This window comes from Vicia villosa, linkage group LG3, assembly GCF_029867415.1.
Source record: "Vicia villosa cultivar HV-30 ecotype Madison, WI linkage group LG3, Vvil1.0, whole genome shotgun sequence".
In the NCBI taxonomy this organism is placed as follows: Eukaryota; Viridiplantae; Streptophyta; class Magnoliopsida; order Fabales; family Fabaceae; genus Vicia; species Vicia villosa.
This window is the reverse complement of record NC_081182.1, coordinates 184549488-184621576: the sequence shown is the minus strand read 5'-3', so window position 1 is coordinate 184621576 and position 72089 is coordinate 184549488. Positions and strand designations below refer to the sequence as shown.

The following is a 72089-nucleotide window of genomic DNA, read 5'->3' as shown; positions in this document are numbered from 1 at the left end:
AATAGAGTGGAGATAATGGTGCCCTTAAGAAAGGAGAGAAGAGAGAGAGTTTGAGCGTTTCGAGGAAATCCCTTAAGCAAGGGAAACTCGAGTTACTCTTTGGTTGGTGTTTTTTAGAAGTTGAGAACTTACGCCTGAATGGGACCCTTAAGCAAGGGAGATCCAAGCACTCGAACATTCCCTTAAGCAAGGGACGTTCAAGCTTCCATTCCCTTTTTAAGAATTTTCACTTTGATTATTAGTGTTTTAAGTGTTTTCTTTGTATTTTTTATGGGGATTTTTATTCAAGTATTTATTAAGTGTTTTAATGTTGTAAAAGAAAAAGAAACTAGCCTAAGTAAACTAGCCTAATATGAATGGGAATTTCTACCTAATATTATCATGGTTTCTACCTAAGGTTAGGATTAAAAGTGACATGAAAAATAAAGCGCTAAGTAGAATATTGAAAATAGCATGAAAAAGAACAAGTCAAAATATAGCACAAAAGTGAATTAAAAGTACTATTATTTTTATGGTTTTTATGAGAGAAATTCTATTCTAATTCAAGCAAAAAGACTAAAACAATTAGCCTAAGAAACTAATATTTCTATATGGTTTTTATGAGAAAATTCTAAGACTAAAGTTAATCCAAAAAGTGGCCAAAAAGTCTAACAAGTTTATTGATTTTATGTGTCATTTTTTTATGAGGTTTTCTAAAAGAATCTAGCAATTATATTCTAAACAAATTATCTAAGCTCTACTTAACAAAAAGACGATGATTATTATTATGTTTTTATTATCTACAAATAATAGGGAAAAAACTATGTAAAAAAATCTAGAACCTATCAATTAAGTGTGAAATATGGGGGTGTTAATCAGAAACGGTGGCGTCATGGTAATAGGGCGCAGGGCCCAAAGGAATTGGCCCAGGGGCGTTTTTGTTGGCAGAAAAAAAGAAATGTGCTGGGCCGTAGTGGGGGGTGCATGCTAGAATCGTGTAAGGCCCAAGTGAAGTTTTGTTTTTGTTTTCAGCATTTTTCTATGTCCAAAAAATAGTGGTGATGCATTGGGCTTGTCCAGGGGGTGTGAATGCAAGATTCCGTGTGAGGCCCAAAGAATTGTTTTCAGACTTTGTTGTATTTTTATTCAATTCAGATTTTCTTCAATTAAAACAAAATGAATTAAATTAAAATTAAATTAAAATTAAATTAAAATGAAAGGGGATTAGGGTTACGAAATTGTGACCTTTGAGCTTTTGAGAACTATCATTCCTCTCTTCTCAGAACGAACGGCGGCGAAGATTAACCTGCTCCGACGAAATCCTTCAGTCCGCCGTCGTGATCGGAAGTAAACACCTCAAACTCTCGCTCTCACCTCTCTGATCTTGCAACTCGAACACTCGTCTCGATCTCATCTCTCCCTCGCCGTGACTCAGAAGGCGCAATCTCCCTCTCTTCAATTCGGTCTCTTAGCTTTTGTCTCTCTCTCTTCGCTCACGTTTCCGATTCAGACAATTCTCCTCCGACTCAATCCTTCACAGCGCCGTCGTGATAAACAAAACGCGTCCTCCTTCTTCGGAGAAAAGTGAAGGAGACTGAGAGAATGGTGATGATGGTGAAGCAGAGAGAGTTCAAAGGGATGGGATGGAGATGGGAGGTGAAGCTTGAAGAATGATTATGGAGGAGATGAATGAAGGAATGGTGGAGGAGAGTGGAGCTTGAATTATGGAGGGAGTAGAAATTATATAGAGATTGAGAGTGATTGAGGGCCCTAGGATCTGAAATTCCGTTAGTGATTGGATGGTGCGGATTGAGTCAGTTAGGAGTTAGTTTTGATTCTGTTTTGGTTGTTAGGATTAGAAGAAGTTGGTTAGAGAGCTGTTATGATAGTTATTCTGGATGCTGAGTTGGAGTTTGGACAGTTAGGAGATAGGTTAGTTAGGTGGTTAGAAACTCTATTTTTCTGTTAGGTTAGTTATGCTGCAACAGTTTTGTTTTCAATGTGTATGTGCTGCTGTGTATGTGACTGTTATGATGCAATTCATTAGCTTTCCATCAATGCAGGGCTGAATTTTGATTATGTATGATGCTGCAAGTTTCTGTTTTTTACTGCAGAATCTGATGAAGAAAGTTGTTGAGTTCACACGCACATGAATAGTCGATGTTAACCGGTAATATGCTGAATGAAGGACATGGATCCTGTTGCAAGTTGAAGCTTGGTTATGTGAGCTGACACTTGAAACGGAAGTCCTGTTAGATTCTATTGTGAAGTTGATTTCGGTTATTTCTTTTTTCTAATTGTCTATTGATAAGTCTGAGCTGCAAGTAGGGACCCCGAGTTGTACTTGAATGTAATTGTCAAGCCATGAAAGTGTCTTTTTCATTATTGCCGCAGGGACTATTTTATGGCTGCAAGGACTGTTAGCAGGGACTGTATGAATTTGTGGATAATGGTTAGAAGGAGTATGAATGATGAGTGTATATGTTCTGAATTGGCTGCTAGTTTTTTATTCATTCATGCAGGGAGATTTTTTGTATTGGTATATGCTATTAGATGTTAGCATGCTGATAGTTTCTTGTATGTGCAAGGCTGTTTTTTGTTGGAATTGTGGAGCGGTTGCAGGACTGGCTGAGTGTTTGATGAAGCTTGGAGGCTTGAAGGAACACAGTGCCATTTAAATGGCTGAAGAATGTATATGGCAGGGCAACTGATTTTTATTTTACTATGCAGGGTGATGGATTTTTTGTGTATAATGCTGGTTTGTATGATATTTGGGATCTTGATTTATGTGGATGTATATGGGTAACTTATTGTAGCACTGTGTTGATGCAGGGTCATTACTACTTGCTGTGAATGAAGTTTTGAAGAAACAATGGTGCATTGAAGAAGACTTGAATTATTTTCTTTTATGTAGTTCTCTTTGTAACAATGAACAGAATGATCTTTTCATTTGTAAATGGTGTAGACTTTTTGTAATGACTTTCTCTTTTCCATGAGCTTGTAATGGTTGAACCTGAATTTGACTTTTGTATTACAAATGATTGGACATGAATGATTTTACTCCTTTGCTTAATTTGAATCCTCTTTTCCTGAATGATAGAACCAAAATAACCCTTGCATCCAAAATGCTTTCAAAATGTAGTCATGGTCAAATACTAGGGAAGAAGTCAACGTGACTTAGTCAACCAAGAGTCAATTCAAGTGAATATCTTCTAAAGCTTCTCTTCTTGAGAAACCCAAACAAATATCAGTAGGGCCAGAATAGCTTGCTACATAAGTGATGTGGAAGGGCAACATTCGATCAGATGAAACTATAAGAACCCAACGTGTGTCACCCAACCCTTGTCCTGATAAAGTCACGTATGATGCAGATGAATGAATGATTTTACCTAAAATGAGTAGGTGGTGAGAATGTATGCACATGATTTAAAAGCCATAAGCCTGATAAATTAAAAGGGGTGGGACAAATTTGGGGTATGAAACCCTTCACTTCTACAAGTCCATGAACTAAGGAGTGAAACAAAGTCAATGGATCTAGAAAGGATATTGTCCCTGGGATCAGTAGGTGTTTATTCATGTCAGAATTTCAATCCCTATGATCGCTAAGTGTTACTCAGGATAGAAGTTGTACCTCCGGATTAGCACTTCTAATGGGATGACCATGCAGGTTTCAGAGTCAACTCATTCGCTCACCACTATGACTTTCCACTCGCACACTTCTATTCTATTCTATTTAAATTTAGGGTTATTAGCAAACTTAAGGGAGAATGACGAATACAAATAACTAAATCCCGCTAAACGTATGCTTTCAAGGTAAGACCGAGCCGAGGATGTACAAACATTGTTGCAATTCCCAAATAGTGGAGATATAAGGATGTTAATCCCTCGTCACCCCATCGAGCCAGGAGTTGGAATTTGTTTCTACTCTTCAAATCAACCTTGATTTCAACCAGGGGCAGGGTAGATTTCGGTTAATTCAATGGTGTATTTTGGTTGTCAAGAGAATCAGTCAATCCACCCAAGGATTCAAGCAAAGGTGCAAGCAAAGGATTAAGAAAAATAGAGGTTCAAACATGTCTTCTTCCTCGAATTCATCCAAGATTGAGGAAGCAATGGAGATAACATCCACAACATCTTCTTCCTCAATACATCATTCAAGATTGAGGACGTATCAAAGTTGGAGCTTGCAAATCAAAGTCAACATAGCAGTCACAATATTCAATATCCAAGGATCAATATTTCAAAAGGAGAAAAACGCCCGCTAAGTCAAGATGGAAAATTTCATAAAAGAAAACAAAAATGACTTAGGCAAAACATTAGGGCATCCCCATGGATCAAATTCAAGGGAATTGGTTCATGCAAAAATAAGGGATAAAGACAAAGGGGAAATACAAAGGATAGTCTTGTGACTGTTAAATCATCGAAGCTTCCCATCAATGCTTGAATCTCTACATTTTTATCAATGCTTGGATCTCTACTGAGGCTTTTACTCAACATCGAAACTGAAACGATTCTCTTGCAAACAAAGCACATTATTGGATTAGGCGAATTTTTAGGATTTGGAGAACATCAAGGAGAAAGGGGTGGGCTAAATAAATTTTGAGCCTTATATATGTTGTTTCTTAAACCATGAACCAGGCCAAATTACAACATTCAAAAGTCCTAATTGAGGCAAGGTTAACCACGAAAGCATACTAAGCAGGATTTTGTTATACTGACTCCTATGTTTGTTAAAACTATTTCTAACCACCACGCTTCTTCAAGCATTCATTTCTGATCATCCAGTCCTAATTCATAACGGACCTCGATTTCAAAACTTGCATACGCATCGCATTGGAAATTACTTCTCAAAGGGTACAACGTCATCTACGAATATACACTTAGCATCGAGGAGATCTCGAAATGGGTTAATCAAAGGCGATCATTTTTGACAAAGACTCTGGAATGGGGGAACCACATCTAGGGGGTTCTCCTAAACAGAGGAAAAATTTCAAGGATCACAGGGGCATGTAATCAAACATCCTGTTCACTAGGGGCATTCTTCTAAGGTTCAATCAACTTGGGCCACACCTCGAAGCATTAAAAAACAGGGGCATGTCAAGCATGGGACGAATTCAAAAGGATAGAACACTATGGATAGCCCTCCATATCCTGGAAATCAAGGGCATACCCTCCAATCTAAATGGCGAAGCATATAACAAAGATATTTCTCGGGGTACTTCCTTCATGGCTCAGAGATCATAGGCATCCTTTTCCACTAAACAGTGGGGCGTTGGATAGCAAATCCATAAGGTAAACAATTCAAAGGTTAAAGGCGTGGAGTAATTCAAAGGTCAAACTGGGGCCAGGCGCACATCAAAAGGAAAGGGCGTTCTCGCACTTTACAACACCCGATAAATCTTTCTTCTAACTACGATCTTCAAAGTTCAAAAGCAGGTATTGGGAAATCGCGCTAGCATCCAACAACCTTATAACTTTAACAAGCTATATACGCTTTCGGAGCATCATGCAAATATACCTAAGTCATGCATTACATACATTGGTTGATACATTACACCATACCTTTTCAGGTAGTCTTCTTTAAGACAAATCCTACGATCCTTTCTAGGAACCTCTTCAGATAGTCTTTTTCAAGACATTCTTTTCTACGAACTTTTTAGGTAGTCTTCTCTAAGACAATTATCGCCATTTCCAAGAACCTTTTCAGGTAGTCTTCTTTAAGACATTCTAAGAACCTTTTCAGGTAGTCTTCTTTAAGACATTCTAAGAACCTTTTAGGTAGTCTGTTTAAGACATTTTTTAGCCTTTCCAGGTAGTCTTATTTAAGACATTCCTCATTCGTTGCTAAAAATCTTTTCAGATAGCCTTCTTTAAGGCAAACATTCATATCCATTCCGGAAACCTTTTCAGGTGGTCTCATAGAAGACATTATTTCATTTCACTCGTTACATCAATCAATATATGCATGAGCATAAGCATTATCCTATACATCAAAACATCTGATTCAAAACTCTGGTGCTAAGCTACATTGTCCACCTGCTTCCCGGTAACCTTACCGATGACAGTAACCTTACTGTTGGTTTATTTCCAATCACCTGATTGACGTTTCCCGGTAACCTTACCGATGATAGCAACCTTGCTGTTCATTTCACTCATAAACATACATACGCATTAGCATATACATATCATCTAGTGCATTCACATACTACAAAAGTCCAGTTTCCAACCCTCGTGTTGTGACAGGTGTATTTCCCGACCCACGTGTCGTGAATTTCCAACCCTCGTGTTGTGATAGGTGTGTTTTCCGACCCTCGAATCGTGAATACTTGACATGCTATTTTCTCCGACCCTCAAGTCGCGAGTCTCCAAACAAACGATCCTTTTGGGATTATTCAAACTACGATAGTGAGTAGGTATGGCTAACTGCGACGACTTACTAGAATGATAGTAAGTGGGTCATACCATCTACGATAAACTCACTCCAGCTACGATAGTTAGTAGGTGTGACTAACTGCGACGACTTACCAAAGCTATGGTAAGTGGGCCCCACCATCTACGATAAAATTACTGAAACTACGATAGTAAGTAGGTACGACTAACTGCGACGACTTACTAGAACTATAGTAAGTGGGTCATACCATCTTCGATAAGCTTACTCAAACTACGATAGTGAATGGGTATGCCAACCGCGACGACTTACTAGAACTATAGTGAGTGGGTTACCTACAAACTTCGAGAGCTTGCTAGCGCTATAGCAAGTGAATCTTTTTCATGCAGGTAAGTTTGCTAAAACTATAGCAAATGATTCCTCTTATGCAGGTACGTTTTAAAGGATAGAAAAACACTTAGAAAGGGGGGGTTTTAATAAGTGTAGCTTTAAAACTTGTAAGATAAAAAATATCTGCACAATGATTTTTATCTTGGTCCGTTGTTAAATAAACTACTCCAGTCCACCCCCTTGGAGTGATTTACCTCACCTGAGGATTTAATCCATTAATCGCACTTGATTACAATGGTTTTCCACTTAGAAACACTCTAAGTCTTCTAGAGTATCCTGATCACAACCTGATCACTCTAGGAACAAACTGCTTAGACAAATTCTAAGACTTGCTAGAGTATACTGATCAATAACCTGATCACTCTAGTCCTTTACAAATTAATGTAAACAAATTCTAAGAGTATTACAATGCTTCTTAAAAGCTATAATCACAACTGTGATATTTCTCTTAAAGTTTAAGCTTAATCTCACTAATATATTACAACAACAATGTAGTGAGCTTGATGATGAAGTTTGAGAGCTTTTGAATTTGACAGCGTTTTTGTTTAATGCGCAAGAGTTGTATCAAGATTCGTAACTTCGTTAGAATTCGTAACCTTGCTTCTCATCAGAACTTCATATATATAGGCACTTGAGAAGATGACCGTTGGGAGCATTTAATGCTTTGCGTAATCCGTACAGCATTGCATTTAATGTTTCACTCTTTTGTCAACTACCTCGAGCCTTGTTTCCGCTGTGTCTACTGACGTTGCCTTTAATAGCTTCTAACGTTCCTTTTGTCAGTCAGCGTAGCCTGCCAGTCTAGTACTTGCTTATGATCTGATGTTTGTGTAAACAACGTTTGAATATCATCAGATTCAAAAAGCTTGGTGCAGAGCATCTTGTTGTCTTCTGACCTTGAAGTGCTTCTGAGCGTGATACCATGAGAACTTCAGTGCTTCTGCTTCTGATCTCAAGTTCTTCTGATGCTTCCATAGACCCATGTTCTGATTCTGCTTGACCATCTTCTGATGTCTTGCCAGACCACGTTCTGGTGTTGCATGCTGAACCTTCTGAGTCAGTGCTTCTTGCGCTGATTTTGTGCATACTCTTTGTATAATTTCTGAAACGGAAATTGTATAGTATTAGAGTACCACATTATCTCATACAAAATTCATATCCTTGTTATCATCAAAACTAAGAATATTGATCAGAACAAATCTTGTTCTAACACGCTTGTCAGAACCATGGCAGGTAATTCCTTTGGTGCAGATAAGTTTGCGAGAACTATACCAAATGATTCCTCTTATGCAGGTACGCTTGTCAGAACCATGGCAGGTAATTCCTTTGGCGCAGGTAAGTTTGCTAGAACTATAGCAAATAATTCCTATTGGTGCAGGTAAACTTGTCCGAACCAGGGCAAGTGACTCCAAGCGGTGCAGGTGAGCTTGTCAGCACTATGACAGGTGATCCAAATGGTGCAGGTGAACTCGTCCGAACTAGGGCAAGTGATCCAAATGGTGTAGGTGAAATTTGTCCGAGCCAGGGCAAATGATCCAAATGGTGCAGGTGAACTCGTCCGAACCAGGGCAAGTGATCTAGATGGTGTAGGTGAAATTTGTCCGAGCCAGGGCAAATGATCCAAATGGTGTAGGTGAAATTTGTCCGGACAAGGGCAGATGATCCAAATGGTGGAGGTGAGCTTGTCAGAGCTATGACAAGTAATCCTATTGGTGCAAGTGAGCTTGCTAGAGCTATAGCAAGTGATCCTTTTGGAGTTCACAAACTACGGAAACTTACTAGAACTATAGTAAGTGGGGTTCACAAACTACGGAAACTTTGAGAAGATGCACAAGGGTTGTATTGAGCAATTTTGAACCTTTTGACTTATGGGCCTAAATTTTGATTTCTAAACATGATCTTAATCTCACCAAAGGCCCATAAGTTCATTCACCTATATTTTGTGGTTTTATTTCATTTTTATTTTGAGATTTATTCATTTAAATTTCAAATTAAAATAAATAAATCATGACTTAAAGTTAAGAATCACATGATTGATACCTTTTATATTCAAGCAATCCAAATTGGTTTTTTTAAGAAAGAAACATATGAAAAAGGTTGGAAAAGATATGGAACCAAAAAAAGAAATTCTTGGTTCACGAAAACCAAATAAGATTTTCTCATTGAAAGGTTGATTCTAACGTTGAGATTTTAACCTAAAACTGTTCATATATATAGATAAGACAGGGGCAGCCGAATGGGGGGAGGACTGGCCGCAGGGAGAGAGGCTCATGTTGTAAAAATATCAAGAAAAATTAGGGCACAAGGAATCTCTCACTACAGCGAGTCTCAAGCAGTTCCAGTGATCGAATCATCTTCCTGAAGGTGCAAGGAGCGTTCCCCAACGGTTACTGAAGCATCTCGCGAACCAAAACTCACGCAGCTATCCTTCCTCGGATGTTTTAGCACCGTCGTTTGCAAGTTTTGATGCAAGAATAGCAATTCGCCATTGTTAGGGCTCAAGGAAGGTACGACTTTGAACCCCAGGTTCCAGGGACTTTCAGGGCGCAAAACCACCACCATTGTGATCGCAAGGTTTTATTTAGTCAGTCTGGGTCGCTTGCTTTGTCGTTTGACGTTTTTATCGCAGGTTGAAGATTGATGTCCATCGGAAGGGAAGACCGAAGATACTCTTCCGGTGAGGGTTCTTTTGTATGGTTTACAGGGACGCTCACGTGGCTCATCTGGTTGTTTTCATTGGCTAGTCAATTTTCCTTCTCTCTCTCTCCTCCCACGCGCAAGAAACGTGATTGGTGGGTCAACACAGAAGCTCTCTCTCTCTCTCTCCATATCATTGGCGGATGCAAGAACCAGTGGGGCCAGGTTTGACATTTCTTTTGAATTTCTAACATTCATTTATGTTCAGTATATAATATTTTAGGATTATATTATTAGCAAACAAAGAGTCCAGCACAGGCGGAGGAGGAGAGAGATTTGTCACTAACGAGACCTAGGTTCGATACCCAGCGTCTCTCTATTTTTATGCGTTTTCTTCATAAACAAACCCCCAAAATCATGTACATATAGCCAATGCATACCTATGATGAACCTCCGGGAAGACACCGTTGGATCTCATACAGTGTGAATCTAACACCCAGGAACAGCAGATTCACCATACACTCCCAAGAGCAGCCACACAGGATTGCATCCAAGGTTTCTTTTATTTATTTTTATATTATTTATATAATTATTTAATTATAACTATATTAATGTATATATATAATTTATTCTTGTTCTTTCTTTAATTAGGGTTAGAATATATAATTAGGATTAAGAGTATAACATTTTCCCCGATTATTCGATTATGTCGATTATTCGACTTAATTGATTTAAATAGTTTTAATTATTATAAAAATCAATTAAACCTATAAAGGTTTATACTATTAGGTTTTGTCCAATCCCACTGTCATTTGGCAATACATTTACTCTTAATTAATTCTCTTCTCGACCCGACTAAACCTATTAGTCGCATTAGACAAGAGATAAAAAATATCAAATCTAAAATACATTCAATTTGCTACCCGCGATGATCGAATCTATCGATCAGAGTAACCAACAATTCGTTAACTATAATGATCAAACCTATTGATCATCGCAACTAACGGTGACGTATTAAATCAGGGTTGTACGCCCAAAACCTTCAAAATACACTAAACCACGACACTACAGATTTTCATCTCTTCAATACTGCGATGTTCAAACTACGATAAGGTAATTCAAAATACCTTGCGAACATTTGCATTTCAAAGCTACGATAGGCCATTCAAAAAGCCTTCAAACACCTCCATAATCAATTCTAAGGCGTACAACCCTGTGCCCGAACTACGTTGACTCTGATTCTCCATAAGGAGATACGTAGGCAATCGGATAACCAAGACGAGTCCCCCTTCCCTAAAACCTCCATTCAGTTCAAATCTCAATTTTCACCTTATTCACTTCTTTAGCTATCAAATCTTAATATTTAGCCATAAACCTTATCTTCGATAAAACCTTAGGAAAGGGTTGAGGGTGCCTAACACCTTCCCTCGACCTGATTATAATAATCTTACCCCGATCTCTTAACTGCGTAGGGTTTTCTATTCGCCATTCAGAATAGGTGGCGACTCTAAAAGTTTAATTTTTAGGGCAGGTTGCTACACCAGGGGATATGTCTTACTTTGGACGACCTAAAACGGACTATCCTTTTTCGGACCAGGGCCAGATATTCTGCGAGGTTATCGTTTTTAACCTGGTACTCCCCTGACACTTGTGATGCGGCCAGATGAGAGTTTATGAATGTTTCGATTTCCTCGTCACCGATATCCTCGGCTAGTCGTACCCTGGCAAGGAGAGCCTCGTATTCTGATTGGTTGTTTGAAGTGAGGAAGGATATGGAAAGAGATACCTCTATTAATGTCCCTTCTCCACTTTCTAGGATTATGCCCGCGCCACTGCCGGTTGAACTAGATGCTTTGTCCCTGTAGATGACCCATTTCTGGGCATTGCATGTTGATGATTCGGTGAAGGTCATTTCGGCCACAAAGTCTCCTAGGGCTTGTGCCTCTAGTGCTTTTCTTCCTTCATACCTTATGTCGAATTCAAATAGTTCTAGTGACCAGCGGAGCATTCGCACAGCCATATCTTGACGCCCGGGCAACAGTTTTATGGGTTGTTCAGTAAGTACTATGATGGTATTTGCCAGGAAATAATGCCTTAGCCTTCTTGCTGTGTTGATCAGGGGAAGCAGAACCTTCTCTGTCTGTTAGTATCTGAGCTCGGGGCCCTGAAGTGCCTTGCTAGTGATGTATATAGGCTTCTGACCCCTTGGGTTTCTTGGATGAGGGCCACGCTCACGGCCTCCGCGGCCACAGCTAGGTATAATTACAAAACTTCACCGATGTCTGGTCGGGACAGGACAGGTGGTCATGATAGGGCTTGTTTGAGGTAGATGAGGGCTTGTTCGCACTCATTCGTCTACTCAAATCTGGCCTCCTTTCCGTAAAAGTTTGAATAGAGGGGGAGCGTGCTAGGTGATAAATGCATTTTGATGCAAATTCCTCTATATTTATACTTATGCATTTCCATACTTTACCTTGGTTATTTTTCTATTTTAATGTGTTTTTATAAATCATCTTATTTTTGCACTTATTTGATTTTCTCACTTTATTTTCAGCATTAGCCTTCTGCACTAAAATGATCATAACTTGAGTAACGGGAATCGGATTGACGCGTTCTAATAATCGCCAGAAAGCTAAGAGAAAGAGCTACAACTTTCATGTTTGAATCAAAGGCAGATTTGGAATGCATAATTTCCAAATTTTCGTTTGAAGTTTCAGCATTAGATATATCTTTGTTTTGGGTCATTTATCATGGCTCTGGGTTATGTTTTCGACCCGGTTTGGATTTTTAGTGAAAACCTTATTTTGTTTTATAAGGGTTGGCAACCGCTACAATACTTCTAGACCTTTTTTTCCACAAATTTTACTTTTGCTTTCATGATTAGAATGAAGAACTTATTCCCGAAGGCAAATCCTGCTGCTTATGGGTTCCATTACTTTGAGGTTATTCTAATACTAATTTAAATTCGATTTCTGTTCAATTATTTTTTATGAAATCATTTGCTTAATTTAATTACAATTGTTTGCTTAATTTGATTGTTTCTCATATGATAGAATTGATTAAATTCGATTGTATGCATGTTCCTAAATTTAATTATGTGTTATCGTTTGCTTATTTTGTTAACTCGTCATATTCTTAACATTTTGCTTAATTCAGTAAACAAGAACATAACTCATATGATTTTGATAAGCGCTTGTCTGATTAATCTCATAATCGAATAGGATCGAAGCCGTTTAGGGATTGATGTTATTACCGATGATAAGTCAGAACCCAAATCAGTAGGATTATCCGTTTAGCTTATTTTGATAATCACTTAATTTACTCTGTTTTATAAATTGATTCTAAAACCCCAAACCCCCAAAAAATCGACTTACCTTTGGTTAATTAAACAAGAATCCTTGTGAGAATGATATTCGAGTTGTCGTTACCGCTAAACTACTGTTTTACAAAATACTCGTTTTTGATCCGTGCGCGACAGCGAATCACTAGGCCGATTTGGCTACAAACCGGGATAATGACGTTAGCATTCCATTCAACAATTGGATGGATATCTTTGAGTTTGGTGTAGGGAATTCGGAAAAATCCCTGAATTTGTCTAGATTGGCCTCGATTCCCCGTTCAGTCAAATAGAAACCAAGGAGTTTGCCCTCTCGAACACCGAACGTGCATTTTTCAGGGTTAAACCTTATTTTGCATTTTCTGGCCTGCTCGAAGACCTTTATAAGGTGTAGCACGTGATCTGTTTCCTCTTGAGATTTAACGATCATGTCGTCCATATACACTTCGAGCATGTCTCCAATTTCTCCTCAGAATACTTTATTCATCATTCATTGGTAGGTTGCTCCAGCGTTTTTCAGACCGAAGGGCATTACATTGTAGTACTAGTAGCCTGAGTCTGTCATGAAAGCTTTGTATTTTTTGTCGGCTTTAGCCATAGGAATTCGATTGTATCCCGAGTACGCGTCCATAAACAATACTAATTTAAAACCGACGGAGTTATCTACTAGTTTATCTATGCTCGGGAGGGGGTATGCATCTTTAGGGCAAGTCCTATTAAGATCGGTGTAGTCAATGCATATGCGCCGTTTTCTATTATTCTTTTTGACAAGTACAACATTGGAAAGCCAAGTAGTATACTTGGCTTCCGAAATAAAATATGCCTCTAATAGGCCTTTAACAACTAATTCGGCTGCGACCGTTTTCTTAGGGGATTGCTTCCTCCTTCTCTTGGCAACGACCTTGCATGCTGGATCAATTGTCAAGTGATGGCAAGCGACCTTGGGGTCGAGGCCAGGCATCTCTGCGGCACTCTAGGCGAATAGGTCGACATTCTCTCGTAGGCATCCCTTTAGCTGCGTTATGGCCAAGTCGGGCAGGTCGGTTCCGATCATGACCCCTTTAGCCGGGTCCTCTCCGAGTGGTAAGAGCTCAATGTCACTATCTGGGATAGGACACAATGGATCCTCAGTCGTGTTTGTTGATGATTTGTATCTTGCTGAGGAACGACTTTGATGGAGTTTAGGCCACGCTTTAAAACACCTTCGAGCTGCCTCGATGTCTCCGTGCAAAGTGGCGACTTGTCCTTTGGCCGTGTAGCATTTCATCTTGAGGTGGATAGTTGAAGGCACCTCTATTAGTTCGGCGAAGGTTGGTCGTCTGAAGATGCACTGGTATATGGACGGACAGTCGATGACCAGAAACTGGACCTTTATGACCCTGGCCATTTCAGCAGCTTCGAACGACACAATCAGCTCTACGAAACCCCATGGTTTAGTGACCAGGGCGTTGAACCCTTACAGATCTGATCCTACATACGAGGTGAGATGGATCTCATCCAATTGTAGAGTGGTGAATAGTTGGGAATACACGATGTCGACGAAACTTCCCTGATCGACCAGGATGCGTCGCACATCGAAGTTGGCCATCCTGACATGGATGAGCAGTGGAATAGTAGAATTGGGGGCGCCACCAGGGAGCTCTTCTTCGTAAAATGCAATGGGTGCGGAACTTCCTTTGGTGAGTTCGAGCGTAGTTGTCTTGCTCGAGCTGGCCAATATGAGCTCTTCGAATTTGCGTTTTACCGAGCCCACCGTGAGCTTGCTAAAACCCCCTCCAGATATAACCATTATGGACAGGAATGACTCCCAAGAGCTATGGGAGGAAAAGAACGTAGGGGTGCTGGCCCAATCGAGAATGTAGAAATCTTCTGGTCGGGTGATGCTCATGGCAACTTGTAGGGCAGTTGTGTCCTCCACAGGGAGCCTTTCCTCAAACACCGTCTTTGTTTCCTATGACGTCTCTTGCTTTTTAGACTATTGTTTGAGGTGCCCCTCCTTGATAAGTATTTCGATTGCGTCTTTCAAATGGATTCCATCCTCAGTATTGTGCCCATGGCCTTTGTGGAATCTACAATATTTTGATTTATCCACGTTGGGCCGGGAAGGCAGTTGCTTCGGGAAACGGACCTTGGCTGTCTGGAACTCGAAATTTGCACATTCGGTTAGGATGCGTTCTCGAGATGCATTCAGAGGGGTATAATCTCGGAATTTTCTGGCGGGCCATTTGTAGTCCCTAGTGTCTCGGGTCTTATCCTCTTTCTTTTTATTTGTTCCCCTGCGAGAACCTTCTCCATATCGGGCGCTCTTAGTATTCTCCTCATGTTGGGAATCTCGGGCCACGTGGGCGGCCTCTTTCTCTTTGTACTAGATATATGCTTGTGCCTTGAGGAAGAAAGCATCTAGCGTGGAGGGCGTCTCTTTGCCCACGGCTTTGCAAAATCGAAACGAGGTCGGAGGCCCCATTCCAGGAGATATTTCTTCATGTCAGCCGTGGTTTATACTTGAATAGCCTCCTTGTTGAATCTTTTAATATATGCTCTGAATGGCTCGTCTTTCCCTTGGATGATGAACTCTAAAGAGGCTTCGCACTTGGGATGTCTGCGTGAAGCCTTGAAATGCCTAGAAAATAGTCTTCCAAGGCCCTTCCAAGATATGATGGATTTGTCTGGGAGGCTTTTGTATCATGTCATCGCGCCTTTGCGTAGGGTGATCGGAAACAATCGACATTTTATTGCACCAAGGACTCCTTGGTAATCAAGGAGAGCATTGATGTTCTCGATGTATTCGTCTGGATCCAACGTACAATCATATGTGCCCAACGGGGGAGGCGTTTCTAACCCGACGGGAAGGGGGTTTCCAATATTGCCTGTGACAGAAGGCCCTGGCATTCTTCCTCTTTGTCGCTCCGGATGGGAGATGGTGATGGGCTGTAACTTCACCTATGGTGTCGACGGTGATCTCCAGGCCTAGAGTAGAATGATCATGAACGTCCCTTCGATCGTGGTGACGGGGTGCGTCGATGAGAGCGATGATCTTATTTTCTTTTCTTGGCAACAGAAGAGGGATGATCTCTCTAAGGAGGAGAGTGATGACGTTTCTTGAAAGCCAAGGTATCTTGCTCGATACGTGGTTGTCTACGAGGAGGTGTCTTGGCGCAGTGTTTTTGTTCCAATGCCCCGATCTGATCGTTCTTCTAGCGGATCAAAGTGCTGGATTGGTTCAGGGCTGCGAAGATGGCAGCCATGGTGGGGTCATATGGGGATGGTTATGTGACTAGAAGCGCATTTTCAAGAAGAAGATCTTGATGATTCTTGCCTCTGGTGTCTCCGTAATGGAATGTACTATTGTTCATGGCATCCTCTAGAGAGGGAGATGCCGTGAAGCCATCACGGGGCAGAGAAGTGGCGTTGTTGTTGGGAGGAGGCACGATGATTTCAACATCGTTTTTGCCCATTAGTTTAGGGTCCAGAAAAGAAAGGTTCTCGTTGTTGCCGGTCATGATGGATGAAAGGGGATAACTTTTGTTTCTGAGCTCTTGGTAGTGCAAGAAAGCGATAAAGAAAGTACAAGAAAGAGAAATGGAGAAGCAAGAGTTTCCCACAGACGATTCCATTGTTCGGGAAGGACATAACAGGTGGCCAACAACAAACGGCTTGATCTTTAGTGATGGATGAGAGAAAAAGGGGGTTGTACCTGCAACGCACTCCGATGCCAAAGTAAGAAAGAGAACAAAGGTACAACAAAAAGTATGAAATTTGGGCAAAGTATGGATTACCTTGCCTTATAAAGGTAGAGGGCTATTTATAGTTTTATCTTTGGTGAGGATTGGGTCACGCTATATTTGTGGGACTAGGCGTAATTCCAGGGCCCAAAATATAGGAAACCGTTGACTAGGTCCTAGCTAGCCGAGCAGAAGGAACTAGCCGTTGCCAGAGACGTATGCCCAGCGTGCTAGGATAGCCCTTAGCTGTGGGATACCCACTAAATAGTCGTGCCCGGTTGAAGGGGAAATTTCCTCCTGCTGGCTTCATGGATTAGGAAATTTCTTCTTTGGTCGTTTTGTGCATATGAGTGGATTGGCCCAAATTGGAACAATTGGGCTAGTCCAGAACAGGATTGAACTTGATTGCTAGAAGAGGGTGGCCACATGTCATAGTTATAATGAATTCTTCTATAGTAAAATTTACACTCAAATTCAAATCACAAATTTGTCTAATACTAATGAGATTAGAGGTAATACCATCAACTAAAAAAACATCATTAAGGCATGGAAGGCCATAATAGTCCAATTATCCTTACCAACGGTTTTTCCCTTTGCACTTTCACCAAAGATTTAAGGTAACATATCTCTTGAAATTGGGCTTGATATTTCTCACATAGCTTCTTTTACTAGTCATGTGTCTATAACAATTGTTGTCAAAATATCAATCTTATTTAGATGAAACTCTGAGAGATGTCCAAGCAATGTTGACTAGATACTTACCCTTGAAATGCCATTATAGGAATATAGTGAGACTTTATACTATATTATGGATAGAATTGGTTTTGATGAATATTTTTCCGATACAAACTATAATAGTAAGGAGGAATATGACCATGTTGACCGCAGTGATTGTTAGACATATGACTCTATACAAAATAGGGAGAGTGAATCGTTTGTTATAGAAAAACAGCAGTCTGAAAAACTTTCTTTAACATTTTCTATTTTTAAAAATATTTTGAAAACAATTTTAGAAATCTGCAGAAAAAAATAATTAAGAAGAAAATAAATAGTTAAGGGTAAGAGAAGTAACACTAGGAAATATATTTGGAGTGGTTAAACTATCCCTAAATTACATAGATTGTATACCCTACTCCCCATGAGAGTATTCTTTAAGCATCATAGTACTTTACGATTATTTTATTGATCTCTTTAATATCTTTGGATAAATTTGACATATCTCCAAGACTTTGTTAATATTTATGTCTTCCGATTCTTCTATCTCTTTTTCTTTGACTATTGAGTCTTCCTTCAGTTATCCATGTTTGATGAGAACATTCATCTCTCTGAGGGCAGTATTGTTGATTCCGTTATTGGATGAGTATATGATTTCACCCATGGTATCCACGTTGAATGTTCCTAGGAGTTTGGTGATCATTGCTCCGTAGGGAATTCATGTTGTGTAGTTTTATTTAGAGTGAATCCTATGGTGAAAAATTCTTTCTACCCATTTTGTAGATATTCTTGTGTTAAAATCCAGAGGGGCACAACATCTATTTTGATGACATAGTAAGTTTGACGCTCCTTGGAAAAAGGATTATTGTTTGAAGGTATGGAGAACGTGAACCTTTGGTTTCAAGAAGGTTGATTTAAATGAAAACTTTCTTTTCTCAATGGGGTTAATGACAAAGAAGTTTAGGGTTATGGAGCACTTAAAGTTATTAAATCCTAATAGTACCTCATAGGTGTAGGATTTTCCTTCAAAATTTTACTAAAAGTTATACCAAAGTTATCCTTATGAATATCTATTTCCACTCCTCTTATGGATCACCTTTTTTCCGATAATCATCATCTTCTTTTCTTGCCTTCTATTTATCAAACCATCAATGAAGATATTTCTCTTTGGGGGCATCTCTAGACTTGTGTATTTTTCAGGAGCCTATGATGATACTTGTGGCGAGAGAGAAAAATCACACAAGAAAAATCCAAAAAGAGAAGAAAGTTTGAGAGGCGAATAGAGTGAAGAATGAGTACCTATTTTAACGTGCTACCTAAAGAGTTTATGAGTGTAATTATTGCAAGTAATTAATGATGGTTGTGTATATTCAATATGTCATCAAAATCATTCCCAAAGTGGTGTGCTAATAGATTGGCTCATTGGTCCAATTAGTTGGATGATCAAATTTTTCAAAATATTGTGACTATCATTAATGCAGGGATCTGATTGTCTTGGAGACTATGTTTGGCTTAGATTTTATTTGAAAATATATGTTCCAAACTTCTCCAATCGGTTTCCTCCAAGTTCTAGCCAGTCAGGCTTACGTTAGTCATCGTCCTTGGTACTTTTTACGCCTTGTGTTGGATTTTCTTTTGGCCACTTTTTTTTTGCACCCATGTTGAGCTCTATTTGTTTCTCCTTTCTATGAAAAGTAAAGAAACTCATCTATTTGGTTAGAAAAATAATTTTATTTTGATGGGAAATATTAAATCCACTATTTTAAAAAAATTAATTGGAGTTTTCTAAGATTTTAATTTTAAAATAGTGTACCACTTCAGATATGAAGAAGTCTTGATAAACACCCCCTTAAAAGGAACACCAACACATTTTGGTGCATCCTTCTTTGCAAATTGTGGGATGTGAGATTGGTTTAATGGAGACATATATCCACTCAACTTGCTATGAGATTAGCTAATCACTGAGGATCTGAGATAGTGAGATCATTTTCCAAAAATTTATATTGCTTTGATCACTATCATTGATATCCACCATCATTGATCTTTCTTGAATAAGATACTTTAAGCCACTATATTCTTAAAGATTTTACTTTTTGATTTGCACAACTTTATTTAATATCAGGTAAGGCTTTGAGTTACAAATAATTCCTACAAAACATAATATCATTTCACCTTTGGTGCCCAACTCTTCTTGGTCTAGGTGTGTGTCACAGCCAGCAAAAATCATACCACGAGCGCATCAAACACTCGAGATACAACAGAGTCGCCATCGATCTTTATTTATTCCAAAAAGGAAAGGGAAAATATCAAATGAAACCCACGAGAGAAAAGAAATGCAAGGGGAAGGTATTAACACTCCTCACATCCATTGTACTCGATGGGACCCAATTAGTTAGATTTGTGAATGAGTGTTAGCGTGATAGTTTACAATATTCTACATATTAATCAAGAAAAGAGAAAAGAAAGGAGTATTAGGTTTTTTATTATTGTGCTCGCCAAGACATGGCATCTCGTGCCTACGTATTCCCTTGCGCGATGGGAAAGTCAGAGCATTCGTAGTTCTATGTGACTAAAACATGTGTGTTGATTATTTTATTTATGAAAAAAGGGTTCTAATCGCACGTGGGCGGAAAGACAATTTTTGAAAGTGGGGTTTGCACGTGGGAAAAATATGCGCGTGGGAAAAGAGATGCTTCATATGTCGGCAAAATGAAGTGATGAGTTTGAATTGTTTTTATGTGGGCAACGAGTGTTTGATCATAAGCCTAGACAATCAACAATCGAAGTACTCGAGAATGGAGGGGGTTGAAGGATTCCAATTATTCTTTTTCATCCCAAAAGGTTTTTTTTACACTAATGTGTGGTGAATCAAGATTCACTTATTAAATTCTTAAAACTATGGAATCCAAGTATTAGACCACAAGCTTAAATGGCCAATAATCTAATACTCGGGAATTGAGGGGATACAATCTTCCCAATCATCCTTTCCAAGTCTATTGCAAAAGGTTATTTTTGCATGGACGACGAGTATTGGACCTTAAGCCTAATAACCAACAATTCGAGTACTTGGATTTGGAGGAACAAAGAATTTAACCTATATTGTGAAAGAGTTTGAAAAATAAATTGGATTGAGGTTTAAGTTTTTTATTATGAAATTATTTAAGGTTTACGAGAAAGGATGACTACGATGCAAAGACATCGACTTATATGCTTGGGGTGTGGCTTGATATATGGATCGAGAATGCAGGGGTTTGATTCATTTTTATATGCAGTGCTAAGAAAGTAAACAAACAAAAAGAAAGCGATAAAATTATTTTCACTACATGGGAGTGGATACACCTTTCCAAATTGGCATAATGATAAGCAATAAATACAGAAGCCCATACAAGATGGCACACACAAGTGGATATGACATGAAAATGATAAGACAGTCAAATCGAATTAAACTACAAATGGATCGAAGGTCCTCACATTCCAACACTTATAAATTTAGATGGACATAATTATAACATAAATTAAGGCGGTTGATTTGATTGTGCAATAAAATATAGTAAACATAAAATAATTAAAAGAAAGGTAGAAGATGAATATGCGATTAAATAAAAAGGCGATAAAATAAAGATAATGTAATTAAATAAAGACCCTGCTCCGTAGAGACTTTGATCTAGTACAACTGTAATAATTTGAATATAACTTCGGCTGAATGTATAATGGTAAAATAAATGCTTCAGATAAAAGTGCTCCAATCTTCACAGCAACAAAAGTTTCAAGAGTGTTATAACCCCTCGATGTGACGAGTTATAACTTTTAATCGGTAATTTTTGCCTACAGTTGTGCTAAGGTTGGATGGCCAAAAAGTGAAGAATTAAGTCCTATTTATAATGAAAAATTAAACCTAAAAGGGTGGTGGAAGTTTCTGAATTCGTGTGCTACAAAATATGAGTAAATTGAGGGAGTGGAAAGACATGGCCAAGCTCAATTCAGCTGTAGCGTGTTTTGGTGTGTGGCGTCTGCCACACCTTCATGGCGAACGCCATGCTCTTAAAATGGGTAAGACTTGGTCTTCTGACTGTTGAGACGTGAAACACTCATGGCCACTGTTGATTGGAAATTTCAACATTAGCTGGGTCAAAAGTGAATAAGAGTATTTTAGGGCTTTGGGCCTCAATTGGACAAGTTTAGACAAAAGCCCAAATTTTCTTAAAGACAGAAGGGTTGAATAGAATTATTTTCGTTGATGGATTTAAATTTGAAGTCATTTTGATACAATACGTTGAAGATTGGGTGCTTGTAAACAAGGGAGAATTTAAGTTGAAGTTTTTCTTTGTGGAGATGCGTGGAGGTCTATTATTCGAAAGAATCATGCAAACATCGAATGTGGCATATTACTGGAGAAAGACTGTTAGGGTCGAATTAGTATAAATAGGAGTCTTAATGTTATGATTCAGTGTGTTCATTTTTGTACAAATTACTCAATATACTCAAAGTACCAGTGTTAGAGAAAAGAGTTGCAGAGAATGTACGTATAAGACACACCATTGTTGTCTTTTCAAAGTTATTTATTTTACCAATACAAAGTCTTTTACGTAATATTTACATTTCTCTTACTTTCCTGTTGAACCTTTATCATTTTCATACATTTACTTTCAGCAATTGAATTGTTCTATTTTATATTCTTGTCATTTATTGCCTTTTAGTAAAACTTTAGTATATTCATTTAGAAAAGTAATTGTGTTGAAACATGAGTTCAATTGTAAGCATAATCATAAAAAACTTAGACACATGTCCTAGGATCAATCTAGTCGATCATGTAAGTTATCAAAGTGTTTGATTTGGAGGACTAGCGGTTGTTTACTAGAAATCACTGTAAACAACCACCTGTATGGTGAACGCCGTGGTGGTCGCTATAAGTGCAAACTACTCCATTTCTTTCGTTTTTTGTCCGTTTCACTTCCTTTCTTCGCATATGACTCTTAAATAGCAAAAGTACTTGAAACATACACAAATACCATCATATAAGAGGGGATGTAAAACAAAATGACGATAAAATATCCACAAATCGAGTCAAATAAATGGTGTAATTACGTGTCATCACCAACTGTTGTTGTAAGCCTTTTCCACAGTAGTGATATATAACAAGAGAAAAAATAATGTTAGAACAAGATGAAGAATTTTGTGTATAAAAAAGGAATAAAATGTATGTGATTTGATGAAATAATGTGAATCTTTATTCAATTGGAAGAGAAAATAAAAGAATTTCTGCATACTTGTCATGTATTTATATGTGTTCACTAAATTTCTTTGTGGATCCTAACTAACTTAACTAAAACAAGAAACTCGTATCAATTTAATGGATAGCCAACTTAACATAATCTAACAAAAACAACAAACTCATAAAAATTTAATGGATAGCCAACTTAACATAATCTATCTATCAAAGATAAGGATATGCGCACAGTCCGTGTGGCATCCATTGTTGATAATCGAGAGTCCAATATTCTAATTGGCAAGAGACCAAATATTGGACCAGACACTTATTAATTGACACTATAAAGGCTTATGGAATTTGTAAATTTGTAAAGATATTACAATAGATGACTTCTACCGAGACCACAAATTAATTGAAGCAAGAGTCCGCCTATCCTAAGATGGAAATGAAATAATTAGGTGCCACGTGAAGGATAGTGTCTAAACAAGTTCCAATTACTTCCATGTCCTAAGGAATGTCCAACACCTCCTACTTCGGAACCTCCTTTTACTGATAATGATTTTTCGCCACTAAATCTTTAAGCATATGTTACTGATTTTCCGCCACTAAATTTTTAAGCATATCTTACTCTATCACGCACTAATTTATATTAAAATAAATTTTGTACAACATAAATTACATATTCAACTTTCCTCCTATTTCATTTTATTTAATCTTCTCATTCAACTCTTCAAACCTTCTTTCTACTCTTCAAACCTTCTTTCTTTAATATCTTGGTGAGTATATCAGCAAGTTGTAAGTCTGATTTGCAGTTTAATATCTTGACTTGGTGACTATATCAACAAGTTGTAAGTCTGATTTGCAATATTCAAACTTAAGTTTTTCTTTGTTCACTTCATCTCTATGAAAATGATACCCTAAATTTACTAATTTTTTTGTTAACAATAATATTTTTAATATAAAACGTATCAAATATATTTATCTCACTTATTATTCTTATAATAGTGGACTACACAAAATATTAAGTTTTATTTATTTTAATTAGTTTTTTTAAATATATATATATATATATATATATATATATATATATATATATATATATATATATATATATATATATATATATATATATATAATAATAATTTGTCAAAAAAATTTATTTATATTAATACTATTATATTTTAATTTTTTTTGCTGGATCTTTTTACCTTTTTATATTAAATTAAAAATAAATTATGACATATTTTTTTGAATTTTTTTATATTATATCGACAATTATAAAATTAATTAGTCACTTATTGAATGGACCAATGATGAGATTTGTTTTAAATTAAGACCAATACCTAAATAAAAAAAAGGTTGATCATCTGCATTTAACTTAAGAGATTAAACATAAGAAAAAGTAATAAAAGCTGGTCATTTGAAATTTATATACTCGTGATAAATTTGAACATTATTAATGAATATTGTTAATTAATGTTAATAAAAATAAAAAATAAATTTCGCATCTAAGCACCCGCCGTAAATCACCAAATAATCATATATTATAATTTTAATATAAATATTTGTATTCATTTAATATATTTTATTTACAATATCAATTTAAGTGAAATAAAAAAGCAAGTATTTTATGAAACACTTATGTTATTTTGTTATTAAATAACGTTAGACAACACTTTAAAAATACAAATATATATATATATATATATATATATATATATATATATATATATATATATATATATATATATATATATATATATATATAAAATGAATTTTAACCTAATAATATACATATTTTAAATAGTTAATTATTAGTTAAATATTTAAAAATATATAAAAATTACTATAATATTTATCAATAATCGAAATGAAAATATCATAATTAATGTAAAAAAAATTCTTTTAAAACCAAATAACATTAATTACTCTAACTCATTCACACACGTTATGAGGTTTTAAATGATGATATTCAACTTAATAATATTTATGTTTTTTAATTGAACTACGATTTTTTAATTTTAATTAAAAAAAAATCAAAATTATTTTATTCTCATTTGGTTTTTGTATCCAATTAAAATTATGATGAATAACACTCCAGGTTTAGTTATGAATTATTCTTTCTAATTTATTCAATAATCCATCTCGTGTTCTATTGTTTGAATTATATTAAGAAGCATATGCAATCAAATAAGTAGGTTTAGTGGTGGATAAAGAACTCCAAAACAAAGAAAAAAATCATTGTGATTATAATTATTGTGTTGAAGGTGTTTATGCAATGCATAATATTTGTATATTTATTCATAAGTTTTTTTAATCTCCATGACTCGTTCATGCAATAGAAAATAATTTTAAATTAATTATTAAGAAGTTGAAAATTTTAAATTTATATTATAATAGTTTAATTAATAAATTATATTTTTTTCATAATTTTAAAATAATTTAATATGAATTTCATTTATAAATTTCAAAAAAAAAATTTATCTACATAAAATTTAAAGAGAAAAAATTTAATTAAAAATTGGTGACATAAAAGACTCTTCTAATCACTCTCTATTGAAGTCCTTAAATAACATGTCTCTTATGCTCCAATTAAAAGCAAATACACTCAAAATTCATTCATGAGAATTGGGCATGTCCAAACCATGAACGAACACAGAACATTCCCCTAAGTTATTATATGGTCCTCCAATTATTTAATAAAGTCATCAACATTGTATTTAACTCTTTCATACAGAGGGTAATTCCAACTTATCAAAGTCTAACGATACTCATACAAAATCTGAGAAATAATCTCGAACTACTACATTTCACCAACCACCATTTTTGCATGATTGAGTCATAGTTGTCTATGATATCATACGTATTACAAATTATTAGATCACTTCAAATGTATTGTGAATTTTGATATGCAAATCAATGGATAGATATCACATTCCAATTGAATGATATGTTGAGACAAGTGATCCAATTGTGCAAAGATGGTAGGAAGTCCAATTCCTAAAATTTGGGCAAAGTGTACATAGTTAAATTCAAGTGATTTAAGGATTGTGATCATTGTGATGATTAAAAATAATAACATGATGCTAATAACCAGAATGTTTTAGAAGAATATTTTGTACAATAACAATGTTATATAAACTCACATATAGTTTGTCATATCCAACTCTAATTATAACAGAAATGAGAGACAATGTTTAATTCTCAATGGTGGACCATTATGTTTTCAACGTCATATGAAACAATGGTTTATATCCGTTCAAATTATAAAAATAACACTTATATCTCTTCACATAGGGAACGACACTGGAGTAACTTCAACATAAAAATGTAAGAAGTTTAAAGTTCATTATTGAAATTTTATGCCACTATTAGGTTTCAACATTAAAGTTATAAGACGTTGATATGATTTTTGCGGTGACTTGCGGCAAAATCGACATGTATATTTGCGAATTTATTTCGGCAAAAAATTCTCCAAAAAATAGAATATTTCTACTGGTATAAAGGCAAAATATTTTTTTTGGTCCCTTATGTTAACCTCGAAGTTCACTTTGGTCTCATAACTTCAAAAAGTGTTATATTGATCCCTTAACTCTTCAAAAGGTGTCATTTTAGTCCTTTTTGTCACATTAGCAACGAAAAAATTGAAAAAATCGGTTGCTAAATCAGTCGCTAATATGATAAAAAGGACTTAAATGACTTCTTTTGAAGAGTTAAGGGACCAATATGACACTTTTTGAAGTTAAGGGACCAATATGACACTTTTTGAAGTTAAGGGACCAATAAGACACTTTTTGAAGTTAAGGGACCAAAATGAACCCCGAGGTTAACATAAGGGATCAAAAAGGATATTTCTAGTAGTATAAATTATAAAGTCAAAATTTAAGCGATGTGAAATTCACTTGTAAGGGAATTTTGGTTGCAGCAATGAGCATTATGTGGCCCAAAAAGACTGTTCACAGAGAGGACAACAAAGTAACCATAAGTTGGGGAATTAAAGCCTTGACATAAGATCAATTTGCCCTTATCTACTTAATATAAATCCAAGGTTGTCATGATGACAATCTGGACTCAACTCTAATCCTAAATCTAATATGACATCATATTAGAAATCTTAATCTAATGTGGCATTATATTAGAAACCTATTAAAATTTTGAATTTTTATCACTGTTTTATTCTTCACACCAAATCATTACATTTGTCCAATCTAATATCCTAATTTTATTATAATAAATAAATAATTTTTAATAAATTGTCTCACTACCAAAAAAATTAATATTTGATATTAAAACATTTGAAGTCAATACTTTAATATGTAAAATTTTATATTATTAGCTCTAAAAACTTAGTTTATTTTAATAATATATAATGTTTGATTTTATTTACTTATACATGGAAAAAAATTCATAATTCTAGATTGTTTTACTTGGCTAAAATATATTCCATAAATATTCATCATTTGTTCTATCTTAGACATTGGATTCTCAAGTTTCATGATATCTCTAGTTCTATGTTTTGCAAATTTTCCCTTCAATGTGGGACCTTGTACCGTTTTGACTGTGAAACTATCTTGGTTTCTAAGGAATTTGGTGGAAAAAGATTTTTAATTTCTTTTTTAGTGCATTTTTCTTTGATCATATCATTTACTCCCTTAGATTTTTTTATTGGTTTTCACGACTTGTTGTCCTAACATCTTCATTCCTCTCAGAAAGAGGTCTTAAAGGTGTCTATACAAGCATTGATATTTTTGTCTCTAGTTCTTGGTTGCTAGTTACTAGAGACTCAACTACAGTGTTTAGTTTCCTAAGGGTTTCATTGAAGTGAAGAATTTGGTTTCTAAATTCCTTATTTTGAATGGTTTATTTGGCCACAAACCTCTGCATTAAATATTCTAGCCTTGAGAGGGTTTGCGTATTGACAAAGTTCTCTACTAACATTTCGAGGTTTGATTTATAGGAATATTGTGGTCCCCAGAAATATCTATTGTGGCAATTGTAGGAAAAATTTGGGTAATTCATCTAGTGGCGTGCCTTAGTCTAGACGGTGTAACAATAGGGATAAGATATTTGATGTAATTGGTTCTAGGCAAAGGCGCCAAAAACTTGATCGGTGCTTTCTGCAAGTATACATATTATATTAGTGTGATATAAAGAGTGTCGAACCCATTTAGACCTAAAAGTTAATCTATCATTTTTATTGTTATGGTGTTTATCTAAAGCTAAAACCAAAACAACTTAATAGAGTTTCTTAATTAAAAAACCATTTAGAGTACCATAGAATCGACAATCCTCACATTCCAACACTTATAAATTTAGCTGGACAAAATTATAACATAAACTAAGGCGGTTGATCCGATTATGCGATAAAATATAGTAAACTTAAAATAATTAAAAGAAAGGTAGAAGATGAATATTCAATTAAATAAAAGGCGATAAAATAAAGATAATGTAATTAAATAAAGAACCTGATCCGTAGAGACTTTAATATAGTACAACTGTAATAACTTGAAAATAACTTCGGCTGAATGTATAATGGTAAAATAAATGCTTCAAATAAAAGTGCTCCAATCTTCACAGCAACAAAAGTTTCAAGAGTGTTATAAACCCTCGATGTGATGAGTTATAACTTTTAATTGTTAATTTTTTTCTAGAGTTGTGCTAAGGTTGGATGGCCAAAAAGTGAAGAACTAAGTCCTATTTATAATGAAAAATAAAACCTAAAAGGGTGGTGAAAGTTGTTGAATTCCTGTGCTACAAAATAGGAGAAAATTGAGGGAGTGGGAAGACTTGACCAAGCTCAATTCAGCTGCAGCATGTTTTGGAGTGTGGAGACTGCCACACCTTCATGGCGAACGCCATTGTCATACCCCAAAATTTGCCGTCATATATTTATGAATTCCATCTTATTTCGAATAAATAAATTGGCACAGTTGGTAAGAATTTAAGCGTAAAAGGTACAATAGAGCGAGATCCCGTGTTTGAATCCCATTGCTAACATTTTTCCTTCTTGAATTTATTTCTAACTTTATTTCACTTTTTATTCAAAAAAAAAATGTTTTTTTAATATTTAAATATTATTTTCGTATTTATTTATTTATTATTTTTAAAAAAAAAAATTTCTTTATATTCAAAAAAATAAACAAAAAATCACAAAAATAAGATTTGAAAAGATTTTTGTTCACCTCTTATAGTTTTTAAAAATAGTTTAATTTGATTGATTAAAATAGTCACACAAATCAAAATCAATTTAATTGAATTATGAATTTTTTTGATTGTCTTGATTGATCAAATTAATTTATTTTCCTTTTCAATTAACCTAATTGATCAAATTGATTGTCTACACAGTTTTTAAGAATATTTTTTATAAATGCTTGGATAATTGTGAAAGTAAACGTTTCTACATGTAAACACGCTCCCATATTAAACAACGCTCTTTAACTTATATTTAGTGCCACCTGTGAAAAAGCTAATGGTAATGTTATTAATGCATCAGCTTGAAATAAAAAGAGGCCACTATGGATTAGTTTCAAATTGAAATCTTGGAGTATTTGAATATATAACAATGCAACGGTAATATTTTTATAACGGTAATAATTTTTAACACAATAAATAGTCACTCATTTTATTACAATTTGGATTCACAACTAGTTTAATTTTCAACTATTTATTTTATATCATTTTAATTTTTTTCTTGCACCTTCATTTGTTAATGGATCCCAATCAACACAACTCTTGGTCTAATTTTATGCAAAATGGTGGCATTCCTCCTTCTATTCCAAATCAACAAAGTAACTCATGCATCACAAATATACCTCTTATCTCAAATTCACACCATAACCCAAATTTTCAAAACTCTCATTTTATCCCAAATTCACCAAATAATCCACACTTTGGAAATTACTCATATCATACACCACCTTATCCATATCAATATCAACAATTTACATCTCAACCAACTAACCCCAATATTCCTCATGTGGCTCAAATAGGTAGTAGTGGCATGCAATCAAATGATCAAGAACACGAAACACAACAATTTTGCACTCAAGATAGCGTAGAAACTATTAACCTTGGTGAAGAAGTTGTATCTGCACCGGTTGCAAAAACGCCTAAACAAAGGTTCCAAAAAAAAGAGGATGAAGTTCTCGTTCAATCATGGCTCAACGTTTCAAAGGATTCAATTGTTGGGGTTGATCAAAAAGGAGATAGTTTTTGGAACAGGATTGGCGAAGCTTACAACAAGCATCGTGACGCCAATTACAAAGAGAGGAAACCAATGGCACTTAAAGGTTGATGGCACAAAATTAATCCATCTGTTCAAAAGTTTGTTGGATGCTACAAACAAGCCGTGTCTACACAACAAAGTGGGAGCTCCGAGAGCAATATCATGCAAGCTGCATATAAAATTTATTTCCAAGATGAAGGTGAAAAGTTTATTTTTGAGGCTGCATGGAGATTATTGAAAGATGAACCTAAATGGCTCGCAGGTTCATTGGAAGCTTCTACAAAAAGAACAAAGAATTCAGCTTCAGGAGCATATTATTCATCTTCTAATCCACCGACACCAACGAGTAGCGAATACAATCCACCATCACCTACTTTGGCTCGTAGACCAATCGGTCAAAAGGCAGCCAAAAGGAAGGAGAAGGAAAAGTTTGTGGAAAAGTCTACTACTCCCAATGTCAAATATGATTCTTTGAAAGATGACTTCAAAAAAAATTTTGATTTGATGTCAACGTTTGCACGAGACTATGCACGTATTGAGGGTGAAAAAGTTGAGATAGAAAGAAAAAAGCTTGAGAGTGCAGAGGAAAGATTGAAGATGAATGATTTGCAAATACTTTCAAAAGATACATCAAATATGGATACAAAACAACTACAAGCTCATGAAATATTGTGCGACATGATTAGAGAAAAATATGGAATTAATTAGTATGATTATGTATTTTGGGCTTAATTAGTATGATTATGTATTTTGAACTTAATTAGTATGATTATGTATTTTGAACTTAATTGATATGGAATTAATTAGTATGATTATATATTTTGGGCTTAATTAGTATGATTATGTATTTTGAACTTAATTGATATGGAATTAATTAGTATGATTATATATTTTGGGCTTAATTAGTATGATTATGTATTTTGAACTTAATTGATATGTACTTAATTAGTATGATTATGTATTTTTAAATTTTTATTATTCAAACTAGCCGTTAGTCAAACTAGCCATTATTCAAACTAGTCGTTAGTCAAACTAGCCGTTATTCAAACTAGCCGTTAGTCAAACTAGCCGTTATTCAAACTAGCCGTTATTCAAAGTCAAACTAGCCGTTACAAACTAGTCTTATAAATAGTATTAACTTGAACATTAAACTTCATTGTATTTCTCAACCTTTTTCATTCTCTACAATTTGTTATCAACTTCCACTCAATATCAAACTTCTTTTAACATGGATCCTTCCAATCCTTCCCATATCGCAAAAATGTTCATGGATTATATGAATGATGATATGGATGAAGAACTTGTGAGGTTGTTTATGGAAGAAGAAGAAGCCTCGAGCTCTAAAAGGCCTAGACGTCAAAGAAGGAATATAGAGAGGAATCGTGAAGAGGGACATAATCGATTGTTCAATGATTATTTTTCACAAACTCCAGTATACACGAATGAGCAATTTCGTCGAAGGTACCGAATGCATAAACATGTGTTCCTTCGTATTGTTGAAGCTCTGGGTCAACACGATGAGTATTTTTGAATGATGGTTGATGCAACTGGTAGGTCAAGTCTTTCACCATTACAGAAATGCACTGCTGTTATCCGTATGTTGGCATATGGAACATCTGCTGATAGTGTGGATGATTATTTGAGAATTGGTGAAACCACAACACTAAAATGTGTTGATAAGTTTACAAGAGGAGTGATCAACATCTTTGGGGCACAATATTTACGAAGGCCAAACGCTGAAGACATTGAACGCCTAATGCGAATGGGAGAGGCACGAGGATTTCCACGTATGTTAGGGAGCATTGATTGTATGCATTGGGAATGAAAAAATTGTCCAGTTGCATTGAAAGGGCAGTATGTTCGAGGCGATCATGGGAAACCAACTGTTATGCTTGAAGCAGTGGCTTCACAAGACTTGTGGATTTGGCATGCATTCTTTGGGGTAGCGGGTTCAAACAACGATATTAATGTGTTGAACCAATCCAATGTCTTCAACGATGTTTTGCAAGGACGATCTCCTCAGGTTCACTATACAATCAATCGTACTGAATACAACAAGGGTTATTATCTATCAGATGGTATTTATCCTGAGTGGGCCACGTTTGTGAAAAGCATCCCGATGCCACAAGGGGATAAGAGAAAATTGTTTTCCCAACATCAAGAAGCGGCAAGAAAGGATATTGAACGAGCATTTGGAGTTCTCCAATCCCGATTTGCGATCATACGTAACCCAGCACGATCGTGGCACTTAGACACACTCCAGCGCATAATGAATACATGCATAATATTACACAACATGATTGTTGAAGATGAACGTTCCACATATGGTGGAAATTTTGATTTTTCTTATGATCATTTAAGCTATGACGCAACAACATTGCCGAATGATTCTAATATTGATTTTCAAGAGTTCCTGCGTAGAAGATTTGATGTTCGTGATAGACAAATTCATCGACACCTTCAACAAGATTTGATAGAACATATATGGCAACGTTACGGGCAGGAGAATAGTAACAATTAAAAAATATTTTAAATATATCATTTTCTTGTATTTTATGCTAGTAATTTATTTTAATGTTTATGTTTTTTTAATGTATTTTTTAAGTAATTTATTTTAAAGTTTATGTTTTCTTATGTATTTTTTAGTAAATTATTTGTGTCATGTATTGTATTTTTAATATATATATATATATATATATATATATATATATATATATATATATATATATATATATATATAACCTTTATTTATTTTAAATGTATAATTTTTAAATATAATTTAATATATTTGAATTAAATTGTTTCAATTATATATTTTTTTTATAATATAAAAGAGACATATATGGTAAGATGGTAAGATTTGGTGGGACCCATTTTAATGTTTTTGATGGGTTGTATGGATATTTAAAAGATGTAGTTGAGTTGCTTAGAAAATGTGAAAGTGTGATAATGGATGTGGGTGCTCTAACCTTCATCCTTGTTTTCTCATCATCAAATCCATCTAAACCAACTTTTACACTAACATATTCTCGCTACCCATTACCGATTGCCATCATCCTTTTGGTTGCTTGTTCTTTATTTTACAGTAACTACAAACACCATATCCTTCCTTCAAACAATTCACAAGAAATATAACCAAAACCAATCAAGATTCAATCACTAAAACTACAACAACTATAATAAGACTCGGCCGACACCACCTGGACGGAACAACTCAGCCACCGCGGAGAACCACACGCACTCATCAAGCCGCACCGCTGCAAACAGAAGCCGTGATGAACTCCGCGAAGCCACAGTCCTTCCAACCGCCACATGAAGCACGACTCCCCAGTGAATTTACTCGCGATTCATCCTTGGACTCTCAAGACACCTGCAAATTAGAATTATCCTGACAAGAATTGCAGATATAAATAACATTAATTAATTCAATTGCTTGAGTAATCTTGTTATTGTTGTTGTTGTTTTACAGAAAGAAAAGCTAATCGCACGGATCCGAAATTGCAACCGGAAATAACTCCGTTCTCGGACATCATCATCTTCGTCGAGTCGAACCGATCCACTCACGAACAGCTCCTTCCAGTCGGTAGCCACCACCCTCCGCGTGTACACCGGCAAACCGCCGTGAAACACCCCTTCGTCCGGTGATGTCACAACGTGAATCCAACGCGGAACCACCGCGCCATCCTTTTGGCCGCGCCTACGACGACCACGCGGTCGTACACTCACAGCCAGAACAACCGCACCACAACAGTGGTCCTCGGATGATAGAGAGTTTAATTATTAGTTAAATAAGAATTTTGAGTAGTTTTGATATATTAAGAATTATTATGTTTCTAGAATATTCTTAGGACACTTTGGGCTTTAATTAGTTAATGGGCCTTTAGTTATTATATTCTACTACTATATATGTACTCATTGAGAGAGGGCAAAATCAATCAAAGAAATCAAAGTTATCTTTTATTTTAATTTCCTTTTATTGTTCTTCCCCTATCTTAGTTTAAACCCTAATTTAGAACCTTGGTAGGAATTGCTTTCTATCAATTGGTGCTTTCATCATGTACTCAAATCCTCCCATGGATTACTCTTATCATACACCTTCATATCATCCATGGTGTATTCCTCCTACCTATTCCACAAACCATTCTTTTACATCTCCTACCACATCTTCATTTCCATCTTTTCCATGGGAAATTTTCTCATCTTATTCCACAAATCCACATATTACAACCCCATATTTGTATTTTAATCATGGGTATACTCCTCCATTTCCATCTAATTCATATTCATTATCTCATTATTCATGTTACTACAATAATTATCATCACCATCCACAACCTAGGAAAACCTCAAACACAATTAGAACAAATTTTGAAAAACATTTACAAGTGTCTCATTGCTCTTTCAAGAAAAACTCAAAAAAAAATTCACAAACTTTTCTCACAAAATCCAAATCAACAAACATCAAACTTAAAGCCAATTCAACTTTTTCGGTAGCCACCCCCACACCCACACCAATACCTTCATCTCTTCCTCCAAATCCCATTTCCGACAGCCCACTATACAACAAGAATTGGCGAAACCCTCTCCCAAAATCCCAAACCCCATCCTCCAACTCAGTGGTTTACCCCTACACCCACCGCCTTTCTCGAATTCCCCTTCAATAAAAATAAAAACAAAATAGATATCAAACATTCGCTCCTCATTTCAAAGCATCAACGGCGGTATCCCGGATTGGCACCGATGTTCACCTATACGACGACCCCGAAAACGTAAACATCGCCCATCTCCTGGACAGTAGGTTAGATTTTAAGACTACAAATACTGAGAACTCTCTCCTTGTACCAGATGATGAAGAGGATTTTAAAAACAACCAAGCCACTTACCTCGCCGTAATCGAAGATGTCGATGACGTTTCTGACGAAGCTTCATCTATTGAATCCTCTCAAGCGGATTTTTTTGGTGAAATAGACAAAGCAATTGCTCTCAAACGCAAAGAGTTCGTTATACAAGGTCTTCTCAAACCTAATTCCGCCAAAGAGGATATTGCCGACGTCATTCACGCAGAGCTTCAACCATATGAAGTCGACGATGCTGAAGAAATTGAGCAACTCAAGGGACTTGTAGTGAATTCTGATGAAACTCTGGGAGATTTATTAGGTTCTAATTCTGATTCTTTCTCTGATTTAGATTTTGATAGTTCAGTGAAGAGTAAGAAAGCTAGAATAGTTGAACCTAGGTTTCGGATGACTTTGGCTGAGCTTTTAGATGAGAGTAAAGTGGTTCCTGTTTCGGTTTACGGGAATTTAGAAGTTGATATTAGTGGAATTCAACATGATTCTTGGCTTGCAATTTCTGGTGATATAGGTAAAATTGTTTTAACAACAATTCAGATTTTGTTTATGGCAAAGAAGCTTGGGCAGTTAGCTATGCTTGATTCTCTCCAATTGTTGCATTTTCATATTGGTTCTCAAATTCCCACAACTAAGTTACTTGCTGCTGGTGTTGGAGAAGCTTCACAGATCTATTGTGAATTGCTTCGTTTCGATGCCCAGATGAAAGTTTTTTATACTGGGGGTAGTTTGGAAATAGATTATGAGGGTTCAAAGTCTGCTGATTCTGATATATTTATTGCTCATGTTTTAGACGAGTATGCTGCAGCGGTTGTTCATGTTATGACGAATGTATGTGATCGTCGGAATGTGAAGCAGGCATATATATTTCAGCAGCTCCTTACTAGTGTTTCTACGGCCAATATACCTCCCCCTGTGAGCAGTTTTGAAACCCAGAATGCTCCAATAATTGGGTCTGATGCTACTGAACCTCAAGCGTCGAAGATTTCATCTGTGCCGCCGCCGAAACCACCAGATCAAAGTGTTGCTGCACAAGAGAATTTTTCTTCCGGAATTGTGAACCTTGGTGAAATTGAAGTATGCAAGATCACTGAGTTTGAGTTTGTTTGGAGCAGTAATATGATGATGGAGCCAAGTAAAGTTGTTGCATTCTATAAACCTGTGAGAATACCATATGGGTTTCATATCCTTGGTCCCTATTGTCAACCGAGCAACAAGCCTTTATGGGATTTTGTACGGGTTTCTAAACAAGTCGAGCATTCCTCATATAACATTTGCAACAACAACAGTCACCCGCTTTAAAGAACCCTCTTGATTATACTTTAGTATGGTGTACTAAGTCAGAAAGAAAAAAAATTGATATGCTTGTTGATTCTGCTGCTTACTTTTGGCTACCTCATCCTCTTGAAGGTTATAAGGCTCTTGGGTACTTAGTTACTAACAGCCATGACAAGCCCAGTGTAGATGAAATTAGTTGCGTTCGTGTTGGCCTAACCGATACAAGTGAAACTTACCACACATTACTTGATACTAGATCTTTCATTCCCGGGTTTCCATTTTGGGTTGAGAACTTGAGACCTTGTAACTGCAACATGTTAGGGACAGGAGTTTCAGGAGGGATTTTTTCCTACAGTAATTGTTGTTGGAACAGGAGAGAAGAGTTACCTGTTATGTGCTTGAATTATTTGAACCAAACACTGCCGAAAATGCCACAGATTGACCGAATTCATGCGCTTATAGAACTCTATGGTCCTACTATTTCCTTTAATCCTGAGGAAGTTTACCTGCCTTCTTCTATTGATTGGCTTTTGAGCAATGGAGCCAGTTTGTATCAAAAGGGCTTGTCTAAAGACAAGGTTATTGATGAAGGTGGATCAAATTTGCCAAGCAGAGGAATAAATGATATAGAATTTTGGATAGAGTTGTCGTATGATGATATTAGAAGAGAGTTTATCAAAGAAGAGGACTTGGAAAGTGCTAAGCTTTATGTTCACGAGAAGCCAACAATTAGCGGAACATTCAATGACATTGTTATATGGATTTTCTGTCTTTTCAACGGACCATCTACTATGGAAAATGGAATTAAAAACATGGTTTTAAGCAAAGTTGGTTCCCATGTAGGTGATTGGGAGCATTTCACATTTAGAATATGCAATTTCAGTGGTGAGCTTTGGAGTAAATATTTCTCACAGCACAGTGTTGGTAAATGGGTTGATGCACATGAATTAGAGTATATTGATGGCGATAAAGCTACTGTGTACTCGTTAAAAAAAAAGGGACATGCTAGTTACCTTCATCATGGAAAAGTTGATATTCCAACATTATTTTATTTTTTCAACCTTGAGGACAAGGTTGATCTTAGAGGGGTGAGTAATGATAGAGAGCTTAATTATTAGTTAAATAAGAATTTTGAGTAGTTTTGATATATTAAGAATTATTATGTTTCTAGAATATTCTTAGGACACTTTGGGCTTTAATTAGTTAATGGGCCTTTAGTTATTATATTCTACTACTATATATGTACTCATTGAGAGAGGGCAAAATCAATCAAAGAAATCAAAGTTATCTTTTATTTTAATTTCCTTTTATTGTTCTTCCCCTATCTTAGTTTAAACCCTAATTTAGAACCTTGGTAGGAATTGCTTTCTATCATCGGATCTCCGACCGCCATCCTCCACAAAGCATCGGTCCAAAACACCACCGCTACAGCAATGGGTAACTCTGCTTCTTTTCGTTTTAGTTTTCTAAGTTTGTTGTTGCTTATATTAATGGGTATATTGATATCTATAAAAGAGTTTTTCTATACTTTATTAAAAAAATGTTGTGAGAAAGATGAAGCTGCATTTGGACATATTGGGGTGTTTTACTGTTTTGCTGCTTTGAGTTTTCATGGTGAGAGAAAAAAGGATGAGAGAAGACGGGTGGTTCTGTATGTTTTGAATCTTTATTTTTATTTGTAGTCTTTAATTACTTTTAAGTCAATAAAAAATAAAAAGAAACTATACTATGCTTAATAGAAAAGAGAGACGTGTTGGTCCTATTTCCAAGGGAGATATGTCACTTTATTTTCTTTATTTTCTCTACTGCATGTTATTATTTCTCTTGTGTGTTTGTTGATATATTAGTCATAGTTAGGAGATATAAGATATATTAGTCATAGTTAGAAAGTGCATGTTATAAAAATGGTTAAACTAAAATGCATGTTATATATACTTTGTTATGATTTGTTTGTCAATAAATGACTTAATAATTCTTATAAGGTAATGTCTTGAATATTAAAAACAAAAATAAATTATCTTTTTTATATCAAAAATTACAAAAAAAATAATGTATTAGAATTTAGACATATTAGATTTTTATATCAAAAATATTTGTTTCGAGTATTAACTTTATTTTTTTTCTTTCTTCGATTATCTTGTGTTCATATTTCTACCGTTTTTTCTCTCGTATATATCTCATTATTAACATTTTTTGTTTATGTGAGTACTACCATTGTGAACATTGGACTGTTATGGTGGACCTTCAAGAGTCGACTACACCTGATTCGAGCATCCAGAGTTACCACCAGGATTCTTCCGACTACGCGCCACGTCAAACCAAAAGCTAAGTCCTGATCTTTTTCTTATTTAATTTTTCTTTTACTTTTTTTTATTTTCAGGGTTTGATTCCCGCTGTCAATGAATTCCTTCTACACTTACTTCTTCTTTTTTATTTCTTTTGCCAATTCTTTAATGATCAGGGACAATGCTTAAATGCTCGAGGCAAACCTTTGCCCATCAACCTTCATCAATCGAAGCTAAGTGTTTTTACCCTTCTTCTTTTATCATTAATTTTTTATTGATTAGGGTTAACCATATCTGACTTTTGAGTTGATAATGCACTCATCTACGTTTTATTTATTTTCCCATCTTTTCAGGGTTTGCCAACCGCCAAAGCTTGAATAGTCGGTAACCCTAAACTTTGATCTCATTTTAATTATTACTTATGTCAAACCCGCTGGATTTGTAACACCCTTCTAAACCCCGCGGAAATTAACATTAAAATCAGAGTAAAACATGAAGAAGAGTATTACAACGCCAACAAAATAAACAATATTCATGTCATGCCATAAAGGAACGATAAACCAAAAATTATTCAGGTAGCATGTTAACACAGCGGAATATTCTTAACAACTGAATAATCAAACATCTGGAGTCGAAGACTCATAATTCAACCATAAACCATAAACAAAACAGAAGTTTATCAGCCAATCCTAAAATAACGTTCCCGGTGTTACACGACCAGAGCATGACACTGACCCAACCGACTCTAAAGAACTACTTGACGAGCTAATCCTCACCAAGTACACAAGCTACTCCTCAATCTGAAAAATAACAACAGTAAGGGTGAGTTTCATTCGCATTAACAAATGTTATAGGTATATAAACAATACAACTTCATCCATACATTATTCACCCAAATCAATTATATTCAGATAATATAGCAACATTCATACCAAAATACACACAAATCATAACATTGGACAACTTCCATTCATGTTACAATTATACACAACAACCTAATGCAATGCAACTAAATGCATGTGGTACCAAACATGGGATAACCCATCTCACCGATCCACCACCATAAAGATTCGGCTACTTCTCTCACCAATTCCACACAATGGGAATTAGCTACCGCTGTCCCACCACCATAAGGGATACAGCCCACAACATGATTATGAAATGCATGTATCAACCATAACATGCTCATCATCAACATTATTCAACCAGATATCATAATCATCAACCAATGCAATAACAATATAATCCACCACAACCAATTAAATCAAGTGTTTAAATTAAATTCGAGTCACAACTCAAACACTGTTTTATTGCATATCTCACTGAATTAGTCTCACTATGTTCGAAACAACACATCAAACAGACTAACAGTTAAAAAGTTATACATCGATAAACTTTAACAAAAGAAATCCAACAGCACAGCACGCGGCGCCAACATCCACACGCGGCGCGAAACGAGGAAAAATTACGCCTTCGCGGCGCCAACCCCTACACGCGGCGCGACGCGAGGAAAAGTTACGCCTTCGCGGCGCCAACACAGGTACGCGGCGCGACCTGTGCGTATCAAAACATCTTACCATTCAGTCCACCTGTTCGCGGCGCCACCCTGTGCACGCGGCGCGAACCGGTGATTTCAGGAATCGCAACCTGCAGAAAACAGCATTCTATGCCTCCCAAATACTCTCAAATCATACCAGTACGAGTTTCAGCAGAATAAACCACACATACGACACAAAATGCACGTTTACACATACTTCTAATCAGGTTTAACATCATTGTTCATCACCAATCATCATTCACAACCTAAATTGCATCAAAGTTCTATAAACCCCAAAACCCCAAACCCGACATATAATCCAATTCGGAATCCTAACATACAAATTCCATCGAATCATTCATACATCCCATAATAGAGGTTAATGAGAAGAATCCCCCCTTACCTCGATGTCGAATTCTTGAATTCTCTTCCTCTTCGCACTTGCTCTTCTCCCAATTTCACGTTCAACTCTTCTGCTCCCTTCTTTGGTTCTCTTTTCACAAAATACTCCTCTATTCTATTTTATGAAAATATAACTTAATTTTAGAAAAAGGGCTTTGCACTGATACACCCCCCAACTGCTACTTACAACACTGGCCCATTAGCCTTATTTCATCCATATTTCCCAAATAATCCAATTAATTCTAATATTTAATAAAAAACTTAATTAAATTAAATAAAGAATTTTATGGGGTGTTACAACTCTCCCCCACTAGAAAAGTTTTCGTCCTCGAAAACATACCTTAGGCAAAGAGTTCTGGGTAGGAGTCCTTCATTTGGCTCTCCAATTCCCATGTAACATTTCCACCGGCTGGTCCTCCCCAAGCTACTCTGACCAACGCTATCTCCTTGCCACGCAATTGTTTCACCTTCCGATCTTCAATCCTCGTAGGCAAAGCTTCAACTGTCAGATTATCCTTTACCTGTACATCATCCACTTGGATAACATGTGACGGATCAGCAATGTATTTCCTCAACTGCGACACATGGAACACATCATGCAAATTCGCAAGTGTCGGTGGTAACGCAATGCGATACGCCACCTCTCCCACTCTTTCTGAAATCTGAAACGGACCAATAAAACGCGGAGTTAATTTCCTTGACTTTAGAGCTCGTCCGATACCAGTCATAGGTGTAACTCTCATAAACACGTGATCTCCTTCTTGAAACTCAAGAGTTCTCCGTCTCTTGTCATGATAACTCTTCTGACGACTCTGAGAAGCCTTCATCTTCTCCTGAATCATCTTAATCTTTTCTGTCGTTTCTTGAACAATCTCTGGTCCAATCACCGCACTTTCGCCAGATTCATACCAACACAACGGCGTCCTACATCTCCTACCATACAAAGCTTCAAACGGAGCCATACCAATGCTCGAGTGAAAACTATTATTGTAGGTAAATTCGATCAAGGGTAGATAACTATCCCAAGTACCACCTCTTTCCAACACACAAGCACGCAATAAATCCTCTAGCGATTGGATAGTTCTTTCTGTCTGTCCGTCCGTCTGCGGATGATAAGCAGAACTCAATCTCAACTTAGTACCCAAAGCCTTCTGCAAACCTTCCCAGAATTTGGATGTAAACCTTGGATCTCTATCTGACACGATACTCGAAGGAATACCATGTAAACTCACTATCTTCTCAATGTACAATTGAGCCAGCTTCTCCATTGGGTAATCCATTCTCATTGGTATAAAGTGAGCAGACTTAGTCAACCTATCCACTATGACCCAAATGGCTTCATAGTTCTTCACCGTTCTCGGCAATCCAGAAACAAAATCCATAGATATACTATCCCACTTCCATTCCGGAATAAATAACGGTTGCATAGCTCCATATGGTTTCTGATGCTCAACCTTCGACTTCTGACAAGTTAAACAAGCATAGACGAATTCAGCTATTTCTTTCTTCATTCCAGGCCACCAAAACAGCTTCTTCAAATCATGATACATCTTGGTCGCACCAGGATGTATACTCAATCCACTACGATGTCCTTCTTCGAGAATACTCTTCCTCAATTCAGAAACATTAGGAACACAAACACGATTACCAAACCTTATAATACCATTCTCGTCGATTCTGAATTCACCTCCCTTGCCTTGGTTAACTAGAGTCAATTTATCCACTAACTCTACATCAACTTTCTGACCTTCCCGAATCTCTTCCAGAATGCCACTAGTCAACTTCAGCATGCCCAGCTTAACACTGACAGGAGTGTCTTCGCATACTAAACTCAAATCTCGGAATTGTTCAATTAAATCCAATTCTCTCGCCATAAGCATAGACATATGCAAGGACTTCCTACTCAAAGCATCGGCAACAACATTTGCTTTACCCGGATGGTAATTCAGTTCAAAATCATAATCCTTGAGAAATTCTAACCATCTCCTTTGCCTCATATTCAGCTCTTTTTGATCAAATAGATACTTCAGGCTCTTGTGGTCACTAAACACTTCAAATCTTGAACCATATAGGTAATGCCTCCACAACTTCAACACAAATACCACTGCTGCCAACTCTAAGTCATGAGTCGGATAGTTTCTCTCATGCACCTTGAGTTGTCTCGACGCATAAGCGACTACCTGTTGATTCTGCATCAGTACACCTCCTAATCCCAACAATGAAGCATCGCAATATACAACAAAAGATTCCGCCGGATTCGGCAAAATCAAGATCGGTGCACTAGTCAATCTCCTTTTCAATTCTTGAAATCCTTCTTCACATTTCGAATCCCAGATGAATGCTTGACCCTTCCTAGTCAACTTAGTTAACGGTAACGCTAACTTCGAGAAACCTTCAATGAACTTTCTATAGTAGCCCGCAAGACCAAGGAAACTACGGATTTCGGAAACTGACTTCGGAGCTTCCCATTGAGACACTGCTTCTACTTTCGTTGGGTCAACGGCAATACCATCTTCAGAAATTACATGCCCAAGAAAGCTTACTTCACTTAGCCAGAACTCACACTTTGACAGTTTCGCATAAAGTTTCTTTTCCTTCAGTAGTTCTAATACCACTCTCAGATGCTCTGCATGTTCTTCTTCACTCTTAGAATATATTAGAATGTCATCGATAAATACCACCACAAACTGATCCAAATAAGGATGGAAGATCCTATTCATATATTCCATGAAAACCCCCGGCGCATTAGTTACTCCAAATGGCATCACTGTATACTCGTAATGACCATACCTCGTTCTAAATGCTGTCTTCTGAATATCGTCCGTCTTCACCCGAATCTGATGATATCCCGACCTCAAGTCAATTTTGCTAAACACACTCGCACCAACCAGTTGATCCATTAAATCATCAATCCTCGGTAATGGATACCGATTCTTGATAGTAACTTTATTTAGCTGTCTATAATCCACGCACAGTCTCATAGAGCCTTCTTTCTTCTTTACCAACAACACCGGCGCACCCCACGGCGACACACTAGGACGAATGAATTCTTTCTCCAGTAACTCTTCCAGTTGACTCTTTAATTCTGCTAATTCAGATGCCGACATACGATACGGCGCCATCGACACAGGACTAGTCCCAGGGACTAACTCAATAGCAAATTCTACCTCCCTCTCCGGCGGTAACTCTCTTACATCTTCTGGAAAAACTTCTGGAAATTCACATACTACTGGTAAATTACTACTCACCGCTTTCTTCTTCACTTCCATGGATACAATCAACATAAACACGGCGGCCCCGTCCTTCATGGCTTCATCCACTTGTCTAGCAGTCATTGCTAAATCCTCGACTCGGACATCTTCAGGAAGAATAACTGTCTTCGTGAAACAGTTGATATGAACCCGATTAAATTGCAACCAATTCATACCCAGGATGACATCAAGTTGTTCCAACGGAAGGCATACTAAGTCCATTCCGAACTCTCTACCAAAAATATCAATTGGACAGTTCAAACAGGCAAACGAAGTAGTCACTGAACCCGACGCAGGAGTGTCAATGATCATACTTCCATGAATATCAGATATTTCCAAGTTCAGACGTTTAGCACAATCCAATGAAATAAACGAGTGAGTTGCTCCAGTATCTATTATTGCAATTAAAGGAGTGCCATGGATAAAACACGTACCTTTAATCAATCGATCCTCCGGAGTAGTCTCTGAACCTGATAAAGCGAAAACTTTACCCCCAGTTTGATTCTTCTTTGGCTTAGGACACTGTGGACTGATATGGCCCTCTTCACCACAGTTATAACAAGTCACAGTCCTTCCCTTGCAGTCAGCAGCAATGTGGCCTGCTTTACCACACCGGTAGCACTTCTTCTCTTCACTTTTGCACTCGTGAACACGATGTCCAGGTTCCCCACACTTAAAGCACTTAACAGGAGCACTAGAGTCTCCCCCACTAGGCTTCTTCCAGCTTCCAGCTTTATAATTACCTCTACCATATGGTTTACCACGGTCCATAGGCTTCTTCCCTTTCTTGTCAACTAACTCACGGGAGTGAGACGACTTCAGCTTCAGGTTGTCCTCTTCGTAGATTCTACTACAATCTACCAAATCAGCAAACCGACGAATCCTTTGGTACCTGATTCCCTGCTTAATTTCATCACGGAGACCATTCTCGAACTTAACACACTTCGAAAATTCGCTCGCTTCATCATTGTTATAGTGAACATAGTACTTTGCTAGCTCCACAAACTTGGACGCATACTCTGGCACAGTCATGTTACCTTGTGTCAGCTCCAAAAATTCAATCTCTTTCCTGCCTCTAACATCCTCAGGAAAGTACCTCCGCAAGAATTCTCTCTTGAACACAGCCCAAGTGATCGCTACACCTGCAGATTCAAGTTCATCCCTACTAGCCATCCACCAATCATCGGCTTCTTCAGACAGCATGTGAGTCCCGTACCTCACCTTCAGATTTTCAGCACAATCGATCACCCTAAAGATCCTTTCAATTTCCTTCAGCCACTTCTGAGCGCCTTCGGGATCGTGCGTGCCTTTGAACAAAGGAGGATTGTTCCTCTGAAAGCTATTCAGCTGCCTGTCAGCACCAATACCAGCTCCATTGGCATTCCCTCCCAACACACCAGCAATCATGCCCAGAGCCTCAGCGATCGCGTCGTCATTTCTTCCCCCTCTTCCGGCCATTGTTCTGCTAAATATCAGACAATATTCATTAGAACAAGAAGTATCGACAGTGTCAACTTTACACTAGTCGTATACGAAGGATTAACCGACACTAAGACTCTGACTCAAACGACCGACTATGCTCTGATACCACTATTGTAACACCCTTCTAAACCCCGCGGAAATTAACATTAAAATCAGAGTAAAACATGAAGAAGAGTATTACAACGCCAACAAAATAAACAATATTCATGTCATGCCATAAAGGAACGATAAACCAAAAATTATTCAGGTAGCATGTTAACACAGCGGAATATTCTTAACAACTGAATAATCAAACATCTGGAGTCGAAGACTCATAATTCAACCATAAACCATAAACAAAACAGAAGTTTATCAGCCAATCCTAAAATAACGTTCCCGGTGTTACACGACCAGAGCATGACACTGACCCAACCGACTCTAAAGAACTACTTGACGAGCTAATCCTCACCAAGTACACAAGCTACTCCTCAATCTGAAAAATAACAACAGTAAGGGTGAGTTTCATTCGCATTAACAAATGTTATAGGTATATAAACAATACAACTTCATCCATACATTATTCACCCAAATCAATTATATTCAGATAATATAGCAACATTCATACCAAAATACACACAAATCATAACATTGGACAACTTCCATTCATGTTACAATTATACACAACAACCTAATGCAATGCAACTAAATGCATGTGGTACCAAACATGGGATAACCCATCTCACCGATCCACCACCATAAAGATTCGGCTACTTCTCTCACCAATTCCACACAATGGGAATTAGCTACCGCTGTCCCACCACCATAAGGGATACAGCCCACAACATGATTATGAAATGCATGTATCAACCATAACATGCTCATCATCAACATTATTCAACCAGATATCATAATCATCAACCAATGCAATAACAATATAATCCACCACAACCAATTAAATCAAGTGTTTAAATTAAATTCGAGTCACAACTCAAACACTGTTTTATTGCATATCTCACTGAATTAGTCTCACTATGTTCGAAACAACACATCAAACAGACTAACAGTTAAAAAGTTATACATCGATAAACTTTAACAAAAGAAATCCAACAGCACAGCACGCGGCGCCAACATCCACACGCGGCGCGAAACGAGGAAAAATTACGCCTTCGCGGCGCCAACCCCTACACGCGGCGCGACGCGAGGAAAAGTTACGCCTTCGCGGCGCCAACACAGGTACGCGGCGCGACCTGTGCGTATCAAAACATCTTACCATTCAGTCCACCTGTTCGCGGCGCCACCCTGTGCACGCGGCGCGAACCGGTGATTTCAGGAATCGCAACCTGCAGAAAACAGCATTCTATGCCTCCCAAATACTCTCAAATCATACCAGTACGAGTTTCAGCAGAATAAACCACACATACGACACAAAATGCACGTTTACACATACTTCTAATCAGGTTTAACATCATTGTTCATCACCAATCATCATTCACAACCTAAATTGCATCAAAGTTCTATAAACCCCAAAACCCCAAACCCGACATATAATCCAATTCGGAATCCTAACATACAAATTCCATCGAATCATTCATACATCCCATAATAGAGGTTAATGAGAAGAATCCCCCCTTACCTCGATGTCGAATTCTTGAATTCTCTTCCTCTTCGCACTTGCTCTTCTCCCAATTTCACGTTCAACTCTTCTGCTCCCTTCTTTGGTTCTCTTTTCACAAAATACTCCTCTATTCTATTTTATGAAAATATAACTTAATTTTAGAAAAAGGGCTTTGCACTGATACACCCCCCAACTGCTACTTACAACACTGGCCCATTAGCCTTATTTCATCCATATTTCCCAAATAATCCAATTAATTCTAATATTTAATAAAAAACTTAATTAAATTAAATAAAGAATTTTATGGGGTGTTACAGGATTCTTATTCCCTTCCCCCATTATCATGTATCTGCTTTTAGTCTGTATTGATTGGCCTTGAAGGCACTTAAATTGCTTTATACTTTTTGCTGTGGTTAGTAATCTTAGGGAGGGCAAGCCTTGAACTGAATTAGGATAACTAATTACAAGATAAATAATTGAATTTAATCATGTGATTGTTGCATTCACGCACACTTTTTGGTAACCCCTCTCGTTGCCTGTTGTATGTTGCCTTGTTGCCTTGTGTTTTTTTGCAGAATAGCCATGTCCCTCGAATACGAGGATACCTCAGCCCTGTTGCCTCGATTAAAGATCATGGTCCCTAATGATGCTGCCTTCGATACACTAAAAAATAATCTCGACCCTCGGAAGTTGCCTACGGAAAGGCTGAGGTATCCTCTGGTTGCCTAAACGAAAGGCTATTCTGATCCTTCCCTTAGACTACCTGCCTCTCTCTGGCATGGGTCAGTTTTATGGTGAACGATAATGCGATGACCCGTTTACATCCAAACGAAAGGCTTCCTGCCCTCTCATGGCATGGATAGACCCTTTCATCCTGAAAGGTTAAAAAAAACCTATCATCTAAGTTTAAGGTAATTGCCCCTAATTGCTTTGCCTTGCTCTAAAATTTTTATATTCTTTCTCATAATCCTCCAAAAGGTCTACGCTCATTTACGAGCTAAAGTCCATGTTCTTTTCTTCTACTTTTCTGAAAAACAAAGAGCAAAGCAATTAAGAGCCCATGGAAAACCATGGATGCAAAGGGTGCCTTACACCTTCCCTTTGCATAATTACCCCTGAACTCAAAATCTTTTCGAAAGTTCTTTTCCTGTTCTTTTAGCCTTTCCTAAAAATTGGATAAAATAAAAGTCAGTGGCGACTCATGCTATCCGCAACATTTCGATAAAAGTCAGTTCACCGTATTACAGAACTGGCGACTCTGCTGGGGATTTTTCGATAAGAGAGGGATTACCTTAAAAGTTTAGGATTCACCTTAAGTGTTTTCTATTGTTTGCTTTGTTTGTTTTATTTTTCAGGGGCGTTTTGGGAATTAAATGAAGGACGAATCCTATACCCGGATTCAAGAACACTTAAGATTAGGAGTGGCATAGTCATGGCGACCTCTTTCACATATGTGGGAGATGAGTCAATATGAAGTTCACACTTGAGTTAGGACTCCATAGCATATTCACACCTTTCTCAAATGAGGGGGGTCTATGTATGTGTCTACAAATGCGCCGGAGCTCAAGGACCTTTAGTTACCCTTAACCCATCCTGGCCTTTAGGAACGTAGTGGGGGGACTACTCTTGACAAATGTTAAGAACTAGTCGCTACCCGATGCTACAATTCAGATAGGTCCTTTCTCAAAGTATCATTGCATGATACGAATGTATCATGTCCGAGGGTGCTTTAGAAGGGCTGACAATTCTGGATAACTTGTAGAACCCGTTGCTGAAATCTCCTTATCCATAGAATTACCCTTGGGAAGGACACCTGATCTAAACTCCATGCAAGCCGAGCCTAAGGAAATTGTGTGACTTGTGTGACTTGCGTGACTTGTTTCTGCTTACTAATAATTTTCGTTTCCTCGCAGGTTTTGTTGAAAGGACTTGTGTGTCCTTACTATCTCACACTATGCCTAATGAACCCCCTTCGCATAACATCATGACATCATAAGCATAACATGATTTAACTAACCATTTCAAGGATCCTAGGAATTTAGGGCGCACAATTTCAGATGCCATTATCAAGGACTAAATTCCTATCAAGGGGCAAGAGGATTTATTTTCCTCTGGCCATTCATCTTCCAATTCCAGACACAGTACCTATCAAGGGGCAAGAGAATTTATTTTTCTCTGGTCGTATGCCTTCCAATTCAGAGACTCAGTACCTATCAAGGGGCAAAGAGGATTTATTTTCCTCTAGCCATGTATCTTCATAATTTAGAAGTATCCCGAATCAGAGGCGATGACCCACTCGATATGGTGAGCTTGATTCTCAAAGAAAGACGTTCAAAGACAAAGTTCAGATTTCTTCAGACAAAGACGCGACCAAATCATTTTCTAATGTTGCTAACTAAAAGCCTAAAGATCCTTGAAAATATTGCATTTGCATTCATAACATCACATAGAACTAACTTTTCCTTTCAGGTCGACCAACTGGTCAGAAAAATACCATCAACAAATCAATCCCAATCAGATGAACAGTCTGGAAGCTTGACCCCCAGACTTCTGAAACATTCCAATCAGATATACATTCCGGAAGCTCGAACCCTGGTCATTCTGAAAGTTCCAATCAGATGAACATTCTAGAAGCTTGACCCCTAGACTTTTGAAACATTCCAATCAGATATACATTCCGGAAGCTCGAACCCCTGACATTCTGAAAGTTCCAATCAGATGAACATTTTGGAAGCTTGACCCCCAGACTTCTGAAACATTCTAATCAGATATACATCCTGGAAGCCCGAACCCTGGACATTCTGAAACATTCTTATCAGATGCACATTCTGGAAGCTCGAACCCCGGATACTCTGAATCTCTACACCAGTTCCACAATAACGAAGCAAGCCAGACGCACCTAAGCGTCAACTCACCAAAATTAATATGACATCGGCTCAAGCATTACAACATATGTTGAAGATCAAATTGATTACTCTGAAGGATGCTCCTAAGAATTCTAACACCTCCACTCCTGGATATAAACTTAATGTGAGGTGCACGTACCATTCCAACATTCCTGGACATTACACAAAGGATTGTTGGACATTGAAGAATAAGATCCAAGGTATTATCAATGACGAATAAATCAAATTCAACCCTTCTGAAAATTCATGTGGTGATCACCGCTCTTATGCCTAGTCATGACAATACTGATTGACGTCTAGACGGACGAACTTTTGGATCATTAGATCTACTTTCATTTGCACATTTCTTTTCTGTTTGTTTAAACATTCGACTTATGATAGACATTATTTGTCTTAATAATCATCATCAGTGCATTGCATATGTTTGTCTTGAATAATTTATTTCGCTATCACTCATTTTAAATCGCGTCTTTACTTTGCATATGTTTTGTGATACTCAACTCCTGCTAAGCTGTAAGCCTTTTAAGGGAGGATGACGAGAACGATACCGCAACCTCATACAAGTATGCTTTTGAACGGACTATGCTGACGATGTACAGACATTGTTTCAATTCCTAAACAGTGGAGATATAAGGATGTTAATCCCTTGTCAACCCCTTTGAGCCTAAGAAGTAGAAGTTTCTTTCTTGTACAAATTAAAACCCTTGATCATAACCTGGGGTTGGGTAGTTCTCAGTTAATTTGGATGTGCATTCTATTTTAAGAGAATCATTCAATACACCTTTTAACAAAGGTTTCAATCACAAGCGTTCATCCGCACACATCAAAGAAGTATTGGAGATGTAAATCAAAAGCCAATGATGGTTCATTAATCATTAAGTAAGGCAGTCAATATCTTTCAAAAAAATAATAAAATGATGAAAAACATACATACAAAGAAAAGTCTGCTAAGTCAAAAAAATCAAAAGATGACTTAGGCAAAAATCAAGGCATCCCGCTGACTGTAAGCTCAAAATAGACAGTTCAGGCAAAAGTTAGGGATATCAAAAAGATGAAAAATGAGAAGTCAATAAATTCTTGAACAAAACAATGTTGTGACTACCAAAAGAAAGAAGTGACTGCCATCTCAAAAGTTCTCTTTGCTAGTGAACCATCATCATTATAAAAGGTGCAAATCCAAAAGTCTCTTGGAACCTGAATGTATAAGTTGAATTAACTGAGCTTAGGACTGAAGATCATCACGAAGAGGGGTGGGTACAATCAAATTTTGAGCCTTTATCCTTTGTTTCTTAAACCGTGAACCAAGCCACGTTACAACCCTTGAAAGTCCTAATTGAAGCATGGTTAGTTCGAAAGCATACTGTCACCAAAAAGGTATCCCGACTCCTTAAGGTTTACTAAAATGCTGAGTTGATATTTCGCTTCTACAAAAATAACATGTTTTTACAAATACCATGATTTTACATCTCTTGCTTTAATGTTTTTTCAAAAAAACTCAAGACAGACGTATTCATTGCATCTCATGAATTCATTATTAAACATATTCTGCTACATAATTTCAAACGTTAGCAACAGAAAGAATTTGCACAGGGTATAACTAATGACTCAAAGTTATCCCGACCAACAAGATTACTCCAAAGAAGCAATGCCTCCTACGTATACAAGGGGCATGGCACGTTTTGCCCAATCAATCTGGGGCAATCAAGTCAAGATTCCAAGAGTCTCTCAAATGCCAAAAAGTCAAAGGCATACATCCCAAGTGGGTTCCAAACTATTTCCCGGTCAATCTGGGGCAATCAAATCAAGATTCTGAGAATCTCTCAAGGATGCCGAGACAATCAGGGGCATGCATCCAAGTTGATCTGAAGCTACTTCCCAACCAACATGGGATATTGTCTTTGGCCTATGATTACTAGGGGCATGTCGCCCATAGTGCACGTCTCATAAAGTCCCCGCGAGGTGAATATTTTCAAAGGCTCTACTAAGCGGGGGCAAATCTATGCAAGTATAGTTTGACATCTTGATCAATACTCAGCGGTGTGTCCTAATCAAATCCAGGAATGGTAGTACTATAACACTGGGGGCAACTTTCAAGATACCCATGTCTCCCCACAGAGCCGAGTTCACAAGATCGTATCCCCACAGAGTAATCATTAAAAAGATATCTTCAAATGTTCTCGTCCCGACAAAGACATAACTCCCCAACAGAGTTTGCATCTTCAACACTACCGGCTCTCCAAAATTTTGCTCTTCTCCAACATGGTGTATTAATATCTCTAATCCCCAATCAGGGTACATCAAGTTCTTGATCGTCCCCAAGCAGAAATCATAAATCCCCAGCTGAGCATCCTCAAGATAGGATAAACATCAAAATTACAATGACACGGAGATCCACCTTCTCAATCAAGATGTGTCAAATAGCATAAATCATAGCCATACGTCATAAATCATAAACATATTCATACATCGCATACATATTTATACAAAGTTTCTCATTTATTCTGAGGGACTCATTACGCCATACATCATACAATTGCATACATGTCCCTACATAATACATAATGCATCGCGACAAATGCGTACATAACATGCAAGGTTCTCATTTATTTTGAGAGTCCCGTCACATAAATGCATTACATGCATCATGACATGGCATAAAAAACTAACTTTGTTTTTTTCAGGTTACAGCTGTAGTCAAATAAACAACTTCAAAACCTTTCAGATCTAAGTCGACACCTTTGACGGTTCCTTAATGATCTACCTTTGGATCTAAGTCGATACCTTTGACGGTTCCTTAATGATCTACCTTCGAATCTAAGTCGATACCTTGGACGGTTCCTTAATGATCTACCTTTGGATCTAAGTCGATACCTTTGACGGTTCCTTAATGATCTACTTTCGGATCTAAGTCGATACCTTTGGCTGTTCCTTAATGATCTACCTTCGGATCTAAGTCGATACCTTGGACGGTTCCTTAATGATCTACCTTTGGATCTAAGTCGATACCTTTGACGGTTCGTTAATGATCTACCTTCGGATCTAAGTCGATACCTTGGACGGTTCCTTAATGATCTACCTTCGGATCTAAGTCGATACCTTGGACGGTTCCTTAATGATCTACCTTCGGATCTAAGTCGATACCTCAGACGCTTCCTTAACAATCTACCCTCAGATTTAAGTCGATGCCTCGAACGGTTCCTTAAACAATCAACTTTCAAAATCTAAAAGCGGTAACCTCGGACGGTTCCGTAACGGTCAACGCTCAAAGATCTAATTCATCTACTATGAACAATAATGACACGATCAACATTCAAATACTTCTTAACACAGAAGATTTAGTCTAACGCACGACTCAGCCTTCAACTTAACGCACGGTTTTCCAGACATCTACGGATGCAAATTGGATTAGTCTAACGCACGACCTATCCTTCGACCTAACACACGGTTTTCCAGACATCTACGGATGCAATTCGGAATTAGTCTAACCTACGACTCATCCTTCAGCCTAACGCACGGCTTTCCAGACATCTACCGATGCAAATTGAATCCGGTCTAACGAACGACCCATCCTCCAGTCTAACTTACGACTCATTCTAAGTATATTCTTCAGATACAGTCTAACGTACGACGTATTCTAACTCTCAAATCTATCAAGCTGGATGACATCTTTAAGCCCATCTCCGACAATATTTTGCCTGAATGGCATCTTTAAGCCCGTCTCCGAAAAAGTCCCTACATCATCAAGGGCAAATTTCTTGGTATTCTAGTGTTCAATCCTCTTCCACCATCAGATTCCAACAGGCACACATGCCAATCTACATCTTCAGGTTTAAGAAGATTGAACAGGGGCAGCTCTCATACCCCAAAATTTGCCCTCATATATTTATGAATTCCATTTTATTTCGAATAAATAAATTGGCACAGTTGGTAAGAATTTAAGCGTAAAAGGTACAATAGAGCGAGATCCCGTGTTCGAATCCCATTGCTAACATTTTTCCTTCTTGAATTTATTTCTAACTTTATTTCACTTTTTATTCAAAAAAAAATTGTTTTTTTAATATTTAAATATTATTTTCGTATTTATTTATTTATTATTTTTAAAATTTTTTTTCTTTATATTCAAAAAAATATACAAAAAATCACAAAAATAAGATTTGAAAAGATTTTTGTTCACCTCTTATAGTTTTTAAAAATAGTTTAATTTGATTGATTAAAATAGTCACACAAATCAAAATCAATTTAATTGAATTATGAATTTTTTTGATTGTCTTGATTGATCAAATTAATTTATTTTTCTTTTCAATTAACCTAATTTATTTTTCTTATATAAACTAACAAAATCCTAAACTATTTGCTCCAAGAATCCTAACCCTTATTCCACAGTCTTTTCTCTTCCCGTACAGTAGTCATACACTAACCGTTCTCCTGTATAGAATTTTTTTCTCCTAGCTGTTAACATGTAAATCTTTCTTACCAATATATAATACTAACCTTCATCCTTGTTTTCTCATCCTCAAATCCATCTAAACCAACTTTTACACTTACATATTCTCGCTACCCATTACCGATTGCCATCATCCTTTTGGTTGCTTGTTCTTTATTTTACAGTAACTACAAACACCATATCCTTCCTTCAAACAATTCACAAGAAATATAACCAAAACCAATCAAGATTCAATCACTAAAACTACAACAGCTATAATAAGACTCGGCCGACACCACCTGGACGGAACAACTCAGCCACCGCGGAGAACCACACGCACTCATCAAGCCGCACTGCTGCAAACAGAAGCCGTGATGAACTCCGCGAAGCCACAGTCCTTCCAACCGCCACATGAAGCACGACTCCCCAGTGAATTTACTCGCGATTCATCCTTGGACTCTCAAGACACCTGCAAATTAGAATTATCCTGACAAGAATTGCAGATATAAATAACATGAATTAATTCAATTGCTTGAGTAGTCTTGTTATTGTTGTTGTTGTTTTACAGAAAGAAAAGCTAATCGCACGGATCCGAAATTGCAACCGGAAATAACTCCGTTCTCGGACATCATCATCTTCGTCGAGTCGAACCGATCCACTCACGAACAGCTCCTTCCAGTCGGTAGCCACCACCCTCCGCGTGTACACCGGCAAACCGCCGTGAAACACCCCTTCGTCCGGTGATGTCACAACGTGAATCCAACGCTGAACCACCGCGCCATCCTTCTGGCCGCGCCTACGACGACCACGCGGTCGTACACTCACAGCCAGAACAACCGCACCACAACAGTCGTCCTCGGATCTCCGACCGCCATCCTCCACAAAGCATCGGTCCAAAACACCACCGCTACAGCCATGGGTAACTCTGCTTCTTTTCGTTTTAGTTTTCTAAGTTTGTTGTTGCTTATATTAATGGGTATATTGATATCTATAAAAGAGTTTTTCTATACTTTATTAAAACAATGTTGTGAGAAAGATGAAGCTGCATTTGGACATATTGGGGTGTGTTACTGTTTTGCTGCTTTGAGTTTTCATGGTGAGAGAAAAAAGGATGAGAGAAGACAGGTGGTTCTGTATGTTTTGAATCTTTATTTTTATTTGTAGTCTTTAATTACTTTTAAGTCTAAAAAATAAAAAGAAACTATACTATGCTTAATAGAAAAGAGAGACGTGTTGGTCCTATTTCCAAGGGAGATATGTCACTTTATTTTCTTTATTTTCTCTACTGCATGTTATTATTTCTTTTGTGTGTTTGTTGATATATTAGTCATAGTTAGGAGATATAAGATATATTAGTCATAGTTAGAAAGTGCATGTTATAAAAATGGTTAAACTAAAATGCATGTTATATATACTTTGTTATGATTTGTTTGTCAATAAATGACTTAATAATTCTTATAAGGTAATGTCTTGAATATTAAAAACAAAAATAAATTATCTTTTTTATATCAAAAATTACAAAAAAAAATAATGTATTAGAATTTAGACATATTAGATTTTTATATCAAAAATATTTGTTTCGAGTATTAACTTTATTTTTGTTTCTTTCTTCGATTAACTTGTATTCATATTTCTACCGTTTTTTCTCTCGTATATATCTCATTATTAACATTTTTTGTTTATGTGAGTACTACCATTGTGAATATTGGACTGTTATGGTGGACCTTCAAGAGTCGACCACACCTGATTCGAGCATCTAGAGTTACCACCAGGATTCTTCCGACTACGCGCCACGTCAAACCAAAAGCTAAGTCCTGATCTTTTTCTTATTTAATTTTTCTTTTACTTTTTTTTATTTTCAGGGTTTGATTCCCGCTGTCAATGAATTCCTTCTACACTTACTTCTTCTTTTTTATTTCTTTTGCCAATTCTTTAATGATCAGGGACAATGCTTAAATGCTCGAGGCAAACCTTTGCCCATCAACCTTCATCAATCGAAGCTAAGTGTTTTTACCCTTCTTCTTTTATCATTAATTTTTTATTGATTAGGGTTAACCATATCTGACTTTTGAGTTGATAATGCACTCATCTACGTTTTATTTATTTTCCCATCTTTTCAGGGTTTGCCAACCGCCAAAGCTTGAATAGTCGGTAACCCTAAACTTTGATCTCATTTTAATTATTACTTATGTCAAACCCGCTGGATTCTTATTCCCTTCCCCATTATCATGTATCTGCTTTTAGTCTGTATTGATTGGCCTTGAAGGCACTTAAATTGCTTTATACTTTTTGTTGTGGTTAGTAATCTTAGGGAGCGCAAGCCTTGAACTGAATTAGGATAACTAATTACAAGATAAATAATTGAATTTAATCATATGATTGTTGCATTCACGCACACTTTTTGGTAACCCCTCTCGTTGCATGTTGTCTGTTGCCTTGTTGCCTTGTGTTTTTTTGCAGAATAGCCATGTCCCTCGAATACGAGGATACCTCAGCCCTGTTGCCTCGATTAAAGATCATGGTCCCTAATGATGCTGCCTTCGATACACTAAAAAATAATCTCGACCCTCGGAAGTTGCCTACGGAAAGGCTGAGGTATCCTCTGGTTGCCTAAACGAAAGGCTATTCTGATCCTTCCCTTAGACTACCTGCCTCTCTATGGCATGGGTCAGTTTTATGGCGAACGATAATGCGATGACCCGTTTACATCCAAACGAAAGGCTTCCTGCCCTCTCATGGCATGGATAGACCCTTTCATCCTGAAAGGTTAAAAAAACCTATCATCTAAGTTTAAGGTAATTGCCCCTAATTGCTTTGCCTTGCTCTAAAATTTTTATATTCTTTCTCATAATCCTCCAAAAGGTCTACGCTCATTTACGAGCTAAAGTCCCTGTTCTTTTCTTCTACTTTTCTGAAAAACAAAGAGCAAAGCAATTAAGAGCCCATGGAAAACCATGGATGCAAAGGGTGCCTTACACCTTCCCTTTGCATAATTACCCCCGAACTCAAAATCTTTTCGAAAGGTCTTTTCCTGTTCTTTTAGCCTTTCCTAAAAATTGGATAAAATACAAGTCGGTGGCGACTCATGCTATCCGCAACATTTCGATAAAAGTCAGTTCACCGTATTACAGAACTGGCGACTCTGCTGGGGGTTTTTCGATAAGAGAGGGGTTACCTTAAAAGTTTAGGATTCACCTTAAGTGTTTTCTATTGTTTGCTTTGTTTTTTTTATTTTTCAGGGGCGTTTTGGGAATTAAATGAAGGACGAATCCTATACCCGGATTCAAGAACACTTAAGATTAGGAGTGGCATAGTCATGGCGACCTCTTTCACATATGTGGGAGATGAGTCAATATGAAGTTCACACTTGAGTTAGGACTCCATAGCATATGCACACCTTTCTCAAATGAGGGGGGGTCTATGTATGTGTCTACAAATGCGCCGGAGCTCAAGGACCTTTAGTTACCCTTAACCCATCCTGGCCTTTAGGAACGTAGTGGGGGGACTACTCTTGACAAATGTTAAGAACTAGTCGCTACCCGATGCTACAATTCAGATAGGTCCTTTCTCAAAGTATCATTGCATGATACGAATGTATCATGTCCGAGGGTGCTTTAGAAGGGCTGACAATTCTGGATAACTTGTAGAACCCGTTGCTGAAATCTCCTTATCCATAGAATTACCCTTGGGAAGGACACCTGATCTAAACTCCATGCAAGCCGAGCCTAAGGAAATTGTGTGACTTGTGTGACTTGCGTGACTTGTTTCTGCTTACTAATAATTTTCGTTTCCTCGCAGGTTTTGTTGAAAGGACTTGTGTGTCCTTACTATCTCACACTATGCCTAATGAACCCCCTTCGCATAACATCATGACATCATAAGCATAACATGATTTAACTAACCATTTCAAGGATCCTAGGAATTTAGGGCGCACAATTTCAGATGCCATTATCAAGGACTAAATTCCTATCAAGGGGCAAGAGGATTTATTTTCCTCTGGCCATTCATCTTCCAATTCCAGACACAGTACCTATCAAGGGGCAAGAGAATTTATTTTTCTCTGGTCGTATGCCTTCCAATTCAGAGACTCAGTACCTATCAAGGGGCAAAGAGGATTTATTTTCCTCTAGCCATGTATCTTCATAATTTAGAAGTATCCCGAATCAGAGGCGATGACCCACTCGATATGGTGAGCTTGATTCTCAAAGAAAGACGTTCAAAGACAAAGTTCAGATTTCTTCAGACAAAGACGCGACCAAATCATTTTCTAATGTTGCTAACTAAAAGCCTAAAGATCCTTGAAAATATTGCATTTGCATTCATAACATCACATAGAACTAACTTGTCCTTTCAGGTCGACCAACTGGTCAGAAAAATACCATCAACAAATCAATCCCAATCAGATGAACAGTCTGGAAGCTTGACCCCCAGACTTCTGAAACATTCCAATCAGATATACATTCCGGAAGCTCGAACCCCTGACATTCTGAAAGTTCCAATCAGATGAACATTTTGGAAGCTTGACCCCCAGACTTCTGAAACATTCTAATCAGATATACATCCTGGAAGCTCGAACCCTGGACATTCTGAAACATTCTTATCAGATGCACATTCAGGAAGCTCGAACCCCGGATACTCTGAATCTCTACACCAGTTCCACAATAACGAAGCAAGCCAGACGCACCTAAGCGTCAACTCACCAAAATTAATATGACATCGGCTCAAGCATTACAACATATGTTGAAGATCAAATTGATTACTCTGAAGGATGCTCCTAAGAATTCTAACACCTCCACTCCTGGATATAAACTTAATGTGAGGTGCACGTACCATTCCAACATTCCTGGACATTACACAAATGATTGTTGGACATTGAAGAATAAGATCCAAGGTATTATCAATGACGGATAAATCAAATTCAACCCTTCTGAAAATTCATGTGGTGATCACCGCTCTTATGCCTAGTCATGACAATACTGATTGACGTCTAGACGGACGAACTTTTGGATCATTAGATCTACTTTCATTTGCACATTTCTTTTCTGTTTGTTTAAACATTCGACTTATGATAGACATTATTTGTCTTAATAATCATCATCAGTGCATTGCATATGTTTGTCTTGAATAATTTATTTCGCTATCACTCATTTTAAATTGCGTCTTTACTTTGCATATGTTTTGTGATACTCAACTCCTGCTAAGCTGTAAGCCTTTTAAGGGAGGATGACGAGAACGATACCGCAACCTCATACAAGTATGCTTTTGAACGGACTATGCTGACGATGTACAGACATTGTTTCAATTCCTAAACAGTGGAGATATAAGGATGTTAATCCCTTGTCAACCCCTTTGAGCCTAAGAAGTAGAAGTTTCTTTCTTGTACTAATTAAAACCCTTGATCATAACCTGGGGCAGGGTAGTTCTCAGTTAATTTGGATGTGCATTCTATTTTAAGAGAATCATTCAGTACACCTTTTAACAAAGGTTTCAATCACAAGCGTTCATCCGCACACATCAAAGAAGTATTGGAGATGTAAATCAAAAGCCAATGATGGTTCATTAATCATTAAGTAAGGCAGTCAATATTTTTCAAAAAAATAATAAAATGATGAAAAACATACATACAAAGAAAAGTCTGCTAAGTCAAAAAAATCAAAAGATGACTTAGGCAAAAATCAAGGCATCCCGCTGACTATAAGCTCAAAATAGACAGTTCAGGCAAAAGTTAGGGATATCAAAAAGATGAAAAATGAGAAGTCAATAAATTCTTGAACAACACAATGTTGTGACTACCAAAAGGAAGAAGTGACTGCCATCTCAAAAGTTCTCTTTGCTAGTGAACCATCATCATTATAAAAGGTGCAAATCCAAAAGTCTCTTGGAACCTGAATGTATAAGTTGAATTAACTGAGCTTAGGACTGAAGATCATCACGAAGAGGGGTGGGTACAATCAAATTTTGAGCCTTTATCCTTTGTTTCTTAAACCGTGAACCAAGCCACGTTACAACCCTTGAAAGTCCTAATTGAAGCATGGTTAGTTCGAAAGCATACTGTCACCAAAAAGGTATCCCGACTCCTTAAGGTTTACTAAAATGCTGAGTTGATATTTCACTTCTACAAAAATAACATGTTTTTACAAATACCATGATTTTACATCTCTTGCTTTAATGTTTTTTCAAAAAAACTCAAGACAGACGTATGCATTGCATCTCATGAATTCATTATTAAACATATTCTGCTACATAATTTCAAACGTTAGCAACATAAAGAATTTGCACAGGGTATAACTAATGACTCAAAGTTATCCCGACCAACAAGATTACTCCAAAGAAGCAATGCCTCCTACGTATACAAGGGGCATGGCACGTTTTGCCCAATCAATCTGGGGCAATCAAGTCAAGATTCCAAGAGTCTCTCAAATGCCAAAAAGTCAAAGGCATACATCCCAAGTGGGTTCCAAACTATTTCCCGGTCAATCTGGGGCAATCAAATCAAGATTCCGAGAATCTCTCAAGGATGCCAAGACAATCAGGGGCATGCATCCAAGTTGATCTGAAGCTACTTCCCAACCAACATGGGATATTGTCTTTGGCCTATGATTACTAGGGGCATGTCGCCCATAGTGCACGTCTCATAAAGTCCTCGCGAGGTGAATATTTTCAAAGGCTCTACTAAGCGGGGGCAAATCTATGCAAGTATAGTTTGACATCTTGATCAATACTCAGCGGTGTGTCCTAATCAAATCCAGGAATGGTAGTACTATAACACTGGGGGCAACTTTCAAGATACCCATGTCTCCCCACAGAGCCGAGTTCACAAGATCGTATCCCCACAGAGTAATCATTAAAAAGATATCTTCAAATGTTCTCGTCCCGACAAAGATATAACTCCCCAACAGAGTTTGCATCTTCAACACTACCGGCTCTCCAAAATTTTGCTCTTCTCCAACATGGTGTATTAATATCTCTAATCCCCAATCAGGGTACATCAAGTTCTTGATCGTCCCCAAGCAGAAATCATAAATCCCCAGCTGAGCATCCTCAAGATAGGATAAACATCAAAATTACAATGACACGGAGATCCACCTTCTCAATCAAGATGTGTCAAATAGCATAAATCATAGCCATACGTCATAAATCATAAACATATTCATACATCGCATACATATTTATACAAAGTTTCTCATTTATTCTGAGGGACTCATTACGCCATACATCATACAATTGCATACATGTCCCTACATAATACATAATGCATCGCGACAAATGCGTACATAACATGCAAGGTTCTCATTTATTTTGAGAGTCCCGTCACATAAATGCATTACATGCATCATGACATGGCATAAAAAACTAACTTTGTTTTTTTCAGGTTACAGCTGTAGTCAAATAAACAACTTCAAAACCTTTCAGATCTAAGTCGACACCTTTGACGGTTCCTTAATGATCTACCTTTGGATCTAAGTCGATACCTTTGACGGTTCCTTAATGATCTACCTTCGAATCTAAGTCGATACCTTGGACGGTTCCTTAATGATCTACCTTTGGATCTAAGTCGATACCTTTGACGGTTCCTTAATGATCTACTTTCGGATCTAAGTCGATACCTTTGGCTGTTCCTTAATGATCTACCTTCGGATCTAAGTCGATACCTTGGACGGTTCCTTAATGATCTACCTTTGGATCTAAGTCGATACCTTTGACGGTTCGTTAATGATCTACCTTCGGATCTAAGTCGATACCTTGGACGGTTCCTTAATGATCTACCTTCGGATCTAAGTCGATACCTTGGACGGTTCCTTAATGATCTACCTTCGGATCTAAGTCGATACCTCAGACGCTTCCTTAACAATCTACCCTCAGATTTAAGTCGATGCCTCGAACGGTTCCTTAAACAATCAACTTTCGAAATCTAAAAGCGGTAACCTCGGACGGTTCCGTAACGGTCAACGCTCAAAGATCTAATTCATCTACTATGAACAATAATGACACGATCAACATTCAAATACTTCTTAACACAGAGGATTTAGCCTAACGCACGACTCAGCCTTCAACTTAACGCACGGTTTTCCAGACATCTACGGATGCAAATTGGATTAGTCTAACGCACGACTTATCCTTCGACCTAACACACGGTTTTCTAGACATCTACGGATTCAATTCGGAATTAGTCTAACCTACGACTCATCCTTCAGCCTAACGCACGGCTTTCCAGACATCTACCAATGCAAATTGAATCCGGTCTAACGAACGACCCATCCTCCAGTCTAACGTACGACTCATTCTAAGTATATTCTTCAGATACAGTCTAACGTACGACGTATTCTAACTCTCAAATCTATCAAGCTGGATGGCATCTTTAAGCCCATCTCCGACAATATTCTGCCTGAATGGCATCTTTAAGCCCGTCTCCGAAAAAGTCCCTACATCATCAAGGGCAAATTTCTTGGTATTCTAGTGTTCAATCCTCTTCCACCATCAGATTCCAACAGGCACACATGCCAATCTACATCTCCAGGTTTAAGAAGATTGAACAGGGGCAGCTCTCATACCCCAAAATTTGCCCTCATATATTTATGAGTTCCATTTTATTTCGAATAAATAAATTGGCACAGTTGGTAAGAATTTAAGCGTAAAAGATACAATAGAGCGAGATCCCGTGTTCGAATCCCATTGCTAACATTTTTCCTTCTTGAATTTATTTCTAACTTTATTTCACTTTTTATTCAAAAAAAAAAATTGTTTTTTTAATATTTAAATATTATTTTCGTATTTATTTATTTATTATTTTTAAAATTTTTTTTCTTTATATTCAAAAAAATATACAAAAAATCACAAAAATAAGATTTGAAAAGATTTTTGTTCACCTCTTATAGTTTTTAAAAATAGTTTAATTTGATTGATTAAAATAGTCACACAAATCAAAATCAATTTAATTGAATTATGAATTTTTTTTATTGTCTTGATTGATCAAATTAATTTATTTTTCTTTTCAATTAACCTAATTTATTTTTCTTATATAAACTAACAAAATCCTAAACTATTTGCTCCAAGAATCCTAACCCTTATTCCACAGTCTTTTCTCTTCCCGTACAGTAGTCATACACTAACCGTTCTCCTGTATAGAATTTTTTTCTCCTAGCTGTTAACATGTAAATCTTTCTTACCAATATATAATACTAACCTTCATCCTTGTTTTCTCATCCTCAAATCCATCTAAACCAACTTTTACACTTACATATTCTCGCTACCCATTACCGATTGCCATCATCCTTTTGGTTGCTTGTTCTTTATTTTACAGTAACTACAAACACCATATCCTTCCTTCAAACAATTCACAAGAAATATAACCAAAACCAATCAAGATTCAATCACTAAAACTACAACAGCTATAATAAGACTCGGCCGACACCACCTGGACGGAACAACTCAGCCACCGCGGAGAACCACACGCACTCATCAAGCCGCACTGCTGCAAACAGAAGCCGTGATGAACTCCGCGAAGCCACAGTCCTTCCAACCGCCACATGAAGCACGACTCCCCAGTGAATTTACTCGCGATTCATCCTTGGACTCTCAAGACACCTGTAAATTAGAATTATCCTGACAAGAATTGCAGATATAAATAACATGAATTAATTCAATTGCTTGAGTAGTCTTGTTATTGTTGTTGTTGTTTTACAGAAAGAAAAGCTAATCGCACGGATCCGAAATTGCAACCGGAAATAACTCCGTTCTCGGACATCATCATCTTCGTCGAGTCGAACCGATCCACTCACGAACAGCTCCTTCCAGTCGGTAGCCACCACCCTCCGCGTGTACACCGGCAAACCGCCGTGAAACACCCCTTCGTCCGGTGATGTCACAACGTGAATCCAACGCTGAACCACCGCGCCATCCTTCTGGCCGCGCCTACGACGACCACGCGGTCGTACACTCACAGCCAGAACAACCGCACCACAACAGTCGTCCTCGGATCTCCGACCGCCATCCTCCACAAAGCATCGGTCCAAAACACCACCGCTACAGCCATGGGTAACTCTGCTTCTTTTCGTTTTAGTTTTCTAAGTTTGCTGTTGCTTATATTAATGGGTATATTGATATCTATAAAAGAGTTTTTCTATACTTTATTAAAACAATGTTGTGAGAAAGATGAAGCTGCATTTGGACATATTGGGGTGTGTTACTGTTTTGCTGCTTTGAGTTTTCATGGTGAGAGAAAAAAGGATGAGAGAAGACGGGTGGTTCTGTATGTTTTGAATCTTTATTTTTATTTGTAGTCTTTAATTACTTTTAAGTCAATAAAAAATAAAAAAAAACTATACTATGCTTAATAGAAAAGAGAGACGTGTTGGTCCTATTTCCAAGGGAGATATGTCACTTTATTTTCTTTATTTTCTCTACTGCATGTTATTATTTCTTTTGTGTGTTTGTTGAGATAAAAGATATATTAGTCATAGTTAGAAAGTGCATGTTATAAAAATGGTTAAACTAAAATGCATGTTATATATACTTTGTTATGATTTGTTTGTCAATAAATGACTTAATAATTCTTATAAGGTAATGTCTTGAATATTAAAAACAAAAATAAATTATCTTTTTTATATCAAAAATTACAAAAAAAATAATGTATTAGAATTTAGACATATTAGATTTTTATATAAAAAATATTTGTTTCGAGTATTAACTTTATTTTTTTTTCTTTCTTCGATTAACTTGTGTTCATATTTCTACCGTTTTTTCTCTCGTATATATCTCATTATTAACATTTTTTGTTTATGTGAGTACTACCATTGTGAACATTGGACTGTTATGGTGGACCTTCAAGAGTCGACTACACCTGATTCGAGCATCCAGAGTTACCACCAGGATTCTTCCGACTACGCGCCACGTCAAACCAAAAGCTAAGTCCCGATCTTTTTCTTATTTAATTTTTCTTTTACTTTTTTTATTTTCAGGGTTTGATTCCCGCTGTCAATGAATTCCTTCTACACTTACTTCTTCTTTTTTATTTCTTTTGCCAATTCTTTAATGATCAGGGACAATGCTTAAATGCTCGAGGCAAACCTTTGCCCATCAACCTTCATCAATTGAAGCTAAGTGTTTTTACCCTTCTTCTTTTATCATTAATTTTTTATTGATTAGGGTTAACCATATCTGACTTTTGAGTTGATAATGCACTCATCTACGTTTTATTTATTTTCCCATCTTTTCAGGGTTTGCCAACCGCCAAAGCTTGAATAGTCGGTAACCCTAAACTTTGATCTCATTTTAATTATTACTTATGTCAAACCCGCTGGATTCTTATTCCCTTCCCCCATTATCATGTATCTGCTTTTAGTCTGTATTGATTGGCCTTGAAGGCACTTAAATTGCTTTATACTTTTTGCTGTGGTTAGTAATCTTAGGGAGTGCAAGCCTTGAACTGAATTAGGATAACTAATTACAAGATAAATAATTGAATTTAATCATGTGATTGTTGCACTCACGCACACTTTTTGATAACCCCTCTCGTTGCCTGTTGTCTGTTGCCTTGTTGCCTTGTGTTTTTTTGCAGAATAGCCATGTCCCTCGAATACGAGGATACCTCAGCCCTGTTGCCTCGATTAAAGATCATGGTCCCTAATGATGCTGCCTTCGATACACTAAAAAATAATCTCGACCCTCGGAAGTTGCCTACGGAAAGGCTGAGGTATCCTTTGGTTGCCTAAACGAAAGGCTATTCTGATCCTTCCCTTAGACTACCTGCCTCTCTATGGCATGGGTCAGTCTTATGGCGAATGATAATGCGATGACCCGTTTACATCCAAACGAAAGGCTTCCTGCCCTCTCATGGCATGGATAGACCCTTTCATCCTGAAAGGCTAAAAGAAACCTATCATCTAAGTTTAAGGTAATTGCCCCTAATTGCTTTGCCTTGCTCTAAAATTTTTATATTCTTTCTCATAATCCTCCAAAAGGTCTACGCTCATTTACGAGCTAAAGTCCCTGTTCTTTTCTTCTACTTTTCTGAAAAACAAAGAGCAAAGCAATTAAGAGCCCATGGAAAACCATGGATGCAAAGGGTGCCTTACACCTTCCCTTTGCATAATTACCCCCGAACTCAAAATCTTTTCAAAAGGTCTTTTCCTGTTCTTTTAGCCTTTCCTAAAAATTGGATAAAATAAAAGTCGGTGGCGACTCATGCTATCCGCAACATTTCGATAAAAGTCAGTTCACCGTATTACAGCCATGCTCTTAAAATGGGTAAGAATTGGTTTTCTGACTGTTGAGATGTGAACCATTCATGGCCACCTGCATGGTGAATGCCATGGTGGTCTCTATGTGTGCAAATTGCTCCATTTCATTTGTTTTCCGCCTGTTTCGCTTCGTTTCATCGCATATGACTCTTAAATAGCAAAGTACTTGAAACATACACAAATACCAGCATACAAGAGGGAATGAAAAAACAAAATGACGATAAAACATCCATAAATCAAGTCAAATAAACGGTATAATTAAGTGTCATCACCAATTGTTGTTGTAAGCCTTTTCTGCATTAGTGAAATATAACATTTCTTATAATTTGATGAATTAATTTCTACGTAAAAATTATAATCTTAGAAGAGAAAAAATATGTTAGAAAAAGATGAGGAATTTTATGTATGAAGAGGGTGTGAGGGCAACAATGTGTCATCACTCAATATTGGTGAACCCACAAGTCAACACGCCAACAAAAGAAACAAGAAGAAACATCACGAAATGGAAATTATGGACATAATTCAAGAATAGGTCGACTCACTCTGTGTGTAGGTCAACACACTGACTAAAAAATGGGATTCATGGCAAAGTTGGAAAACTCGGGTCGACTCATGCATCCTATAGGTTGACTCATGTAAATTTTGGTGTGCCTCGGGTAGCTACAGGTCGAACCTCAGGTCGACTCATCCGATGATTCTTCATAGAACAGCATGCGTCGACGCATGGCCTCTTTCAAGTCGACACATGACAAATTTGATGCAGCCTCAGGTCACCACGGGTCGACCTTGAGGTCGACATACAAACATCTTCAGGTCGACACACACTTGCTGTAGGTCGACGCACCTATTCTTTTTCTTCATTTATTTTGCGCCCAGATATAGCACAGGTCGACTCTCTCAGTGGGGGAGGTCGACTCACCGCTCCAGAAATTGGTTCTTACTGATGTTATTTGTGCCTTGTGTTTGAGAACATATAAATACATTCTTTGATCATTTCATAGATAACTAGAAAAGTGAAAATAGACACAAAGCTCTCATCATCTTCAACCTTTCACTCATCGATTGATAATCACACATAAGAATCTTTAATAATCATGGTGAGGAACGTGAGCTAATAACGTTCGACGGTAGATTCGGTTCTTGTTCGAGTTGAGAGTACGTGCGTTTTTCTTGAATAAAACCTTAGGGTTTTGTCCTCCCAGATCAAGTGTGATTTGGGGGTTTTTGACGATTGCTTCGCTTCACAATTATCCAACCGTGCTTAAGGGTTTGAGGGATCCGTGATTCACTCAACAAGCTAGCAGTAACTGGAGAATAGCGAAGGAAGGATCGGGGTCGAGATTCATCAAGATCATCGACAATCACTTGGTTCTACTTGAATCAAGGGGAGAGAAGTGTTTAAGTTCAATTTTACTGCATAATTGTAGTTGGTGATTGGTAAACTCTTCTCTTGTTAAACAATTTGCATTCAATACATATTATCCTAATTCCATTTGGAATTAGGGGCAGACGCACCCTACGCGAGGATGACAAGGGGAACGACCTAAACAAATACTGCGTTCTTTCTTATTTTGCTAAGTTTTTTTGTTAAACAGTTGATTGTGAGTGATTACATATTGTGTGTAGATTAACAAATTGGTAATTGCGTCAAAGTGAAAAATTTTGTTTCATTGATTTTTTCATCTGGTTTTCTTCACGCATATCCGACATCCAATAGCTTGATCGTTCTAGATGATTTGTTTGTTTCCGGGGCAACAAAGTTTTAAACACAAATATTTGGTAAAATTTGAAAACTGTGGTCTATTCACCCCCTCTAGACCCACATTATCGTCTAACAAGTGGTATCACGAGTGTCGGTTTATATAGTGCTTCGCATATAACTTTTTAGAAGATGGAGAATGGTCAAAAAGAGGCGTATAATTAAGCGTATGTTTTCACCAAAGAAAACTATAGTCATTGGAAAGACTTTATGCGTATTCTTATCAACTCTGTTGATAGAAAAATCTAGAATGTCATCGTCGATGGTCCTATGGCTATTACCATAACCAACGATGCAGGTGTTATCAGACCTAAACCGGAAGCACAATGGGATGAAAAATATGAAAAGAATTATGCGTATGATTGGAAAGCTAGAAACATGATTATAGCTTCCTTAGGGGTTGATGAGTATTTTCGTGTATCACATTGCGAAACTTCTAAGGCAATGTGGGATGCTTTACAAGTCGCCCAAGAAGGAACAAATGATGTTAAGCTAGCTAGAATCAATACTTTGACGCAAGAGTTTGATCTCTTCCACATGAAGCAAGGTGAAACGATTGCGGAAATGCAAAAGAGATTTTCTCATATTATCAATTGTTTACACACTTTAGGACATATTACTCCCAATGTTGTTGCTACTAATAAAGTTTTGAGATGTCTTATTAGGGAATGGAAACCTAAGGTCACAGCAATCAAAGAAGCCAACAATCTTACTACTTTGGATCTTACGGCTCTATTTGGAAAGCTTGAAGAACATGAGAAAGATCTCATGAATCTAAACAAGCATGAAAAGAAAGAAAAGAAAGAGAAATCAAAGGACACCAAGAAGAAGTCTATTGCCTTAAAGGCTTCAAGTTCAAAGTCATCCTCCAAAGATGCGTGTGGTAGTGAATCTAGTGACGAAGATGATAGTCCGAATGAAGATATGGGACTGTTCATGAGAAAATACAATAGGTATCTTCGTAAGAATGAAATCAAACATTCGGATAACAATCTTGTCGACTATAGACGACAAGCAAAGTCTAACAAGCAAGATGATAATAAGAAAACTAAACCTAAAGGTTCTTGTTACAACTGTGATAAGTCGGGTCACTACAAGCCCGATTGCCCCTCGCTCAAGAAAAATAAGGCAAAGAATAAAACTCAAAACAAGTCAACAAAAGGTAGAAGATCCTATATTGCTTGGGAAAGTGAAAGTGACTCATCTACTAAAGATAGATCAAGTGATGAAGAGGAGATGGACAACCTATGTCTCATGGCACATCAAAAGAAGAAAAAGATTGTAAGTCATGACAAGTATAATAATGTTGATAGAATGTCTTATTTTGAGTTACAACATGCTTTTGATACTTTACATCATGAAGCCAAGGATGCTTTTAAACGTTTGGCTTCAAATAAGAATTTTTTTTCATACCTTGAGAAAAAGGTTTCTGATTCCAAAAAGGAAATAGAAATTATCAAGAAATCTATGATAGAAGGTATCAAAGACAGGAGCGAAAATGACAAGGGTCCTTGGTTTGAATGGGGTGGATGTGAATCTTTTCATATTTGGAAAAGAGAGGTTAGAACTCTTAAAACCAAATTAGACAAAGCTTTACAACCAAAAATTACCTTTGCTATTAATCAATCACACTTTAGGAAAATCATGATAAATCCTTATCAAAAATATAATTATGTGATAAAAGATCAATCAAGTAAATGTAATGACCATACAAACTTGGCTTGTCTATATTGTTGCAAACCGGGTCACACCATTATGAAATGTCTCTTTAGGAGATTTTTGGTCCCTAAAGGCATATTCGAATGGACTCCCAAGAGCAACATTTTTTTCACTCACACACAAGGACCCAATGAAAATTGGGTACCTATTTCCCTTGTTTAAATTTGTAGGTGGAATGTCTTGAGCCGTCCGAGAAAAGATGGTTCCTAGATAGCGGATGCTCAAGACATATGACGGGTGACTTATCTTTATTCTATGACTTCGTGGCTAAGAAGAAAGGATTTGTGACCTATGGTGATAATAACAAGGGTGCTATACTCAGCAAAGGTAGTGTAGGTAATCCCTCTTCTACTACTATCTCAGACGTCCTTTTAGTTGAGGGTCTTAAACACAATCTTATTAGCATCAGTCAATTGTGCGATAAAGGATACTCTGTATCTTTTTCAAAAGAAAGTTGAACAATTTGAAACAATGATAACAAAGATGATGTGTTTTAAGGCCTGGGGGTTAATGATGTATACATGATTGATCTAAATGAGGTATCAATGACTGAGGCCAAATGTCTTGCCACTATGATTGAAGACTCATGGCTTTGGCATAGACGTCCATCTCATGTCAACTTTGACTTACTTAATAATGTCGTTTCAAAAGACCTAGTAGTTGGCCTACCCAAAATCAAGTTCCCCAAAGATCACTTATGTGATGGGTGTCAAATGGGGAAGCAAACAAGGATCACGTTTAAATCGAAAAACATTGTATCCACAACGAGACCCCTTGAACTTCTTCATATGGACCTTTTTGGACCATCTAGAATAAAAAGTCTAGGTGGGAACTATTATGGGGTTTTCATAGTAGATGATTTCTATAGGTATTGTTAGACGATCTTCTTAGCAAGCAAAAGTGACACTTTCTCCGCATTTGAAAAAACTGCCAAAATGTTTCAAAATAAATTAAACACTAGCATTGTCTCCATCCGTAGTGATCATGGGGGTGAATTTGAAAATCATCTTTTTGAAGATTTTTGTGGAAATCATGGCATTAATCATAACTTCTCTTGTAACACCCCATACATAACTGACTAGTATATTATGCATGAAACGTTAAAATTGATATTGAGTACATACAAAAGCTATAGTCATAGAAAGATCCAAATAAAATACAACATGAAATCATAATAAGAATTACAGAACATGTGTCTTCAATGGATCTGCACAGCGGAAGATGAGATCTGAAAAAGGTCTCCGAGCCATCACCACTTCCAAGTCTTCAGTCCAAACCTGCTATTGACCAAACTCTGCTAAACTGCACCTGAAAAATATAAGTTGATTGGGGTGAGATTACTAAATCTCAGTGAGTCCTCCTATCCTCTGGGTCCACTCGGATCTACAGGGTACATGCATCAAAACCGAATCCACCATTGATCCGGGGTTGTCCTCACATCCGGTACAAATACGGAGCAAACACATGATTCGTCCACCATAGGAGTCATCATATCACAAGTACACAAATAGTACACAAACACGTATGCAGACCCATACCCATGTACGGGGAATCCAGAAGTGTAACAACCTCGGCTAGATTATGGAATAAATGCATCCTCGATGAGTAACCTCCTGCCTAGTTGTCAAGGGACTTGTACAAGCACACTGCAGGATGGTTAAACGGGTTCACACAAACCTAAATGGCCCTGAGATGACATAAGCCTAATTGGCGTCATTGTCCCGTTAACCTCCTTCACGCTAGTGAGTTACGCCGAGTACAAACCGCCACCTTGACGCCTGAGCCCATCGGGCGAAAGCCTAGTGTTAGTCTACGTGACTTTACTAGAGGTGAGTTACCTCATTATTCCATTGGACTACATGGTCCGGGAGGGCTCATAGACTACACGGTCAGAGCAGCGTCCCAATCTAGCCTTCCGGCCACTTCGATTCAAGCATACAAAAATATGACATAAAGTCAAGGTCACAAACAAAGCAATCAATCCAATCGTTTAACCAAAACGATGGAGTCTATAGATTTTCATGTATCATACATAATGGCATAACAGTTTCACACATGGATGTACTATTTATAGTAGCAATAGGCATTCTATTCAATGCATAACATATTAATTAATAACAATCGAAAGCACACAATTTCTCATGATAAATTGTTATTCTAGTTTGGGGACCTATCTTATCAAATAGTACGTATTACTAGCTTTCCAACGATATAAAGTTTGCGCAATTCCGATACCCGAGCCGAAAGTTACGACTTTCTAAAGTTTGTTGATTTTTGTACTTTTGCCCAGGGTAACCGGTTACCCAGAGTCCAGTAACCGGTTACTGGCATGCAAAATGCCCTGTAACGCAATTTTCTAAAGAGTAACCGATTACCCAAATGCCAGTAACCGATTACCCTGAAGCAGAATCAATTTTTTGCATTTTAAGGGTTCTAAATCAGTTCCAATTGCCCCCATAATTGATTGCCTGCATCACTAACATAATCCCAACGAATTCTAACATGCAGTAGTGATCTAATGTACACAATACATACATAACACACAATCTAAGCATTAAATCAAGCATGCATTACATAGAATCACCAATTAGCAATTAATCGTATTTATCACTATATATGGATTCATGGATTTATCACTCAAAACCCAAAACCCCAACATGTTATTTCCCACAAATTTTCCCCAAGTTTCTAACTAAGGACTCACCTTGGATTAATAGAGGTTTAGATGGTGTTAATGCAGCCTTTGAACTCCACTCTTGCCCA

The 72089-nt window shown here is 37.2% G+C and overlaps 1 protein-coding gene, 1 long non-coding RNA gene and 2 pseudogenes across 2 annotated transcripts; all 4 read left to right on the top strand.

The window, feature by feature from the left end:
• Positions 1-29085: 29085 nt before the first annotated feature.
• LOC131657005 (glutathione S-transferase T3-like) lies at positions 29086-30309 on the top strand (annotated as a pseudogene).
• A 520-nt stretch (positions 30310-30829) lies between these two features.
• LOC131657004 (uncharacterized) lies at positions 30830-32122 on the top strand (annotated as a pseudogene).
• Positions 32123-35812: 3690 nt separating this feature from the next.
• On the top strand, positions 35813-36847 carry LOC131659515 (hypothetical protein At1g04090-like). The gene has a single exon (XM_058928698.1). The coding sequence runs from the start codon at positions 35813-35815 to the stop codon at positions 36845-36847; it is 1035 nt and encodes a 344-aa protein (XP_058784681.1).
• A 25829-nt stretch (positions 36848-62676) lies between these two features.
• On the top strand, positions 62677-64991 carry LOC131662663 (uncharacterized). Its single transcript, XR_009301791.1, has 2 exons — positions 62677-63196; positions 63294-64991. It is a non-coding gene; the product is annotated as an uncharacterized LOC131662663 (long non-coding RNA).
• The last annotated feature ends 7098 nt before the right edge of the window (positions 64992-72089 follow it).

Coding starts and splice junctions, on each gene's coding strand:
- LOC131659515 (XM_058928698.1), top strand. CDS start 35,813: ATGCTTGTTGATTCTGCTGCTTACTTTTGGCTACCTCATCCTCTTGAA.